Source organism: Xenopus laevis, chromosome 1S (genome assembly GCF_017654675.1).
Source record: "Xenopus laevis strain J_2021 chromosome 1S, Xenopus_laevis_v10.1, whole genome shotgun sequence".
In the NCBI taxonomy this organism is placed as follows: domain Eukaryota; kingdom Metazoa; phylum Chordata; class Amphibia; order Anura; family Pipidae; genus Xenopus; species Xenopus laevis.
This window is the reverse complement of record NC_054372.1, coordinates 77,349,700-77,413,924: the sequence shown is the minus strand read 5'-3', so window position 1 is coordinate 77,413,924 and position 64,225 is coordinate 77,349,700. Positions and strand designations below refer to the sequence as shown.

Sequence of the window (64,225 nt, the reverse complement as noted above, 5' to 3'; positions counted from 1 at the left end):
TGCCATGTTGTTTAATTCACTCATGTTCCTGAGATCTGCGCAGGCCTTAAGAACCACAGAAAGGTCCCGCCAGTATCTCCCTTTTTCCTATTGCCTATTGCAGCGCCTGTCACACTAGGCTGGGGTGCGGTGTTACAGTGTAAACCCCTCGAGCCCCACGTACTGGGTGCCAAAATGTAGCGCTATAGTAAATTGAGTGCACCTGACTCTACTATAGGCTTCACTCCTAGTACATTTTGCTCCGGATGAGACCTTAAAACCTTAGGGAGTGAGCCTTCACATCGAGGTGGAAGCAGGGTGTAGTGCAACTGTAACTGTAATCAGGGTGCAAAGAATTGGGCGCCAGTGGTTCTTATAACTTAACCAAATAACAGATTTATTGAGCACAGTATACAATCCTCAGTGGAGTGTACATAAATGAGAACATTGCAGGGTCATACAAGACATTGAATAGGCAGTACTCACAACACCTTTGGTCAGTATGATTCTCCTCAGAGATTGGAACAATACATGCAGCTTTGAGGAGGAACACCCAGCTTTCAGCCTTTTCCCTAAGTGGAACCTGAGGGGAATCTATCTACCCTAGGTCTGTACATTTAGTCCCTACTTCTGGGCAATGAGTACCCTGGGATCCTAATCCCACTACAATCCTCGTAGGAGCCTCAAAATGCTCAACTAAATAATCTAACTGTCTGTCACTCCTAGAGCGACCTATTAAAGATATAAACTATACTGACTAGACTCTATTTAAGTTTAGGTTCCACACGGGTCCTGTCTGCTTACTCAGACCAGGACTAACACAAAATGGATGACTTAAAGCATGGCTTCAGAGCCTTTTATATCCCAGCACAGTGCCATCTGCTGGTCACTGTTAGAAGTAGCAGGGGCCTAGCTTAGAGCAGAAAGAGCAAACAGTACCCCTCCCAACTGTATTTTAGGACCCAATTAGGTGTCCATAACATGGAGGAACTGCTTGACAATAATACTAGGGGTGGCTATTCTACACATCCCTACACATATATTAAATGTTAGTGAATCAAATAAATCCAAAAGTTGTTTTATCTTATCCAACTATATAGTGATGTAACCTATCAAACTAAATAACATAAATAATTAAATTAAAATACTAAATTATATTCTATTTGTCATATAGTGCCCATATATATAAATTTTAGTAGTGCCCTTTACCAAAATTTATTCCAAAATATATAGTGAATGTCGTCAACATAAGTTCACTAACTTAACTATTTTAATTAACCCACGTGTAATGTGACAATTACTGCCACTTCATTTTATAATAAGGTGGTGAACTATAAATTCAGTGCCTGTGCTGTTCCTAATACTAACACAACCTTACGAGCACATCTAACTACATATTGAGTGATATTAAAGATCTCAATTGTAAATCCCCACAAATCTATCTCAATATAAACCCGTAGACCGCTATCCTTAAATACACCAAACTTCAAAGCAAGAATAAAGATACAGCTAACAAAATTATCAAACATGGCAAGAGATATCAAACCGCAGGCTTAAGCCTAGAGGTTGTCTGGTTTCCAATGTGAAAATCCAATAGGCTTCTCTATAAAGCAACCTTTGCATCAAATCATCACCCCTCGCTGTTGGAATGATTTTTTCTATCCCTTGGATCCTCAAATACGAACTGTCACTATCACTAGGGATGTAGCGAACGTCGGAAAAAAAGTTCGCGAACATATTCGCGAACTTGCGCAAAAATGCGAGCGGTTCGCGAACGGTTCGCGAACCCCATAGACTTCAATGGGAAGGCGAACTTTAACATCTAGAAAAGACATTTCTGGCCAGAAAAATGATTTTAAAGTTGTTTAAAGGGTGCAACGACCTGGACAGTGGCATGCCAGAGGGGGACCAAGGGCAAAAATGTATCTGAAAAATCTGCCTGTGTGTGCTTGGAAGAGATAGTGTAGGGGGAGAGCTGTTAGTGATTTCAGGGACAGATGATAGTAAGTTTGCTGGCTAGTAATCTGCTTGATACTGCTCTGTATTGGAGGGACAGAAGTCTGCAGGGATTTGAGGGACATTTTAGCTTAGGTAGCTTTGCTGGCTAGTAATCTACTGTTCTCTTTAAACAACTGCCATACGTTGACCTTGTAGGCATTGTTTGCCCAGTTTTTTGGACGCAGCCACTGAAGCACAGTTGCCAGAAAAAATATGCCATATAAATGCTGAAAATAGTCATTTTTCGCCATACGTTGACCTTGTAGACATTGTTTGCCCAGTTTTTTTGGACGCAGCCACTGAAGCACAGTTGCCAGAAAAAATATGCCATATAAATGCTGAAAATAGTAATTTTTCGCCATACGTTGACCTTGTAGACATTGTTTGCCCAGTTTTTTTGGTTGCAGCCACTGAAGCACAGTTGCCAGAAAAAATATGCCACATAAATGCTGAAAATAGTCATTTTTTGCCATATACGTTGAGTCAACGTATGGCAAAAAATGACTATTTTCAGCATTTATATGGCATATTTTTTCTGGCCTCTGTGCTTCAGTGGCTGTGGCCAAAAAAACTGGGCAAACAATGCCTACAAGGTCAACGTCGTTGACCTTGTAGGCATTGTTTGCCCAGTTTTTTTGGCCACAGCCACTGAAGCACAGAGGCCAGAAAAAATATGCCATATAAATGCTGAAAATAGTCATTTTTTTGGTCGCAGCCACTGAAGCACAGTTGCCAGAAAAATTATGCCATATAAATGCTGAAAATATAAATTTTTTTGGTTGCAGCCACTGAAGCACAGAGGCCAGAAAAATTATGCCATATAAATGCAGAAAATATGCATTTTTTTGGTCGCAGCCACTGAAGCACAGTTGACAGAAAAATTATGCCATATAAATGCTGAAAATATAAATTTTTTTGGTTGCAGCCACTGAAGCACAGAGGCCAGAAAAATTATGCCATATAAATGCAGAAAATATGCATTTTTTTGGTCGCAGCCACTGAAGCACAGTTGCCAGAAAAATTATGCCATATAAATGCTGAAAATAGTAATTTTTTTGGTTGCAGCCACTGAAGCACAGAGGCCAGAAAAATTATGCCATATAAATGCAGAAAATATGCATTTTTTTGGTCGCAGCCACTGAAGCACAGTTGACAGAAAAATTATGCCATATAAATGCTGAAAATATAAATTTTTTTGGTTGCAGCCACTGAAGCACAGAGGCCAGAAAAATTATGTCATATAAATGCAGAAAATAGGCATTTTTTTGGTCGCAGCCACTGAAGCACAGAGGCCAGAAAAAATTAAACCAGTAGGGTTTGCACCCTAGTTTGTAACGGTGGCGGAGGGAGGAGGAGGACGCTAAAGGACAGCTGTGTGTGGAGTCATGAGGCTTGAAGAGAAGGACAGCTGCATAGAAGTCAGAACAAGTCTTCCGGCGTGCAGTAACCCTCCGAGATCCACCCCTCATTCATTTTAATAAAGGTCAGGTAATCGACACTTTTGTGACCTAGGCGAGTTCTCTTCTCAGTTACAATCCCTCCTGCTGCACTGAAGGTCCTTTCTGAGAGCACACTTGAGGCTGGGCAAGACAAGAGGTTCATGGCAAATTGTGACAGCTCTGGCCACAGATCAAGCCTGCGCACCCAGTAGTCCAGGGGTTCATCGCTCCTCAGAGTGTCGATATCTGCAGTTAATGCCAGGTAGTCCGCTACCTGCCGGTCGAGGCGTTCTTTGAGGGTGGATCCAGAAGGGTTGTGGCGCTGCCTTGGACAGAAAAACATTTGCATGTCTGACGTTACAGACTGGCCAAAGGGCTTTGTCCTTGCAGGTGTGCTCGTGGCAGGATTACTGGCACCTCTGCCCCTGGAATGTTGATGAGTTCCTGAAGTGACATCACCCTTAAAAGCATTGTACAACATGTTTTGCAGGCTGGTTTGTAAATGCCGCATCTTTTCGGACTTGTGGTATGTTGGTAACATTTCTGACACTTTATGCTTGTACCGAGGGTCTAGTAGCGTTGCGACCCAGTACAGGTCCTTCTCCTTAAGCCTCTTGATACGGGGGTCCTTCAACAGGCATGACAGCATGAAAGACCCCATTCTCACAAGGTTGGATGCAGAGCTATCCATCTCCGCTTCCTCATTATCAAGGACTGCATCATCCACGGTCTCCTCCCCCCAGCCACGTACAAGACCAGGGGTCCCCAAAAGGTCACCACTAGCCCCCTGGGAAGCCTGCTCCTGTTGGTCCTCCTCCTCCTCCTCCACAAAGCCACCTTCCTCCTCTGACTCCACTTCTGGCACCTCTCCCTGCGTTGCAGCATGTGCCTGGGTTCGTTCTGGTGATTCCGACCAGAAATCGTGCGCTTCCAGCTCCTCGTCACGCTGGTCTACAGCCTCATCTGTCACTCGTCGCACGGCACGCTCCAGGAATAAAGCGAAGGGTATTAGGTCGCTGATGGTGCCTTCGGTGCGACTGACCATATTTGTCACCTCTTCAAAAGGTCGCATGAGCCTGCAGGCATCGCGCATAAGCACCCAGTAACGGGGGAAAAAAATCCCCAGCTGTGCAGATCCAGTCCTACCACCCAGTTCAAAAAGGTACTCGTTGACGGCCCTTTGTTGTTGCAGCAGACGTTCCAACATAAGGAGCGTTGAATTCCAGCGAGTCTGGCTGTCAGAAATCAAACGCCTGACTGGCATGTTGTAGCGCTGCTGAATGTCAGCAAGGCGTGCCATGGCTGTGTAGGAACGTCTGAAATGGGCCGACACCTTTCTGGACTGGGTGAGAACGTCCTGGAATCCTGGGTACTTGGAGACAAAACGTTGGACTATTAAATTTAACACATGTGCCATGCAGGGCACATGTGTTAAATTGCCTAGTCTCAACGCTGCCAACAGATTGCTTCCATTGTCACACACCACTTTTCCGATCTGCAGTTGGTGTGGGGTCAGCCACCGATCGGCCTGTGACTGCAGAGATGACAGGAGTACAGATCCGGTATGGTTTTTGCTTTCCAGGCACGTCATCCCCAAGACAGCGTGACAACGGCGTACCTGGCACGTCGAATAGCCTAGGGGGAGCTGGGGGTGCACAGGTGTGGAGGAGGAGAAGGAGGACCCAGTAGCAGAGTAAGAAGAAGAAGAAGACGAGGTAGAGAGCGATGGAGGAGTAGAGGTGGTGGCAGAACCGCGTGCAATCCGTGGCGGTGACACCAACTCCACTGTTGTTGTTGAGCTACCCATTCCCTGCTTCCCAGCCATTACCAAGTTCACCCAGTGGGCAGTGTAGGTGACATACCTGCCCTGACCATGCTTGGAGGACCATGCGTCAGTAGTCATATGGACCTTTGGCCCAACACTAAGTGACAGAGATGCGGTAACTTGGCTCTGCACATGTTGGTACAGGTGTGGTATTCCCTTTTTAGAAAAAAAATTGCGGCTGGGTACCTTCCACTGCGGTGTCCCAATTGCTACAAATTTGCGGAAGGCCTCAGAGTCCACCAGCTGGTATGGTAAAAGCTGGCGGGCTAAGAGTGCAGACAAGCCAGCTGTCATACGCCGGGCAAGGGGGTGACAGTCAGACATTGGCTTCTTACGCTCAAACATGGCCTTCACAGAAACTTGGCTGGTGGCAGATGACTGGGAATGGGAACAGGTGGTCAAGGTGGAAGGCGGAGTGGAGGGTGGTTCAGACGGGTCAAGGAGAGCAGAGGTAGAGCAGTAAGATGCTGGACCAGAAGGAGTGTGGCTTTTAGTTTGCCTGTTGCCTTTGAGGTGTTGCTCCCAAAGTGCTTTGTGCTTGCCGCTCATGTGCCTTCGCATAGAAGTTGTACCTATGTGGCTGTTGGGCTTACCAAGGCTCAGTTTCTGACTGCACTCATTGCAAATTACAATGCTTTTGTCAGAGGCACACACATTAAAAAAATCCCACACTGCTGACTTTTTGGAAGTGTGCGATCTGGCGGTAACAGTAGAAGTTGGCGGAGTTGGCGGTATTGGCGGCAATGGCGGGTGCGTTGGCCGGCTGAACACAGGTGCCGATACATGTTGTTGCCCTACTGATCCCTGCGGGCTGTCCTCCCTGCTTCTTCTAAGTCTTATTCTCCTACTGCCTCTCTGACTCTCCGTCTCTCCATCTGAACTACCCTCCTCTTGCTCTCTTCTACTAGGCACCCACAAAACATCAATCTCCTCATCATCATTCTCCTCAGATGCATCAATTTCTTCTGACACATCACAGAAGGAAGCAGCAGCAGGGACCTCCTCCTCATCACTCATTATGTCCATCTCTATCGTGTTCTCTGCCAGAATTAAATCTGGTGTAAGGTCCTCATCTCCTTCATCTTCTTCTGGCAATAATGGTTGCGCATTACTCAGTTCAAGAAACTCATGGGAAAATAACTCCTCTGACCCCAGTGAAGAAGGGGCACCGGTGGTGGAGGAAGTGTTACGTGGGGTGGCCATAGCAGTGGAGGATGAGGAGGATGTTGTGGTAAAGTTAGAAACGGTAGAGGATGGGGTGTGCTGTGTAAGCCAGTCAACTACCTCTTCAGCATTTTGGGAGTTCAGGGTCATTGGCTTTTTAAAACTGGGCAATTTGCTAGGGCCACAGGATTGCATAGCAGCACGGCCCCTAGTGCCTCTGCGTGGCGGCCTGCCTTTGCCTGGCATTATTTTTAAAAAAACAACAACAACAACAAAAACTCAGTTGGTTTTTCTGGAAACGATAATACACACAGCTAGATGGCGGGTTGAAGAAAACACTGTGCAAATAATGCCTACAAAGTCAACGTATACACTACTACAGCGGTGGATACGGATTACGTAAAATATATGAATGCTGCTTGAAAAAAAGTAACTCAAGTGGTTTTTCTAGAGACGATAATATTATCAATATTTAGACAAAATGTGAACAAGCTCACACAGCTCGATGGCGGGTTGAAGAAAACACTGTGCAAATAATGCCTACAAGGTCAACGTATACACTACTACAGCGGTGGATACGGATTACGTAAAATATATGAATGCTGCTTGAAAAAAAGTAACTCAAGTGGTTTTTCTAGAGACGATAATATTATCAATATTTAGACAAAATGTGAACAAGCTCACACAGCTCGATGGCGGGTTGAAGAAAACAGTGTGCAAATAATGCCTACAAGGTCAACGTATACACTACTACAGCGGTGGATACGGATTACGTAAAATATATGAATGCTGCTTGAAAAAAAGTAACTCAAGTGGTTTTTCTAGAGACGATAATATTATCAATATTTAGACAAAATGTGAACAAGCTCACACAGCTCGATGGCGGGTTGAAGAAAACACTGTGCAAATAATGCCTACAAGGTCAACGTATACACTACTACAGCGGTGGATACGGATTACGTAAAATATATGAATGCTGCTTGAAAAAAGTAACTCAAGTGGTTTTTCTAGAGACGATAATATTATCAATATTTAGACAAAATGTGAACAAGGTCACACAGCTCGATGGCGGGTTGAAGAAAACAGTGTGCAAATAATGCCTACAAGGTCAACGTATACACTACTACAGCGGTGGATACGGATTACGTAAAATATATTATGGCTGCTTGAAAAAAGTGACTCCGGTGTTTTTTCTGGAGACGGTAATATTATGGATATTTAGACAGAATGTGAACAAGGTCACACAGCTCAATGGCGGGTTGAAGAAAACAGTGTGCAAATAATGCCTACAAGGCCAACGTATACACTACTACAGCGGTGGATACGGATTACGTAAAATATATGAATGCTGCTTGAAAAAAGTGACTCCGGTGTTTTTTCTGGAGACGGTAATATTATGGATATTTAGACAGAATGTGAACAAGGTCACACAGCTCGATGGCGGGTTGAAGAAAACAGTGTGCAAATAATGCCTACAAGGCCAACGTATACACTACTACAGCGGTGGATACGGATTACGTAAAATATATGAATGCTGCTTGAAAAAAGTGACTCCGGTGTTTTTTCTGGAGACGGTAATATTATGGATATTTAGACAGAATGGGAACAAGGTCACACAGCTCGATGGCGGGTTGAAGAAAACAGTGTGCAAATAATGCCTACAAGGCCAACGTATACACTACTACAGCGGTGGATACGGATTACGTAAAATATATGAATGCTGCTTGAAAAAAGTGACTCCGGTGTTTTTTCTGGAGACGGTAATATTATGGATATTTAGACAGAATGTGAACAAGGTCACACAGCTCGATGGCGGGTTGAAGAAAACAGTGTGCAAATAATGCCTACAAGGCCAACGTATACACTACTACAGCGGTGGATACGGATTACGTAAAATATATGAATGCTGCTTGAAAAAAGTGACTCCGGTGTTTTTTCTGGAGACGGTAATATTATGGATATTTAGACAGAATGGGAACAAGGTCACACAGCTCGATGGCGGGTTGAAGAAAACAGTGTGCAAATAATGCCTACAAGGCCAACGTATACACTACTACAGCGGTGGATACGGATTACGTAAAATATATGAATGCTGCTTGAAAAAAAGTAACTCAAGTGGTTTTTCTAGAGACGATAATATTATCAATATTTAGACAAAATGTGAACAAGCTCACACAGCTCGATGGCGGGTTGAAGAAAACAGTGTGCAAATAATGCCTACAAGGTCAACGTATACACTACTACAGCGGTGGATACGGATTACGTAAAATATATGAATGCTGCTTGAAAAAAGTGACTCCGGTGTTTTTCTGGAGACGGTAATATTATGGATATTTAGACAGAATGGGAACAAGGTCACACAGCTCGATGGCGGGTTGAAGAAAACAGTGTGCAAATAATGCCTACAAGGCCAACGTATACACTACTACAGCGGTGGATACGGATTACGTAAAATATATTATGGCTGCTTGAAAAAAGTGACTCTGGTGTTTTTTCTGGAGACGGTAATATTATGGATATTTAGACAGAATGTGAACAAGGTCACACAGCTCGATGGCGGGTTGAAGAAAACAGTGTGCAAATAATGCCTACAAGGCCAACGTATACACTACTACAGCGGTGGATACGGATTACGTAAAATATATTATGGCTGCTTGAAAAAAGTCACTCCGGTGTTTTTTCTGGAGACGGTAATATTATGGATATTTAGACAGAATGTGAACAAGGTCACACAGCTAGATGGCAGTTGGTTGAATAACACACTGGGCAAAAAATGCCTACAGGGCAAATAATGCCTAAAAGGTCAACTTATACACTACTACAGCGGTAGTAAAATAAAAAAAAGTAAAATAAAAAAAAAATGAATATTAAAAAAAAAAATTAAAGTTGGTGCTGCTGAACTACTAGGAGCAGCAGATTAGCACACCAGTCCCACTCCCCAACACTGCTAGACTAATAGCACTGGGCTCTTATAGTAGTAGTAGTAGTAGTAGTAAAACAACAAAAAAATAAATAAAAGCAGTCCTTACAAGGACTACTGTTATTGCAGCAGTCAGCAGATGAGATCAGAAGCAGGACAGCTGCCCACTGCAGCTACATACAGAGCACTGCAGTAGAAGGTAGATTACTAGCCAGCAAAGCTACCTAAGCTTAAATGTCCCTCAAACCCCTGCAGACTTCTGTCCCTCCAATAACAGAGCAGTATCAAAACGATTACTAGCCAGCAAACTTTCAACTGTCCCTGAAATCACTAACAGGCAGCAGCTCTCTCCCTACACTATCTCTTCAGCACACACAGGCAGAGTGAAAAAACGCTGCAGGGCTTCGGTTTTTATAGGGAAGGGGAGTGGTCCAGGGGAGAGCTTCCTGATTGGCTGCCATGTACCTGCTGGTCTGGGGTGAGAGGGCAAAAAAAAGCGCCAACAATGGCGAACCCAAAATGGCGAACGTCGCGCGACGTTCACGAACTTCCGGCGAGCGCGAACACCCGATGTTCGCGCGAACAAGTTCGCCGGCGAACAGTTCGCCGGCGAACAGTTCGCGACATCTCTAACTATCACTACATTCTGAAAAATGCCTAGAAACGACTCTGGCGGAACTGTACTGTGAAGGTTCCTGGTGCTGGCACAGCCAGGTACAGATGTGGGGCCATTTTTTTTAATGCTGCTGCTGGGCTGGTACAGGTGCATAGATACTTGGGGGTGGGGGGGGCGCATGATCTAATTTATTTTTGGCTGCTGCTGGCACAGGAAAATATTGGGGCCATGGGCAGTATGATGGCTGCTCGTATGGGGGGGGGCAGTATGATGGCTGCTGGTATGGGGGCAATATGATGATTGGCTACTGGCACAGGTACGTTATGGTTGGCTACTGGCACAGGCACAGAGGGGCAGGATGGCTACTGGCACAGGTACAGGGGGGCAGTATGGATGGCTACTGGCACAGGTACAGGGGGGCAGTATGATGGATGGCTACTGGCACAGGTACAGGGGGCAGTATGATGGCATATGATGGATGGCTATTGGCACAGGTACAGGGAGGCAGTATGGATGGCTGCTGGCACAGGTTGCAGTATGGATGGCTGCTGGCACAGGTACAGGGGGGTAGTATGGATGGCTGCTGGCACAGGTACAGGGGGGCAGTGTGATGGCATATGATGAATGGCTGCTGGCACAGGTACAGAGGGGCAGTATGATGGTTGGCTACTGGCACAGGTACAGGGGGGCAGTATGGATGGCTGCTGGCACAGGTACAGGGGGGCAGTATGATGGCATATGATGGATGTCTGCTGGCACAGGTACAAGGGGCAGTTTGATGGCATATTATGGATGGCTGCTGGCACAGGTACGGGGGGCAGTGTAATGGTTGGCTACTGGCACAGGTACAGGGGGGCAGTATGATGGCATATGATGGATGGCTACTTGCACAGGTATAGGGGGGTAGTATGATGGTTGGCTGCTGGCACAGGTACAGGGGGAAGTATGGATAGCTACTGGCACGGGTACAGGGGGCAGTATGATGGATGTGGCTGAAAGATTGGCTGAAAAATCTGCAGCTACATATTAAGCTACCTCAAAAATGGGATGGCTGGCAGTGTAAGAGCTACCTTGTCACTGAGGAGGTTTTAGCTTATTGCACTATTCTCATAGGAGTTGTGTTAAAAGTAAAATGTTGTTGCCATTCCAGTATTGGTGTAAAGTGAACCCTTCATTTGCACTTTGTTTAACATCAAATTATCCTATTGTTTTGTTTTTCTGACATTTACCTTATTTTTGTTAACAATACATACATACATATATAGTGGATAATGCACCCCTACTGTAAATTATAAAGATATTAGAAGTCACCGAGGAGTTACGTGACCATATAAAAGCACGAGGCCGGAGGCCGAGTGCTTTTATTCAGGTCACGTAACTCCGAGGTGACTTCCAATATCTTTATAACTTTCGGTAGGGGGTGCATTATTCATTATAATCTACAGTGTTTCTATGTGCAGCGTTTCAAGGAGTGCTCTGCCTCTGCTCTATATTGGTCTACCCAATGCCACACTTTGTTTCCCTTGTGGTTTTTCATTTTAATATTGTGTCTCCCTGTAGCCCATTTGTAACCTCTGAGGTATTTTTGCGTGATTTTTCTCCTGTGATCTGTGATCTCATATTGCTGTAGGTTAAAGGGGTTGTTCAGCTTTAAATTAACTGTTAGTATGATGTAGAGAGTGATATTCTGAGACAATTTGCAATTGGTTTTCATTTTTTATTATTTGTGTTTTTTGTTATTTAGCTTTTTATTCAGCAACTCGTTAGTGTGCAGTTTAGCAATCTGGTTGCTAGGGTCCAAATTACCCTAGCAACCAGGCATTGATTTGAATAAGAGACTGAAATATGAATAGGAGGGGCCTGAATACAAAGATGAGTAGTAAGTAACAATAACAATAAATCTATAGCATTTGCAGAGAATTTGCTTTTTAGATGGGGTCAGTGACCCCCATCTGAAAGCTGGAAGGAGTCAGAGGAAAAAGGAAAATAATATAAAAACTTTTAAGAATAAATAATGAAGACCAATTGAAAACTTGCTTAGAATTAGTAATTCTATAAAATACTAAAAGTTAATTTTAAGGTGAACCACCCCTTTAATAAGTGACAGAAGGGTAAAGGCATGAAGGGTGGAAGATGCAGGTGGGAGGCCAACAGCAGAGATGAACAGAGAGTGGGAGAGAGAGAGAGGAGATTGATGACACACAAGACTGGAGAGGAACCTTGGTGGGAGGGAAAACTGTACTTTGATACCTGGAAGGTTCGAAGCAGCAGCAGAACAAGTAAGAGTTTCAGGGTGTGGGAGGGGTAGAGGGAAAAACAGAGATTTGTTTGTGCTCACCAATGGCATGTTTATTTTGACAGTAAATTTACCAAACCAAGATGTAATTGGAACAGAATCCTTCATCTAATGGCACACAGGGATCTGAAAAAATGCAGATTATCTCATAATTTGTCTGCTTCTACAGCATGATAGCGTGATTGGAGAAGGAGGGGGAGTGGAACAGCGAGTGACAGGCAGACAGAGCGCAGAAGGATCAGGAGCAAAGAGTAACAAGGTGTGGGAGGGGCAGAGTGGCTGTGACGGAAAGAGGAGGGGGAGCGGAACAGAGAAACAGACGCAGCGAGACTAGACATGGAGGGGGAACACTGAGGGAGCAAGCAGCAGAGGGTGGGAGACTAAAGGAGAAGCTAGAGGTAAGGAAAGGCAGCAAGACCTTAATAGGAGGCGTGAGAGAGCGCGCAGACTCGCAGGGTGAAGGCGGAAGTGAGGCACACAGGCAGGAGGAAAAGTTGTAGGGTGAATGCGGCAGTGACTACTGCTGACACGTTAAGTTATAAACGGCGCGTTCTGGCGTCAGAACGCGCCGTTTATAAGGATATAATTTACAGTCTGGTCCCATAGGGAAATGACCAGACTGTAGATTATATATATATATATATATATATATATATATATATATATATATATATATATATATATATATATATATATATATATATATATATATATAGTACAAATAAGGTCCGCACTCTCAGGACTTAGGAAAAGTTAAGAATTTTTTTATTCACATAGGAGACTGACGTTTCGACCTCTTCAGAGGCCTTTCTCAAAGTACTGACAGAGATTACAGAAATGCTTTAAATACAAAGAAATGGCGGGAACATTAGTCAAATTGGAATAGACGTGTCAGCATGGTCATCAGTATATGTCACATAATTAGTCTACACATGTTTTAAACAATACACTCATCCGGTGTTTCACTTTTGACTATTACAAAACGCACCAACATTTAAATTAAACCTCTCCTACACTCTACACTGTTAAAATGGTTAAAAACAATACTAAGTAACATTTTGTATGGCCATTTCCTATTTTATTCTGCAACAGCTGTTCATTTAGATATTTTATGTTACAAATAGTATCCAATAAGAGATAAGATTCAAGGTCTGTGTTGAACTCTATAGTGAGCTCCCTCGCAATTCCATTCTAAAAGCCCTTAAGTAATGCAGTAATGTGGCCTTCAGTTTCGGCCGGAAACATGCATATTGCTCTTAGAGGGGAGAATTACTATATATATATACTATATATATACGACCCCAAGTCATAAATGTACTGGGCTGCTGTGTATTTATTTCCAAATACATGTATCCCCCTCCCCTTTGTAAAGGCTAGCATTGCTTTGTCTATAAACATTGTCCTTGTATACAGGAGGAATAAATGCTGCAAAGTAAGGCCAGTCTTCCAAAATACTGTACCTCCCTTTCTCATTACATTTATTTCACAGTAATGTATACACATATTCCAGTTATGTAAAAGACCAGACTAAACAGCAGATCTGTGAAATGTCAAAAGAACTGATACTTCAACAGCTCCAAGTTGTTCAGAAAACATTTAATTTTTTGTATGGGCAAATCTATATTATTTTATAGATGTGTGTGCATATACTGTATCATGGATAGCAGTTTCCCACATTGCATTATTTCAATTAACATGGTACCCACTACTGTAACTAAACAAACAAAACCAACCAACCATGAGTATTAACAGCAAAATTTGAACTGCTGGGGGCGTGGTGTGATGCGGAGCTGAGCAGACGCGTTCAGAGGTGGCTCCCGTTACGGGCTCTGATTAATCACAGATATTCAGCAATCCACAACCTCCGACGATGGGTAAAAGCTATAAAAAACAACCCCCATCCACGCTGGCAAACGTGTCAAGCAGCTAAGCTGATTTGACCCGGTATCTGGATATACGAGCAAAACACGTAGATACACCTGAAGAATTCAAGATGGCGATTCCTAGGACAAGAGGAAGTCCCTTAAGTGAAGGGAGCCTTGTTTTTGCTAAAACGCACTACAACAACGCAACATCTACCACATAAGACAGAACTTTCTCAACTTTCGGAGGCAAACAGTACATAGATCCAATAAGACCACCCAAGATGGATATGTAACTCCCCTCAGAAATAGAGGAAAAGACTTTGAGTAGATTTTCATCACAGATGCTTTCTCCCCAATCAGAAGTCAGCACAGAGAAGAGGTCACACAAATGATCAGATATGGTACCGTATAACTATGGGGATAGTATTAGTGGACAAATCATTACTGTATACTATCATAGGGAAAGCCCTCCCTTTTTTCTAATTTTAATTTTTTTTGCTTATGATACCATTACCCCTCTACCCCCTCCCCCCGTTAAGGTTTTACACAAGCAAACCCCAGTTACGTTTTAGGGATTCTACTTTAAAATGTGTTGAATACCCACCCAGTTTGTTTTTTAGCTGTGAACTATTATAAGTAGACTTTGGAGCGTGAGATGGGAGTTTACCCTCCTCGGCCTTGCTACCCACAACCCCTAATAGAGGGGAACCAGAGATTTATGTCTGTGTGGCAACTTCCACACGGGTATAGGTGTTTTACCTTTCATACCACTTGTTATCACTTAATGCTCTTGATAATTTCATGTTCTTTGATCTGTCCTTTTTCTTGTTCTTCTCCTAGCTGCCTTACCTCGGAAAATGAATCTCATTGTATCCAAAGACCGAGGAGGTCAGTTCTCATCTTCCCTAAATTCAAGATGGCTAAAGTAAAAGTAGGTACTCTAAATGTAAAGGGCACCATTCAAACACCACAGGCTAAATCAGGAAATGAAAAGACAGGAGGTACAGATTATGCTAGTCCAGGAAACACACTTTAAAGCAGGACATGTCCCTAATTTAAGGTTTAAAGGGTTTTCTACCCTGCATGTGAGTAAACCATTTCAATCTAAGAGACGTGGCACTGCTGTGATGATAGCGGACACCTTGGGATTTTCCACTACAGATGTGAGATCAGACTCCTCAGGTAGATACATTTTGTAAAAGGAAACAAAAATGGAATTAAATGTACCTTGGCTTCTGTATATCGAGCAACTAATAGCGTTAACAGAATTCATTCAATGTCTGGATGATTTTGGAGAAGGGACCTTTATAGGGGGAGATTTCAATGTTTCTTTAGACCCAACATTGGATACGTCATCAGGTTCTTCGAAACTATCACGCACAACACTATCCACGATTAAAAATTTACTCAAAAACAATATCCTAATTGATACTTGGAGAATTCTAAACCCCTCAACCAAAGATTACTCATACTATTCTCATTATGTCTATAGTAGGCTAGATTATATTTTCATTAAACATAGTGACAAACCGACACTGGAAAAGGTGGCAATAGACATAATATCCTGGTCTGACCATGCACTGGTAATCTGCACGTTAAATTTTCCCGATATACGCAAATACAATCCAACATGGCGATTTAATGACTCTATCATTAGAGACCCCTCCTTAAAAAAGAGCTGGAGAACTCTCTACGGAATTATTTTAGGGAAAACAATACTGACGGGATGGATCAATGGACCTTATGGCAAGCCCATAAATGTGTTAGAAGAGGCAAAATTATCAAATTAGGGTCTAAAAAGAAAGTGGAGAAAGCAGACAAAATGAATAAATTAATAGCTAAAATACATACACTAGAATCACAAAATAATCCAAACTGCCCTCCTCTTTAGAAGAGCTGACACAAGCCAGACAACAGCCTTGGGACATTTTTACATCGCACACAGAAAAAGCTATAGATATGAACAAAAAAAATGTTTTTTGAACATGGGAATAAATGTGGCAGACTGCTGGCATCGGCGTAAGACAACGGCAAACGCAGAACCACTTTATGGCAATTAGAGACAGACTAGGCCACAAGACACATCTGAAATAGCCCAAATTTTCTGTAATTATTATACAAAATGAAACCAGCTACGCAAATTAAAGCCTCCAGACCCACGAAGATGGGTCATCGAAAAAAAATATTAACTCCTATTTTAACACAAGCAGGTTTAGGTAGAATTACCCTAGAACAGACACAAATATTAGAACCTCCGATCCCAAAATCAGAATTCCTACAAGTTATAAAAGATGCTAAAACAGGGAAGGCACCAGGTCCTGATGGCTTTTCCATTTCCTACTACAAGGAATTCGGCGAATTACTAATTCCACATTTAACGGAGGCAGTAAATTCCATATCAAATGATAAGCCCATTCCCAAAGAAGCTCTGGAAGCACATAACCCTCATTCACAAAAAGGCTAAGGATCCACAAGACCCAAGGGAATATTGACCAATATCCCCCTTAAATCTAGACCTAAAACTTTACTCTTGCACAAAGATTACAAGGCCTGCTTCCATCTCTTATAAACCAAGAGCAGGTTGGATTTGTCCCTGGTCAAGAGGCTAGGGATAACACACCAACAGACTGTTCGCACTTCTACATTATGGTCAGTAAAGGAAGATACCTTTTATGATACTTTCGACGGATGCCGAAAAGGCATTCGACAGAGTGGACTGGACCTTCTTAGCAGAATCCTTAAGGATATTGGGCTTAGGTCCAGAAATGTTAACATGGATCCTCACCCTATACACAGCCCCTTCAGTAAGGATTAAAATGAATGGAACACTCTCTAAATTAAAAATCTCAATCGATATTGCGAATAGGAGGGGGGACAGAGGGTAACCCTGGCTGGTACCTTTGCATATTTATGCGACGGTATGCAATCCTGGAAGAAACTGGCTACAGCAAATGATGGACAGACTGAGGGGAAGCCAAAAGAGGTGGTGAATGATAGTCATACCCTGGGGGCGCCCCTGGCGTAAGTGCTGCAGGCAGCAAACAGAACAAGGCATATTAGGGCAGAGTACTCACCCAGAACCATCCCTAACAAAGGGAAAGAGCTTAAAACCCTGCACCAGCTGCCACCCTGGCAGATACATAAAGAACAGCAGCAGGCAAAGAGTCCACACCTTCACAGCCACCCATGCTCACTAAACAGTACTGTGAGGGGGGTGTGGACAGGATGCCAACCTAGCTAGACGTGTTGTGACACAGCTCCAAGATCCTGGTATTTACTTTATTGTCTTACAAATGTAATGCGAGTGAGTTGCACTGCCCACATGCGCAAGGAGGGCGTGCACAATTCAAGCCTTCTCATAGCAGATCCTCTGGCTAATCCGATCAGTAGATAGAAATGCCGGTCAAGCAGCAAAAGATACAAATAATATTGTGTAACACACGCGGCCTTAATGACCGTATTAAAAGGTCTATTTTCCTAGATTACCTAAAAAAAAAGACAGGAGCTGATATATGTATGCTCCAAGAAACACACCTTATGGGGCAAAGGATAAGAGCACTGAGACGGGCATGGGTGGGAAGTCTCTACCATGCTGAATACTCATCCCACTCTAGAGGGGTAGTGATTTTCACAAGGAAGGGATTGGGCCTGGGAGTGGAGGACTTGTGGTCAGACACTAAGGGGAGATATGTCATTCTTAAATGCCAGCTATTTAACCAATGCTTGATGATTATTAATGTATATTTGCCACCTCCTTTTAATATAGCCCTCCTAGATGAGATACTGCTTCTTGTCGCTGATATGGGGCATCACCCAACTCTGTGGCCATAGATAGGCTCCAGCCCCAGCCCCAAGACTCCTCAGTCTTCCCTCATTGGATCATAGGGGCAGGACTCCATGACGCGTGGAGATGCAAACATCCAACTAGCAGGCAATACTCCTGTTACACAACAGCAACATCTGCTTGTCTCACATCAACCTAGCCCTAGTAAATAAGGAGGCTCTCTGCCTTGTCCTATCAGCCAATTATCTGAGAAGGGTGTGCTCTGATCATGCACCCCAACATTTGTCCCTAGCCTTCCCTGGTTTAAAAACAAGCAAACCTTTGGTGCCTAGCCCCCAAGTGGGTTCATAACCATAGCATTCAAGAGAGTTTCCACCCACAGCTAGTAGAATTCTAGGAGATAAACGCATGTACTGCTGCAGAAGCAATTCTGTGGGACACATGTAAAGCATGGACCAGAGGTACCTATATTTCATTATTAAAAAAAGGAGCGCATTAAGACAGGGAAGAGTCTGGACAGGGTCAAACATGATTTACAGATAGCGGAGAACAGCTTGACCCACAGCATAGGCAGGAAATGGCATTTGCGCAGAGATCCATTGACCTCCTCTTAACAGAGAAACACTCCGAGTTCGAAATCAACAGAAGGGCAGCCTGGTGCGATAGGGGAGACAATAGTGGCAAACTATTGGCCTTACTTGCCAAAGTAAGTACCCTCTGGGGTGGAAATACAAAACCCACAAGTAATTGCAAATGTTTTTGGGGATTATTAAAGGGAATTATACAGGTCCAAAAGCGATCCAACAGAGGGACTAGGAATATACCTGGACTCAATTCCATTTCCCAAACTGTCAGAGAAACAAAATGAGTCCCTTGAGGCCTCAATAACTGCAGAGGAGGTCTCAGAGGCAATTTCTAGCTTCCCAAACAATAAATCGCCAGGTCCGGATGGCATCCCATTAGAGTGGTTTAAAGAAAATACAAAACATCTGCCCCTATCCTAGCATCACTTTTCAATGCTATAGGTGACTCAGGTACCATCCCGCTATCTTGCTCGCGAGCAATTGTCACACACAAGAGTTCTAGGCAACGCACTCTTCGGATCACCCAAGGAATCGCTTGGTCTTCAGATCATTGGTAAAAAACTTTGATTTTATTGAAGATTTAACATTTTAACAAACTGTGTAACCCTGCGCCATGAGGTCTGACGCGTTTCGTGTCACTGCACTTCATCAGAGACCTCATTTCCTCCTGGCCAATCGCCCTTTTAAACCCACTTAACCCCTCCCCAAATCAATTCATTCGTGAATTAATCCTTCAAACATTTCTTAGATATATATTAAAACAATTGTAATATAAATGTGCCTTAAAAAACAAGCAGTTCATTATTCATGTTTGGATCCGTTGGATATTCAATTTCTAATTACATTCGTTTTTATTTCTACATTTATTTAACCAGTAATCTTATAAATTTTATACTTAAAACAATGAATTCTGTACTTAAAATTAATTCTCATGATTATTATGATTTATTATTCTTTATATATATATGTGTAAATATTTCTCTTATTCGTACATAAATCTATTCCCTATAAGGCAAATTAAATATCCAAGGTTCCATATCTCCAAAAGGCTTTCCATTTTTTCATTTAATCACATACGTTAAGATACCCTCATTCAATCTAATGTTACAAATATATTGCGGTAAAAAAGTTGCAATTTTAAATGCCAGTACGGACATAATTACTTAATATAAAGAGTCAATTCATTTACTTAGGTTCATTCACTTGTAAACATATAGCGATTCCATAAAATACATCTCATATTCACATTTGATATTTAGAAGTAGCAGCTGATATCAAATACTGAATTTAGGCCCCTAGGTTGTCTCGTACATAGCTTAAAGATACACTTAGCTTCTGCTTTCAACAGTTTCGCCTGTAGGTCCCCACCTCTTGGGCCCAAAGTCACTCTCTCTATACCCTGAACCGAAACGAACCGTAGATCCCCTTTATTACAGCTTCCAAAGTGTCTAGAGACTGGGGTGCTGTCACTGCCCGACTTGATGGTGTTAAGGTGTTCCCTAATTCGGCTTTTTAAACTTCTCATTGTGCATCCCACATACTGGACTCTACACTTCTTACAGGTGATTAAATACACAACCCCACTTGTGTTGAAATTTATGTAGCTCCTTATCTGAAATGTTTCATGTGTAACGCTACATTCAAAAACATTAGATGACTGAATAACACCACAGGTCAAACAGCGTTTTGATCCGCATCCATACATTCCTTGGCTCTGAAGCCAGGTTTTTGGCTTGGAGTCCGGTTTAAATAGACTCGGCGCTAAAGCCATTCCAAGTGTAGGGGCCTTCCGGGCCACCACCCGAACCCCTGGTTCAAGTATTTTCTTAAACATCTTATCACCATATAACACCGGTAAATGTTTCAAAAATATATTCCTGATTTGATTATACTGAGCGCTATATGTCATGCTCATAGTGATTTTCTGGTCCTCTTGTTTCCATGGGGCTATATCTCCTACTTTCCTTACTTGACCACGATCCCTTACACTTTTCTTTCTACCACCCATAATCAGGTCTCCCCTCTCCATCTTAAGGGCTGATACGAAGGCACCCTGCAATATTTTCATATCATACCCTTTACATAAGAATTTGTCACGTAATTTGCAGGATTCTTCTATATATTTCCCTTCGGTACTGCAATTCCTGCGTAAACGCTGGAATTGCCCCCTCGGGATCCCCTTGTTAAAATGTCTCGGGTGGCAAGAATCTGCCCTTAAAAGGGAGTTCCCCGCACAAGGTTTCGTATATACTGTGGTAACAATCCTGTTCTCTTCAATACGTATCAATAAGTCAAGGAAGGTAATAGTCTCCCTATTGAACTGACTGGTAAATCTTAAGTTTAGCGCTTCATTGTCCAAACTTTCCACAAAGCTGTTAAATAATTCACCATCACCAGCCCATATAAACAGCAGGTCGTCGATGAAACGCCTGTATAAAACAAAATTTTCCAAGAGGGGGTTCTCACCTTCAAACACGTGGGTCTCTTCCCACCAACCCATGAACAGGTTGGCGTAGGTGGGCGCGAACCGTGCCCCCATCGCTGTCCCACGTGTTTGAAGGTAGAAAGTATCACCAAACATAAAGAAATTATGTGTAAGCAGATAATGGATAGCCTCCAGTATAAACTCCTTCTCTCCTTCATTATAGCCACTATATTTGTCAAGATGGTATTTGATTGCAATCATACCCTTCTCATGTGGTATACTGGAGTATAATGAAACTACATCTGCTGTCCCCCATCCATACTGTTTTTTCCAATCAAATCCATGTAAGAGCTGTAACACATCTCTCGTATCTTTCAGATAGGAGCCAAGACGCTTCACCAAAGGCTGTAACATAAGGTCAATCAATTCAGACAGCCCTTCATTTAAGGATAAAATTCCTGAGATAATTGGTCTCCCCTTAAGTGGTGTTTCATGTTTATGCACCTTTGGGAGGTGATAAAAAATGGGTATTTGTGGATTATCCGGTACTACTGTATTCCAATTCCTTTCGGTAATAATACCCAATTGCTTCCCATACAAAGCTATTTTCTCAATCTCCTTTCTGAATTTATGTGTAGGGTTGAAACTCAGCTCCTTATATGTGTCCTTATCCCTTAGTTGTCGAAGGGCTTCCCTCTCATAGTCCGCTGTATTTAGAACCACTATTAGGCCCCCTTTATCCGCTTGTTTAAATGTTAATGTTTTATTATTTTTAAGTTGTTGTAATGCTTTCTTTTGGCCCGTTGTAAGGTTTGTCTGTTCACTTCCTCTTTTTCGTTTGTCTTGTAACTTAATCAAATCTCGTTCCACTAATTCCTGAAAGGTATCAGCTATTTCTCCCCTACTATTCACTGGATAAAAGGTGGATTTCCTATTTAGACACTTATTAATAGTCAAGGAATTTACCCTCTCTCCAACCCCAGTACTCTCCCCACTATCCACAAGTAATGTTTCTAAAATATGTGCAGCCCTTTGGTCAACAAAATATGATGATTTTAGTGTGCCCTCCTCTGTGGATCCCAAATACGAAACTGTTTCACACAGGCTCTCATTCACAACTCTTGGTAATGCTAGATTCGAACACGTGGCCCCATAGTCTCCCTCATTTGCATTTTCTTGTAATTGTGCAAAGTGCTTACGTAACACCAATTTCCTAACAAATTTACTCACATCTGTCAACACATCAAACACACCAAAATTAAACGTAGGACTAAACGAAAGACCCTTTTCCAGGAGTGTCAATTGTTCGTGAGTTAATGCAGTATCAGATAAGTTCAATACATTACACTCCGTTTCTTGCCGATTCGATCCCTCAGTGGATATTTCTTGTCCCCAGTGTCCATTCTGTCCTTTCCCCCTCCTTGTCTTCCTATATCCTGACCCTGGTAGTCCGGGCGCTGCTGTTTCTGATTCCCTTTGTTCCTCTCTAACTCCCCCGGTGTACTTTGTCTTTTCCCGGAAAAAATCTCCATGGCTTTTTTATTTCGTTGTTCCTGTGTGCTGTGGGAAGAAGAGAGAGACAGGGAGGAGACAGAAGACTGTTCGAAGCTACTATCCGCATAATCAGTATCAGTAAAGCTGACATGTTTCTTGTTCATTTCCTTTGGTTTTAGAATAGATCTCGACTGTCTTCTGTATTGCCCCCTATTGGGTTTGTAATAAACACGATTCCCCTCATAATCACCATTGTCTCTATTGAACTTTGATGTTTTGTTGGCTACTATCTCTAATTCATTATTATACAATTTTAACTTTATATCATTTTCCCATTTTGTATATCTATCAGGATTGTTTATGTGTCCCGCCACGGGTGATTTAAACTGTTCCTCCATCTCTTGTATTTCCACATTCAAAGTATCCTGATTACGATTAACCAACAGCTGCATTAGTTCTAATGAACACCTTGTTAGAGTACTATTCCATTTACTTATAAAGTCCACATCCTTAATTTCATACGCTGGATATTTTCTAATTCAGAGTCCTCTGGGGATCATTTCCTTAGTTATGTACTTCTCTAAAGTTATCGTATCCCACCAAATTCGTAATTCTTTAATCATTAATTTTTCTAGTTTCCATAACATGTTAGATTCGGTCAGGTGAAAGCTATCGCTGCCCTCCTGATTAAACATGGCTTCTGCTTTCTTGCGCCGTTCAGCAACTCGTTCATTATATGCTCCCGTCATCTCATTGCCCATAGAGCACATTTTTGTAATATCAAAATGCAAAACAAGGTAGACCTGGGCATCTGTGTTAATCCTTCCAGCCCATCTCCCTGCTAAATGCAGATATTGAGATATTTGCCAAAGTTTTATCCACCCGACTTAAAGGGGTAATCCAATACCTTGTAAACCCAGACCAAACAGGATTTATGCCTGGGAGGGCCATGGACATTAACATCAGACGTTTATACACAAACATCAAAGCCCAACATGAAAATGTGGGTAGCAGGGCGGTGGGCTCCCTGGACACTGCCAAGGCTTTTGATACGGTCAAGTGGCCCTATCTGTGGGAGACACTCAGCAACTTTGGTTTGGGAGATAGATACATTGCATGGATTAGGGCACTGTATAGGGAACCTAGGAGCCAAGTTTGAGATTAAGGATTTTCTTCAGCAATCTTTTTCAGAGAGAGGAGTTTATAGTCATTGATGAAATATATTCATCTTCTGAGGAAGAAACAGAGATGGCAGTGTTTCAAGCTGAATCAGTCTCTAAACTTATTAAGGCTGTTAGATCTGCCATTGAATATCAAGAAGGGAAAACTTTGTCTGTTGAGGCAGATAAAGGATAGCCTCAGAAAAAGCGGAAAGTTTTTCCAGTGCATCCGATAATTAAAGATCTCATGGAATTTGAGTGGAAAAACCCTGATAAGGCTGTAATTAATAAGAGATTTAAAACACTTTTCCCAATTGACAAGGAAGCTAAAGCTTGGGAGTCACCTCCAAAAGTAGATATTGCTGTGGGTCACCTATCTAAGAGAACCACCATTCCAGCGGAAGATGGGTCCGTTCTTAAAGATGTAATGGACCGTAAGGCTGAATGTTCTCTTAGACGCATTTACTCCACATCATCTAACCAATGTAAACCACTTATTGCAGCATCAGAGGTTTCCAGGGCCCTTAGGAACTAGGTGGTCCAGTTGGAAGAGGATGTGAAAAGAAAGATTCCTAGAGAACACTTAAAAGATATAAGCATGATTAAAGCAGCTTCAGAATTCCTAGGCGATTCATCTATTGAGTCATTAAAACTTACCTGGCTTGCTACCGCTGCTAGAAGGGCCATATGGCTCAAACCTTAGAGGGCAGATTCTACCTCTAAAATAAATCTATGTAATATGGATTTTGAACCTGGACATCTGTTCGGATCTAAATTCGATAGACTGATGGAAAAACTGTCGGATGAGAAAGGGAAATCTCTGCCACAAGATAGAGCTAGAAGTGGTAGAAGTTTCTTTTTTCATAAGCACAGAAGGTCACCGCCCAGAACTCGTCAATCAAGGTTTACAGAGAGGGAAAAAGAGATGGACAGACCTCAGTCATACAGAGGACAAGGAATGGCCAGGGCTACAAGAGGAAGAACTAGGGGCACTTCAGGAGGACATTGATTCTCCTCATGACGCCAGAAGTTTGGAGGTGAGAGGCAGATTAACTTTTTTCTTTCACTAATGGAAATTGTTTGTCACCAATCCATGGGTACTACACCTAGTAAAAGAAGGCTACAAGATAGAGTTTCTAAAATTAAAATTTCAGAGAGTTGAGAGCAGTATTCCTAGCCTTGAAAGCATTCCAGTCAGAGATCAGGGGTTCTGAAGTCAAGATTCAGTCAGACAACATTTCAGTTGTGGCTTACCTGAACAAACAGGGAGGTACAAAGTCCAGGATTCTTCTTACAGAGGCCCTAAAGATTCTCATCTGGGCAGAGAACAATCTACAGGATCTCAAGGCGATGCACATACGAGGGAAGGACAATTGTTTGGCAGACAGTCTAAGCAGGGGCAAAGTTTGCCCAGGAGAATGGTCATTGAACCAAGAGGAATTCCTGAAGATCATCCACAGGTGGGGTGTACCGGTGGTAGATTTGATGGCAACACGCCACAATACAAAGACCACCAGATGTTGCTCCCTATACAGGGAGGACAACCCTTGGGCTCTGGATGCATTCTCCATACTATGGGACTTCAGACTGGCATATATCTTCCCTCCAATTCCCCTGATCGGCAGGGTTCTGAAGAAGATCAGGCGGGAACAGTCTTCAGTGATAGCAATAATACCTTTTTGGCCAAAAAGGAGCTGGTTCTCAGGTCTGATGGAAATGTGTCAAGGGGAACACTAGGTTCTTCCATTAACGCAAGATCTTCTGGGGCAAGGTTCTCAGTTTCACAAAGACCTACAGAGGTGGAGATTTACAGCTTGACTGGGTCAAAGGAGATGGTGAACACACTTCTTCAATCAAGAAAGCCCTCAACGTCAAAGGTTCATGCCAGAATCATTAAAGCATATAAAAGGTGGTGTGTTTCTCACAGTGTCGGACTGGCCCACCAGGATACCAGGAAAACTCCCAGTGGGCCAGGTGTCGGTGGGCCCTCCTGCTACTAAACATTTGACCTATGAGACATAATGATTTTTTTCAATCTATTGACCTCTACAGTCACCGTCAAGGAAACAAAACAAATTAAAACCCAGTAACAACCTGATCACTGGTGAGTCATGCAAGTATTTATCATTGACCATTTTACTAAATAACAGTCATTCGGTAGCATTACAATGGGTATATAATGCACAAAGAAATGGGCTGTTTAACCCTCGGAGAAGGCATAGTTGTGTCCTTGAAGAATGCCTAAATGAAAGGCCTAGTCGTGGCTATTTATTGTCCACATTCAGATATTATCACCTCAAGAGAACAACTGCTAATGTATCTTGCAAGGAGCAGCATAACTGCATTAAAGAAAAAATCCCTATACTTGAAAGGGAGACATGTCACACTAGAAAGTATTCCTTGTGCATTAGGAGTAAGTAGTAATTTCCCCAGAAAAATATCTAATTAAATTATTGGCTTCTATGACATCTTCACTACATGGTATATATGATATCCAGTGTTAAATGTAGGCAAAAATCACAAGTATAGAACAACAACAGCAGTTCAAATTTTATTTATTTTTTAATTCAAGTTTATTAGAAATTTTTAAAAGTATGGAAATAGAGAAATATTTTCATTCAAGATGTAAATTAAAACAGAATATAAAGATATTTTACATATTATTCCTTACATTTACAAAACCAGAATAACATATATGTATATGGTAGTAGCATCCAATCCTGATTGTATAAATCGAGAAAATAGTAAAAAGATATGAAGAGAAAGGACAGAAAGAAGAATAAAGACAAGGAAAGAAAACCTCTTGCTGGTATAGATATTTTTATGTCAAATCGGATTGCCGAGATCTGAACTCACCATCCAGGCCAGACCTAATCAGTGTTTGATCGATCTATTTCGTCTTGCATAAACTAATTTATGGCTGTAAAATTGCTTTATATTTATCGGATTCCTTAAACTGTTGCCAATAAAACCATTTTTGAAAATGAGTTTCTTGTGTGGATGAACTCTTATAACTCTCAAACCTATCTATTTTCCAAAACCTTGTGCAGCCAGTCCTCAATTTTAGGTGGTGTGTCTTTCAGTATGCCTGTATTGATCTGGTGGTGTGATGAAGCAGCAGGTTCAAAGGTTCATTTGGGATCTCTGCATCGTTATATCTTTAATAAGATCCCTTATCTGAGTCACGTAGTTAGACAGCTTTGAGCATCCCCAAAAGATGTGAGATAGGGTACCTACATTTTTATCACACCTCCAACATGTAGGAGGAAATGTTCTGTATATCTGTATATATAATTTTACTGGAGTTCAATACCATTTGCTCATGATTTTGTAGTTCAGCTCCTGTATTTTACAACAAACCCAGGGGGATTTTTTCAAAGTCCTCCTCTGCTATCATAAGACCTAATTTTTCCTTCCATTTAACTTTAAAAGATTCGCTCAGGGAGATTTTAATGTTTTGAATACGTATAAGTAAGAGAGAGTTCTCTGAGGTGGATCTTTGGAACCCCAAAGGGGTTCTATCTGGGTGGGAGGTGATTTTGTTGTAAGGTGTAGGTGTTGTGGAAGTATAGAGTGTCTTATCTGTTTGAATCTGAACCTTTTTTTTTTAACTTGTTTTTATTGAATATTTTGTGACAATACAAAACAATTAACATAAAAAAAGAAGAAAATAAACAATTGTCTTACAATACACTGCATTTCTTTGTGGTCACTTGCATGCACTACAGTTGGGGAAATTTGATTATGACCAACCAAGATAGATAGACAACCATGTTATTGTGACTGTTGATGCGCAATGATTGCCGTTTCCAGCGTCTCAAGCCAAGGACCCCATATTGCCTGGGATTTGTCCGGACATCCTCTGGCCAAATATATCACTTTCTGCAGGGGGAGTATTTCATTTATTAGCTGTTTCCACCGATTCAGGGTGCTGGGCCCAGTATCTTTCCATGCTAATAATATATCCTTTTTTGCATAGTATAGCATTTGGAGAAGTCCAGGATTTTACGCCAGTAGCGTTGTATGAGGGGGCAATCCCAAAACACATGGAAAAAGATGCCTACCTCCACCCCACATTTATAACAGTTGTCCGGGGTACCTGGGTAAATCTTGGCTAATCTGTGGGGGGGTAAGATAGATTTGGTGCAGAAATTTGATCAACCTGTCCCTGTTTGATATCGTTAGTTCAGGTAATTGCTCTATAACCCCATTCTAGGCCTCCCCTTCCGGGGGATTTCGGCCGCCCATTTTACTCTTAATCTGTCTAAATGAGAGTCCGTTGCATTTAAGAGTATGGTGTAAATCCAAGTGGTTACCTTTTTAATTCAGGCTGCCTAAGGTAGTGCTCCAGTGAGGATTGAGTTATATCCAATGGTCTAGACTGAAATGGAGTCTGGAAGGCATGCCTCAGCTGTATGTATCTAAAGATTATGCGGGATGGCAATTGGTTTTCTGTTTGCAGTGCCTGATAAGGTTTTAGCTGCCCATCCATACATGAGAAAGTTCATCCAATCGATAGTGCTTCAAAGGAAACTGGAGTGACAGAGTAATTGGATCATAAACAGGAGAAGAGGAGAAAAAAAGTCCAGCCTGGGAAGTCTGTAATAATTAACGTTTTGCCCCATCGCTCTATAAGTAATTCATCAACAGCAGCCAAAGAGCTGAAACCGAAGCTGAAAGGTTCAGGGAAACCCCCCAACTGAAATAATCACCGCCCCCACAAATGGCCTTTAACCAAAACCGTTTAGTTCATCCTGCTGTTAACTCTCATAACTGTAATATTAGCAGCAGGTCTGGACTGGGAGTCAAAATAGGCCCTGGCATTCCAATACAGAGAGGCCCAATCAGCTCCCCACCAGCCCACTAAATAGTGACTTTCAATGGCATCTTATGGCAGCCCATCTGGCATTTGCCAGAACCCACAGATTGCCAGTCCGGGCCTGATTAGCAGTGACAACATACTAGAGGGCGGTTGATGAGGACAGGGCTGTGCCTTATGATGTCCCATAACTTGAGAATTACATGTCTAAATGATGTGCAAGTTCAGGTGAGTGGGAAATGTCTACGTGCCTCCATCCACCCACCCCTATGCTGCCAAAATATATGCAATGTGCAAAGTGCACAAAAAAATATGGCCCACTGTGCCCTATTTAGCACACAGCACAATGCATCCTGCATTGAAAATAACCCTAATAAAGCCTTTACCTTCAATTGCAAGAACACAGAACATGAAGCGAGATGTACACAGATTTGTTTCCATTTTAATTTCCAAATATTCTTTATTATTTTCCAAAGAGAAGAGTAAAGCAGATCAGGTATACAGCATATTTTCATGTAACATACAGTTTCCTCTATGAATAACCAAGTATACCGTTGGGGAAGGGAGAAGGGTTGTTAGTGAGGAGGAGAACAAGGGAAGAGAGAACAAAGAAAAAAAAAGAAAAGGAAAAAGAGGAAGAAAAAGGCACATCCCAAGTTTAACCCAAGATCACATTGCTCAAATAAAAAACCAACAAAGTATTACACAGTACAGTCAGATCAGGCCAATGGGACCGATGACCCTGGAACGGATAAGGTTTGCCGACACAGGTCAAGCAATTGTGTGCGTCTCCAGACTCTCCAGATAGCGGTGTTGTGGGTTGCTCGCTTAATATCACAGTCCATTAATTTTGTTTCCATTTTAATGGGGTCACCGGCCATGTAGAAATGTGGGAAAAAATGTACTGAGCAATATTGCTTTAAGAATACAACTCTGCCTTGAACTGCTGCCAATATTCTTTAATATTTCATAACATGTTAAAGCATGCTGTAATGTGCAGTGCATCAGCAAATGACTGAAGTATGGTTGAGCAGCAGATCTAGTATAAATCTGCTCTACATATTGCAGTCATATGCAGCCTCTTTGCATCAGAGATGTTGAAAATTATGTAATCTTGTATAGTCTAATTAGACTGTATGGTCCTAAACCAGGATTCTCTTGTTTCTTTGCACGTGTTTTATTCTTCTGCGTATTGTGAACTTTCACAACATTTTGGGGCAGATTTATTAAAGTTAGAAGTTTGTCCTTCATATTTTCGAAATTTTTTAACTAGAACTCGCCAATGCGAGTATTAGAATATGAATCTTGAACACGAAATTCGAATAAGTAAATTCCAAACTTGAATTAGAAATTTCAATTACAGATCAAATTTCTATCAAATTTTTTTAGCAACCCATTTTTTTGCCTGTTTTGACTTGCCGAGTTCCCTGAGAGACTACGATAATTCAAATATTCAAAAACTTGATTTAGGCTATCTATCCTTATGGTTTAAAAATGGTTAAAGGCTGCATGGAATGCTGGGTTACCAATAAAACCCCTCACCTGATGCTATTTTAGTTTGAAAGAGAGTAAGAAGTTATAATCTGCCACCTAGCAATTATTGCTAGGCAGGAAAGGCAGCAACAGCTAGAGGAGGAGCAGCATCAGGAGCAAAAAACTAAATTTGAATTGAAACAATTCAAAATAAAACTGTTTAGATCAAATTCACCCAATTCAACCATATTCATAAATATGATCATAGCCAAATTATTTAAAAAAATGAAAACTAATTTAAACCAGTTTCACACAAAAATAAATCTGCCCCTTTGTGTGGGATATCCTGCTACATTGTGTCTTGCGTTCCCAGTTCCCCTCTGCACCTAGCTTTTTTTCCCGTTTGATACATAGTTTCTGGTTTTTTTTACATATTTGAATGTAACATAAGCGTTGGGTAAAGTAACTAACATGAGCGCATACATTTGTTAATGCAGCTCTGATTTTTGCTCATTACAATTATCATTTAATTTTATTGTTGCAGTCACTTTTTCATATCTGTCTGTTTCACTTGATTTTTAGTTTTCATTCATTCGTTATTTTCTTTTGCATTAGATACATCTTTTTTACGTATGTTGACTTTTACTTATGCTGTCACACGCACGTCACTTCCTCTGCCACTGTGTATTTATTTTCGTTTGTTTGACTCACTTTTCACTTTGAGAAAGGCTGTTGTATCAGCCAAAACATCAGCGATTGTCCACAAATAAAAATCTATTTATTACTCTTAAGACCTGCGAGTGCGATCTCTAACATCTCCACTGATTCTACTTATCGAGGACTGCACCCAGGCATAGATGACCTCAGTATCGTGAGTGCCGGTTCTTCGTACTACTATATATATATATATATATATATATATATATATATATATATATATATATATATATATATACTGATATATAACTGATCAAGGACCCCGCACTGCCTGGCATCAGTGCCTCTTTTATTACCCACTACTGCTGTTTAACTTCAGCTAAAGGCACAACGGTTTTCCCCCAAATTAATTAAAGAAATCAACTGACACAAGTGACAAACAAATTCAAGTATATTTTAAAAGTAAATATATTTTAGAATAAGGTATACCCTACCAATTAATCTCCAAATTCAATCATAATCGGAAACTGCAGACTAAAGTGGAACATTGCCTTTACCTTAACCTATTACTGATAAAAGAATAAGAAAAAAAGACACACATACCTTTGCGGTAACATCTTTTAATTTTTCTGTAAGTTGCTTTAGGTATGAATTGGGTAGAGGAAAATGATGTAGCATTTCGATCTTCCAGCATCATATTGGTCCCAACACATATACAAGTTATTAATAGTTTTTATAAGTAACATTTGTAAAAGACCAAAGCATTAGAATAAATTCTCTTGCAGCAGTTTTCAGTTACTTTTCATAACCCAACTATTTTCACTAGATATTTTCATTTCTGTCCTTGCAGGGTTATTATTTAACCATCCACTCCTTAAGAACAGGTTATATGTGCTTAAAGTTCAGCAAAATTTTTAAGAGAATGTCTTTGCATGGCTGATCTTCACTGAAATAGGGGAAAAATTCAGCACTTAACAGCTGCAGCTAAAATGTGCATTTTTCAGGCAAAATTCAGCAGACAACCCATTTCAAGTAACAGTAAAAATAAAAATTCCAGAAATCTTGAGAGTAGCTTCAACAAAATTCCAGATTTCAATATCCAAAAATGCATAACTGTGTGTACCATTTACATTTTTAAATTGTTTAAACTGCTTTAAATGTACTGCTCCAGCATGCCTGGTGTGTAAGATTTTTAGTACAGTCAATTGCAGATCTCATACCTTCAGTTGTATCTAAAGTTTCTATAGTAGCACGAAAAAGAGAGGGATGGGAGGCAGCAGAACTCCAAGGCAAATTTATCTGCCTTTAATGTGTGGCTGGTGAATTCTTCAATCTGTTTGTTACAAAACACAGGTACTTATGTGCAACAGGTGAAGCTCAATTCCCTAACTAGCACAGAACTGTAAATACACATCAGAGGCAGCAGTATCTCTGGATTCTGTTTCTTTGACTTTGAGTTGACTTTTAAGCAGGCATCACGTGTGACAGCTTAGTGATTATTAAAGGTGCAGTACTCCTTGCTTATTATAATTTCCAGCAACCTGTACTTCTTTTTTTGCTGGATCATATTCTTGTGTTACTTCCCTAAAGTTATCTACTGAAACAGTCCCCTAAGTGTTAAAAGAGTAAAACTAGAGTCTAGTTTAAAGAAGAAAATGTTAAAATGCTACTTTGTATGCACTACTTACTGAAAATACAAAAGCTACATTAAAACCAAAAGTTCAAGACAATTAATGATGTATAATATAGAAAGATATAAAAGTAACACATCTTGATAAAGGTTGTAGAGCACAACTGAAACGTCGATGTAAATACGATGTAACGCTTTTGTATTCTAATAAATCTTTTGGAGAAAAGAAGATTCGGTGTGCATGCAAATTTCTGTTTCTGCACATTGTTCAACTACAGCACAGCACCCGACACTTATCGATCATCGACATTGGAGGCATATATATATATATATATATATATATATATATATATATATATACGTGTGTGTGTGTAACTGTACATGTATGGGGGTTATTTATCAAAATCCAAACTTTTCTGAGATTTTATTTTAAAAAAGTGTGACCAAACTACAATTTGAACTTATTTATTATTAAAAAATCTTGATTTAATCTGATTGGGAAAATCTTGATAAAATCGAGCAAGCTTTTTCACGAAACATGATTTTTTCTGGCTTTTTCTAGAAAAGTATGAATTTTCGGACTAATTTCAGCACAGAAACTTCCAAATAGTATAGGGACCTCTCCAATTGACTTATATACAACCTAGGCAGGTCTGAGATGGCGGATTTTCAGATTGAGGGGTCCGTTTACTAAAGTGCGGTAAAAATTTGCACACAAAATATAGACAAATTTAACGCCAAATATGTTTTCGCGAGTTTATTAACCTGCGGTAAATATAAATTTGCGAATTTTCTTGCGCAAGAATATGTGTTCGCCAGTTATCGCATTCGCTGAAAATAACGCTGCGTACACATTAACGCCTGGTTTACTAAACAGCGAAATGGTTTAAGGACAAAATTAACGCAAGAATATTCGCAATATTTTACCGCCATCTATATGGTGGCGTTAACTTATTTTTTCGCCAGAAAATTCTCAATGGGAGGGACATGAAATATCCCATAACACCTTGTTTTACCCATAATTCCTGCTGCCATTCCTGACAGGAAAAGAGAGAAGTGACAAGAGAAGAGAGAATTGACAGGAGAAGAGATAAGAGACAGGAGAAATGTTTTGTGTTTTGCTTTTGGCTGCTGCTACAGCATCTTTTCAAGGTGAAAGACAGATTAGGAGAGACAGGCTTCGTCAGCCTAGACAGTTTCGACCACGCTCTGCACTAGAAGAGCTGAGTGACACTGATGTCAGGGAGTTATTCCGTCTGAATAGGCAAGCTATTCTTGCCTTGTACACTTGTATAGCTCATGATCTTGAGCCACTGACAGGTCGCTCACAGGCCATTCCTGGCATAGTAAAATTGCTGGCAGTTTTGAACTTCCTTGCTACAGGCAATTTTCAGCCATCTGTTGCAAGGGTGATTGGGATAAGTCGCTCAACTTTTTCTAGACTTCTGAAACCCGTATTAAGAGCCATAGTGCAACATTCCCCAAAATTTGTCTGCTTTCCATCAACTCCAGAACAGTGGCAGGAAGTTAAATCTGGTTTTTATAACCTTGGAGGCATGCCCAATTGCATTGGTGCAATAGACTGCACGCACATTTTGTTAACACCTCCTCATGCTACTGAGGAACAATTTCGAAACCGGAAGCATACCCATTCTCTGAATGTCCAGGTAGTTTGTGACTCCCATCAAAGGATTATGAGCATTCACTCTGGTTTTCCCGGGAGCTGTCACGATTCATACATTTTACGGCAGTCAGCTCTGTTTGACCGTTTTCAACTTGGACTCATGCCAGAGGGCTGGTTGGTTGGTAAGTCAAATACTTGCCTTCATTTGTGCTGTTCATTTGTTGAATTATTTGCCTTCTTCTTATGACTCTTGTTTTCAAAAGAGGGTTACAGACCTATCTGAAAAATAAACTTTCTCTATGGCTACATATGTATTGTTATTGCAACTTTTTATTACTCATCTTTCTATTCAGGCCCACTCCTATTCATAAGCCAGGCTCTTCATACTAGGCAGATAAGATGGCAAAGTAGTCATCACAGCAAATCTGCCCATGTGTGGACACTATTGCACAGTGCTTGCTGTAGCATGACTGTTATCAAAAAGCATCCATATATGTATAGGATCATTCATTTTATTCATATTCATTTCAGGAGATGCAGGATATGGAAGTAAACCCTGGCTTCTAATTCCTGTATCTAATCCCAGGACACCGGCAGAAGTAAAATTTAACACAGCTCACATAAAGACAAGAGGAGTTATTGAGCGGACCTTTGGAGTCCTCAAATCTACTTTCCGGTGTCTTTCAAAATCTGGTGGATGCCTGCAGTATTCTCCAGAAACTGTTTCTCAGATTATTCAGGCTTGTGCGGTTCTGAACAATGTTGCTTTAGACCATGGAGTGAATCTGGAAACTAATGAGGAACTTCCTCCTGAAATTCCCGGTTACCCTGCAGTTTCCCAAGATTCGAGTGATGAAGGGAAACGTGTGAGATCGCATCTCATAACATCATTTTTCCAGTGTAAGTTTTTTGGACATGTAAAGTGATATATCTATATATGTTTTGAATGAATGGTGCAGAGATAGGCCACATGGCACAAATTGAAGCAGTTAATCTAGGACTGCTGCTTTAAAAAGCTAAGCAAGCAGGTTATTGTATTATTCAGTAAACAAAGAAATACAGGGCATCTTTAACAATCTGTGTGTCATTGCCCTGACTGATCAGTATATTTTAGTGTTTACAAACACATGTAATTGTGTTTACATTGGTTTTTTTTCAGGAACAACATTACAAACTCTTCCGTTTGCCTGTTGGAATGCGATTTCCATATGTTTACAAGTTTTGTGGGAACCTATTTGTTACCCTTTCCAGTTATATTCAGTTTTATTTCAACTTCACCTTGAAGTAGAGATCCGTTACCATTATGTTTTAAGGACAAAAAAAACAACAATGCAACGGCTAGTCTTTTGTAGCCTTTATGGCAGCAATATCTGCCTTAATCTCCTCCAGGCAGATTATGACACTGTTAACATTTTGTTGGATGTCAGCCAACAATGGCAAATACATAAATTCACTGTCCGTTTGGGTGCCAACATCTTGTTGCCTTGAGCACTGGCCCGACGGACCCTCTACAGCATTCTCTCCAGCAACCTCATCCTCTGCAGCGGCTGGTGCTTCCTCTTCTGGTGGAGCTGCCTCTATAGCTTCTGGTGCAAGCTCTAGAAATTAATAATACAAGATAATGTTAATTGGTTATTTTTTTTTTTTAATAAGTTGTCATGTGAAAGTGATAGTTTGCCTTTATAGATGATGAGAGGGATATTGTGAGACTATTTACAATTGGTTTTATTTTTTTTAAAAAGTTTTTAAAGTTATTTAGCTTTTCATTCAGCAGCTCTTCAGATTGCAAATTCAACTATCTGGTTTCTAGGGTCCAAATTACCATAACAACTAGGCATCAATTTGAATAAGAGACTGAAATGTGAACAGGAGAGGCCTACGTACAAACATACTATAGCAATAACAATGGGGGCATGTAGCAACCATTTGGGGTAACAGGAAGGAAAAAGTTAAATTCTAGATACATTGTATACCAATTGGAACATTGCATAGAATTACCCATTCTGTCAGTTGCCATAAAGGTGAATTATCTCTGCACACATGCCCATCCAACAATTATTTAAAAAACTTTCCATTCTTGGGCTTCTACAATAAGGGCATGATTGCATCTTTTAAGTTCTGTCCAAAATGTTTGCAAGTTCCTTTAACCACACTTTTGATATCAAGGGCATCCATTAATATTTAGAAATAATTACCTGCTTGAATTTCTGCTATCAGTGCGTGGTTTCGGCGTTTCAGGTCTGACCAGATTTTTTGAATATTTCGCACATCTATATTGAGCTCAAACTTACGACGCATCTTGCGCGCAAGTTTTCTCATGCACCCCTACCGTGCCCAGTGCTTGGGTGTCATATTGATGTCCAAGCAAATATTTTGCCAAATACCTAGCCTCCTCAGCTGACAATGTACTGACACCAGCCATGGCTATTGCGCATATGAAGACGCACGTGCACGGCGCGTGAACGCGTGACGTCACCGCGACAAAATATTAACACGCATGAAGTTTCTGCGAATAGTCGCAATAGTTTTGCATTGCGACTAAATGTTCGTGCGCACAGCAGATTTTAAAATTATTCGCAACACAACACGTGTGATAAGTCGCTTTAGTACCGCTGCTAATTGTCGCCACATATGTGCGAATAAGCTACAAACACATTCTGCACATAAGCATAGCAGTCTTATATGATGTCATTGCGACAATATATTTGCACGCATGTGTTTAATGTGAATATTCGCAACGTTAATGTTGCTATTAATCTTTAATATACAAGGATAGCATATTCACATATACATTCAGTTATTCATCCATTCATATATACATGCATTTTAAAGGGGTCTGTTCACCTTGAAGTTAACTTACAATGACCAATTATAAGCAACTTTTCAATTGGTCTTCATTTATTATTGGATATACTGTATTTTATACATGTACTTTGACCTGCAATGTGTTAGTTGTTCTGTTCCCTATAAAAAAGGTTGAAGGCATGGATTCCAACCAGGGCAACAGTATTATTATTGAATTCTATTTGATGAATAGTTGAGAATTGAGAATTGCAGAATGAGTAAAGCAGTAATTTCTCTATTGAAAATATTTTTTTTTTTTCACAGCAAAAACCAGAAAGTACAGAAAATGGATCATTGTCAGTCTTTCAGGATTTTTTATGCCTAGCTTCCTGGTAAGTATTTTTGGTGTAATATTTCTGTGTTTTGTGGTTGACCCATTGAAATGATTTATATAGACATTAAATCTTACCCTTATACACATTTAATCTATATTTAATATATAGACATTTAATCTTACCCTTCATTTTACAGGTCAGTATTCAATATGTTAAAAATAAGACAAACAAGAGATTTCAATGTATGAAAACAAAATGCCAAACTTTATTTGAACAAATTGAAAACCACATAAAATATCTTAAAACATTTTTTTAGATAGTTTACAATATTCAGTATTTACATACACTCACTCACACATTCATACTATCATACTAACATACTAACATATCCAACACAAACACACACACATTCTTACTAACATACATACTCAACACATACACACACACAAACACACACACAGAAACACACACACACAAACACACACACACACACTCTTACTAACAACATACCCAACAGAAACATACACACACACTGACACATAAAAGTTATCACACAATTTGCCAGGTTAGCCTTATTCTGTTGGACTATCAACACTCCAAAGCACAGAAATGTACCTGCTTCATTTCCAGCACAGTTCAGGAAATCTGGACAATCAACTGTCTCCAGTATTATATATTCTAAAAAAAGAAAAAAAATAACTTAAAAAAGTTCTTTAAGGCAACTCACATGAACGAACAATACTAACCTTCAGCATTATTTTCTTCTAGGTTTTCTTCTGTTCCACAGACGGCTTCCAGCTGCTGAGGTTGCTCAATGTGTTGCTGGATAACTTGGCAAAAAGAAATAAATATTATTTTTCAAACCATACACACTTGTTTTTATATAATGTACAGTGGTATCTAGGGCATTAAAGTTATGCAAATATGGGGGGGGTTATGCTGAAATGACATAAGCAAGTAGGTGTGTTTTTGGGGTGCTTGATATTGGAAGAGACAGACCAGTTAACATCAATAACCATTAGATAAGCAATGGGGAGGGGTTTGGTGGAAAAGCTTCTCCCACACTGCTAGCAAGAATTCAGCTAGAGGAGTACAGTAAACAGACACTAGTGCAAGAATCAGTAGCATCAACAAATGAGTGGGGAGGGGGAGGATGGCTACTGATGCTGAAATGATAACTAAAGGCAGCTAAGAGAGGCAGTTCATTAATGCAGCTGTGCAGACAGACAATAAATTTACCATCTAGGGTATCTGTTCCACAGACAGCTTCCACCAGCTGCGGCTGAGCAATGTGTTGTTGAACAACTAGGCAAAAAGAAACAAAAATTTTTCAAACCATACACACTTGTTTTTATATAATATACAGTGGTATCTAGGACATTAAAGTTATGCAACTGTGGGGGGGGGGGTGTTATGCTGAAATGACATTAGCAAGTATGTGTATTTTTGGGGTGTATGATGTTGGAAGAGAAAAAACAGTTAACATCAACAACCATTAGATAAGCAAAGGGGAGTAGGTGAAGGAAAGTTTCTGTACTAGCAAGAAGGCAGCCATAGAATAAGAAGGAGTACAGATAATAGACTAGTTTGCTAACATCAGTATCCATTAGATAAACATTGGGGAGGGGAAGGGAGGGGTTCAGTTGATTTCAGCTAGAGGAGTACAGTAAAAAGACACAATGTAGTGCAAGAATCAGTAGCATCAAGAAATGAGCAGGGGGGAGGGTGGCTACTGATGTTGAAATGTTAGCTAAAAACAGCAGAGAGACAGTTCATCAATGCAGCCGGTAGAGTGCAGATTATGAAAAGCCAATACATTTACCTTGCAGATCTGTATCAATTTGACCCTGGATTCCTTCCACCACATCTGGGCCAATGACCTTCTTTAACTCTTCCTCAAATAATGAATATTGGAGGTGTAGGGCTGGACCCCCTCCAGTCCCTCTGGCATATTTTGCCTCTTGACCCATTTTCCTCTTCAACTGACATTATATATCGTTCAATCTCTTCTTGCAGTTGATGATGCCTCGCTTGTGGAAGGACACTGCATTCACCATCCTAGCAATGTTATCCCACAGCAGATTCTTCCTGGCCATGGCAGTTTTGCTGGCATCCTGGCCAAAGAGTTCGCGCCAGTGCTTAACAGCAGCATACACCAAGGCACAGTTTTCTTCATAGGAAAACTTTGTACTCCTGCTTCTTTTGGCTCCTCCTGATGCTCCCTCTCTTTCAGCATCCTGGTTGTCAGGGCTTGACATATCTCCAACTCTGTCACTCTCTCAATACTGTCTCTTCACTCCTACTGAGACTCCTATCAAAGATTCACTATATGCCAAGGCTACTTATAACCAATCAATCAGTGGGATGTCTTGTGTAAAATGACAGGTGTCTATTGGCTGTATATATTTGATTTCTGTAACTTTAAGATCCTATTGGCAGGGGGTTCGGTTTCATTGTGATTGGCTACATTAAACTGTGCATTTATATGATGCAATGAGATTGACTGGTATGATTTCTTATTCATATGATTCTATTGGCAGAAGGATTTGTGACTGGATAGATGAAGTATCAGTTTATGATGCATAAATGTTTGATTGGTGTTATACTCTGGTAATGTTGATGGATGTTATAAACATTAGTCAATAAAGTTTATGAGTTTTGAAGATGCATTTCTAGCCATAAATATGACCGTAAAAATTGCCATAATTAACACAATAAAATAAGACTAATTTTAAGACTATTTTATAGCATAAATATTCGCAAACGTAATTTTTCGCCAGAAAATTCGCAACTCGCTAAAATTACCGCTAACGTAAGCTGGTTCGTTAACGTAGTTACCGCAAGTGATCGCAATGACTTCTGAGCGCATCGCTGTTTAGTAAACTTAGTCGCTGCGAATATTCTGGCGGAAAAATATTCGCAGCGATAACATGCGGAAACTAATAGTCAGATTTACCGCACTTTAGTAAACGGACCCCTTAGACTTTTTGCATTCTCAGGGGTTTAATAAATCTCTAAAAATTTTAGTTTTTTTCCCACTAAAAAAATTGGATTTTATAGTAAAAAAAACTCAAATCTTTTGAGTTTTTAGCATTCAAACTTTTTTTTAAAAGCTCCCATAAACTCTAAATTTGATCCTTGATAAATATTCCCCTTAAAGTAGAAGTACAAAAAAAACTTCAACAGTTGTTTCAGATTCAAAAAGTCTTTCTTACCCTACTGGCCCTCTACATGGTAAACAGGTAAAATATAATAAGCTAAACTTGTTAGGTAAAAAAAGCTATTGTAAGAGCTTAACTCAACAAAATTACTAAATAATAGTTATCATACCTCCTCCAAATGGTGCCCATATAACTCTATGGATGGACCTCACCCAGTCTTCCATGTCATTTTGGGTGCTGGCCATAAGAAGGTAGGTCTCATGGTTTGCAGTCATCCGCTCATGGTCTCCCCCTATGGGCACACAACTAAAATTAGAATATGAACTCCCTTTAGAAATATAGCAATATAGTTACATCTCATTTTCATGGGTAATGTTTTTTACTATTTAATTCATGTCAGTAACAATGCATAGCACAATGCAATTTTAAGTCACTGCTGGGAACAGGATGAGGTAATTTAGCAAAAATAATCAGAATATAGAATTCCAGTCATATCACATTTTGCCTAAAATAGCACCATATTTAATGCATTTGTTTTAATAAGAAGTTGGATCAAAGTATTTTCTGAAATCTTCTGTAAAGCTGTTTGATTTTGGTATGATGTTTTTCTGACTGAATTCTTAGGTGGATTATGATAATGTTAAGAGGGGAGCTCTGGCTGCACCATCCAAAAGCATTATCAATCCAGTTAAGCAGTACCTAGAAGCCAAAGCAACTTATATGATACTGATACTAGTTGCCCCACTAGAAGTGCATCTCCCTCTATGTGGTGTATTGTGCCAACTGACAATGCCTTCAGTATTTTTCAGAACCCATGATTAGTTTAAACAGCCATCGGTGGCATTTCTTTTACTTTAAAAAAAAGTTATTACGCTTTTTGTTCGCTCTTCGGTTTGGAATATCAGCAGCTATCTGCTTGCTAGAGTCCATTTTATTATAACTACCAGGCTGTAATATTAGCGAGAAACTGAAAAGAACCTGAAAATAAGAAATAAAAATAATTACAATAACAATAACAACTAGATGGTGTCGTTTCTGAAGAAACCACAAGATGCTGGCTTTGAAACGCATGAGGTGTTGGGGCCAGTCGCCCCTGGTGCATAGAGAATACACAAAGTTGGTAGAATCTGGTTTAAAACGGTGAAAATTGAAGCAGATCAAATTGTACCATTAAAATCAATCAAAAAACCTGATTGGCTATTTTTGGCTCCACCCACTTTTAAAATTTGAATCCCAGTCCCCCCCTGTGACCGACTGTGCCAAGTTTGATGTCCCTGCCATTAACTGTGAAAGAATGGCAGCAATTTATATATTGACATTGATTAGCAATAGGTAACATTTGATTGGCTGTTTTAAGCTCCACCCAGTTTTCCGAATTTTAACCCCAGTCACCCAGTCATGGTCTGTACCAAGTTTGGGGCCTCTGGCTTTAAAACTGTGAGAATGGCAGTATTTGAAACTTTTACATTGAAGTCAATAGGTAAAATCTGATTGGCTGTTATTGGCTCCGCCCACTTTTCCTAAATTTTGACACAGTCACCCAGTGAGTAATTGTGCTGAGTTTGGGACACTTGGCATTGACGCCGTAATAATAGCAGCAATTTGGCGTTTTTCATTAAGGTCAATGGCTGAAATCCGATTGGCTGTTGGTGCCCCGCAACCTTTTTTATCCTAATTCTGAACCAGAGTCACCAAGTGACTAACACTTTAAGGTTTCGGAATCATGACATTTAACATGTGAAAATGGCAGCAATTTTATGTTTTTCTATTGAAAATCAATGAATGACATTTGATTGGTTGTTGGTGGCTCCACCCACTTTTCCTAACTTTGAAGTGCAAACACCCAGTGAGCACATTTGTGATATTCGAGGTCCATGACATCAATAACGTGCAAATGGCAGCAATTTTAATTTTTCCCATTTAAATCATCAAAGAAATCTGATTGGTTGTTTTTGGCTCCACCCACTTTTCCAGATTTTGATCCCGGTCCTCCAGTGACCAACTGTGCCAAGTTTGAGGACCCTCCCATGAACAATCTAAGAGCGGTGACAGTTTTAATTTTTCCCATTGAAACAAATGGCTAATATTTGATTGGCTGTGGTAGACTCCGCCCACTTTTCAAAATTTTAACCCCAGTGACCCATGGTGCCAAGTTTTGGGTCTCTGGCTTTAACACTGTGGGAATGACAGTTTTTGACATTTTCTCATTGAAGTTAATAGGGAAAATCTGATTGGGTGTTTGTTGCTCCACCCACTTTTTGGAGTCCCCAAAATGTGACAGAACTTTTCAGGTTGACCCCATGACTAAGTGACCCAAGTTTGGTGAATGTAACTTTAATGCTGTACGAGTGGCAAAAGTTTCAAATTTTCCAATGAAAGTCTATGGGAAAAAATGGGGTCTTTGGGGGGCCGCCACAGGGCCACAGAGGGTGGGATTGCTTAACAGAGCACAAGCAACCTATTCGGGTATGAGCCCAACAAGTGTGCAAAGTTTCATAATTGTACTCCTAAAACTCTGGGAGGAGTAGCGTTTAGAAAATTGGTAAAATTTCATTGGCTGTTGGTAGCGCCGCCCACTTTGGGGTTCCCCCCCAAAATACATATTTTTATTCGGGGTGGCACCAACAATATGCGGTCCGAGTTTGGGGAGTGTAGCTTCAAAACTGTACGAGCGGCAGCGATTTGAAAATTTTCCCTGTCAAAGTCAATACGAAAAACGGCGTCTTTGGTGGTCCGCCGCACGGGCGCAGTGGGTGGGATCGCTTATTAAAGCACAAGCAACGTACTTTGCTATAAGGCGAATAGGTGTGGAAAGTTTGGCGCTTGTACCCCAAAAACTGTAGGAGGAGTAGCGTTTAGAAAACCGGGGGGCGCTAATAATAATAATAACTAGATGGTGTCGTTTCTGAAGAAACCACAAGATGTTGGCTTTGAAACGCAAGAGGTGTTGGGGCCAGTCGCCCCTGGTGCATAGAGAGTACACAAAGTTGTTAGAATCTGGTTTAAAACGGTGAAAATTGAAGCAGATCAAATTGTACCATTAAAATCAATCAAAAAACCTGATTGGCTGTTTTTGGCTCCACCCACTTTTAAAAATTGAATCCCAGTCCCCCTGTGACCGACTTTGCCAAGTTTGATGTCCCTGCCATTAACTGTGAAAGAATGGCAGCAACTTATATATTGACATTGATTAGCAATAGGTAACATTTGATTGGCTGTTTTAAGCTCCACCCAGTTTTCCGAATTTTAACCCCAGTCACCCAGTCATGGTCTGTACCAAGTTTGGGGCCTCTGGCTTTAAAACTGTGAGAATGGTAGTATTTGAAACTTTTACATTGAAGTCAATAGGTAAAATCTAATTGGCTGTTATTGGCTCCGCCCACTTTTCCTAAATTTTGACCACAGTCACCCAGTGAGTAATTGTGCTGAGTTTGGGACACTTGGCATGGACGCCATAATAATAGCAGCAATTTGGCGTTTTTCATTAAGGTCAATGGCTGAAGTCCGATTGGCTGTTGTTGCCCCACCCCCTTTTTTTCCTAATTCTGAACCAGAGTAACCAAGTGACTAACACTTTAAGGTTTCGGAATCATGACATTAACCTGTAAAAATGGCAGCAGTTTTATGTTTTTCTCTTGAAAATCAATGAATGACATTTGATTGGTTGTTGGTGGCTCCACCCACTTTTCCTAACTTTGAAGTGCAAACACCCAGTGACCACATTTGTGATATTCGAGGTCCATGACATCAATAAGGTGCAAATGGCAGCAATTTAAATTTTTCCCATTTAAATTATCAAAGAAATCTGATTGGTTGTTTTTGGCTCCACCCACTTTTCCAGATTTTGATCCCGGTCCTCCAGTGACCAACTGTGCCAAGTTTGAGGACCCTCCCATGAACAATCTAAGAGCGGCGACAGTTTTAAATTTTCCCATTGAAACAAATGGCTAATATGTGATTGGCTGTGGTAGACTCCGCCCACTTTTCCAAATTTTAACCCCAGTGACCCATGGTGCCAAGTTTGGGGTCTCTGGCTTTAACACTGTGGGAATGACAGTGTTTGACATTTTCTCATTGAAGTCAATAGGGAAAATCTGATTGGCTGTTTGTTGCTCCGCCCACTTTTTGGAGTCCCCAAAATGTGACAGAACTTTTCAGGTTGACCCCATGACTAAGTGACCCAAGTTTGGTGAGTGTAACTTTAATGCTGTACGAGTGGCAAAAGTTTCAAATTTTCCAATGAAAGTCTATGGGAAAAAATGGGGTCTTTGGGGGGCCGCCACAGGGCCACAGAGGGTGGGATTGCTTAACAGAGCACAAGCAACCTATTCGGGTATGAGCCCAACAAGTGTGCAAAGTTTCATAATTGTACTCCTAAAACTCTGGGAGGAGTAGCGTTTAGAAAATGGCTAAAATTTCATTGGCTGTTGGTAGCTCCGCCCACTTTGGGGTGCCCCCCCAAAATACATATTTTTATTCGGGGTGGCACCAACAATATGCGGTCCGAGTTTGGGGAGTGTAGCTTCAAAACTGTACAAGCGGCAGCGATTTGAAAAATTTCCCTGTCAAAGTCAATACGAAAAAAGGCGTCTTCGGTGGTCCGCCGCACGGGCGCAGTGGGTGGGAACCCTTACTAAAGCACAAGCAACGTACTTTGCTATAAGGCGAATAGGTGTGGAAAGTTTGGCGCTTGTACCCCTAAAACTGTAGGAGGAGTAGCGTTTAGAAAACCGGGGGGCGCTAATAATAATAACTAGATGGTGTCGTTTCTGAAGAAACCACAAGATGTTGGCTTTGAAACGCAAGAGGTGTTGGGGCCAGTCGCCCCTGGTGCATAGAGAGTACACAAAGTTGTTAGAATCTGGTTTAAAACGGTGAAAATTGAAGCAGATCAAATTGTACCATTAAAATCAATCCAAAAAACCCGATTGGCTGTTTTTGGCTCCACCCACTTTTAAAATTTGAATCCCAGTCCCCCTGTGACCGACTGTGCCAAGTTTGATGTCCCTGCCATTATCTGTGAAAGAATGGCAGCAACTTATATATTGACATTGATTAGCAATAGGTAACATTTGATTGGCTGTTTTAAGCTCCACCCAGTTTTCCGAATTTTAACCCCAGTCACCCAGTCATGGTCTGTACCAAGTTTGGGGCCTCTGGCTTTAAAACTGTGAGAATGGTAGTATTTGAAACTTTTACATTGAAGTCAATAGGTAAAATCTAATTGGCTGTTATTGGCTCCGCCCACTTTTCCTAAATTTTGACCACAGTCACCCAGTGAGTAATTGTGCTGAGTTTGGGACACTTGGCATGGACGCCATAATAATAGCAGCAATTTGGCGTTTTTCATTAAGGTCAATGGCTGAAGTCCGATTGGCTGTTGTTGCCCCGCCCCCTTTTTTTCCTAATTCTGAACCAGAGTCACCAAGTGACTAACACTTTAAGGTTTCGGAATCATGACATTAAACCTGTAAAAATGGCAGCAGTTTTATGTTTTTCTCTTGAAAATCAATGAATGACATTTGATTGGTTGTTGGTGGCTCCACCCACTTTTCCTAACTTTGAAGTGCAAACACCCAGTGAGCACATTTGTGATATTCGAGGTCCATGACAGCAATAATGTGCAAATGGCAGCAATTTTAATTTTTCCCATTGAAATCATCAAAGAAATCTGATTGGTTGTTTTTGGCTCCACCGACTTTTCCAGATTTTGATCCCGGTCCTCCAGTGACCAACTGTGCCAAGTTTGAGGGACCCTCCATGAACAATCTAAGAGCGGCGACAGTTTTAATTTTTCCCATTGAAACAAATGGCTAATATTTGATTGGCTGTGGTAGACTCCGCCCACTTTTCCAAATTCTAACCCCAGTGACCCATGGTGCCAAGTTTGGGGTCTCTGGCTTTAACACTGTGGGAATGACAGTGTTTGACATTTTCTCATTGAAGTCAATAGGGAAAATCTGATTGGCTGTTTGTTGCTCCGCCCACGTTTTGGAGTCCCCAAAATGTGACAGAACTTTTCAGGTTGACCCCATGACTAAGTGACCCAAGTTTGGTGAGTGTAACTTTAATGCTGTACGAGTGGCAAAAGTTTCAAATTTGCCAATGAAAGTCTATGGGAAAAAATGGGGTCTTTGGGGGGCCGCCACAGGGCCACGGAGGGTGGGATTGCTTAACAGAGCACAAGCAACCTATTCGGGTATGAGCCCAACAAGTGTGCAAAGTTTCATAATTGTACTCCTAAAACTCTGGGAGGAGTAGCGTTTAGAAAATTGCTAAAATTTCATTGGCTGTTGGTAGCTCCGCCCACTTTGGGGTGCCCCCCCAAAATACATATTTTTATTCGGGGTGGCACCAACAATATGCGGTCCGAGTTTGGGGAGTGTAGCTTCAAAACTGTACGAGCGGCAGCGATTTGAAAATTTTCCCAACCTTTTTCAAAGCCAACATAATAAGAATAAGAACGAGCTGAACTAGTAGAACAGTATGTTGGCTTCTTCAAAGCCAACATAATAAGAACGAGCTGAACTAGTAGATCAAGATGTTGGCTTTTTCAAAGCCAACATAATAATAATAAGAAGAAGAATAAGAACGAGCTGAACTAGTAGATCAAGATGTTGGCTTTTTCAAAGCCAACATAATAAGAAGAAGAAGAATAAGAACAAGCTGAACTAGTAGATCAAGATGTTGGCTTTTTCAAAGCCAACATAATAATAATAAGAAGAAGAAGAACGAGCTGAACTAGTAGAACAGTATGTTGGCTTCTTCAAAGCCAACATAATAATAATAATAAGAAGAACAATAATAAGAACGAGCTGAACTAGTAGATCAAGATGTTGGCTTTTTCAAAGCCAACATAATTAATCTGTAACTTCACAGAGCAATATAATTTTTTCAATAATTTGAAAGCTGAAAAGTGTCAAAAGAGTAACCAACTAATTCAAACACAAAAAACTGTAAAAAAATGGAGACCAATGGAAAAGTTGCAACTGCTATAATGTTTTGTAAAGGAATTTGTTTAAGTGGTTAATACCTGGATGAATGAGAATCTTCACAAACATAATTAAACACATTAAACACAACTTTTCTCTTTCATATTGTGATATGTGGATCTGATCATACTGCCAAATTTTAGACTACTGTATGCCTGGAACCTCAGCCACAATCCAAGGATAGGATTGAATAGTTTACTTATGGCGCATTGACTGGAAGAATTATGGAAAGTTAGAGCAAGGGAAAAAGCAATTTACCAAGTATAGTAATACATTTATTTAAATCCTAAGCATTAGACAGCCCTGATAAGTTACATTGTATCGCTGTTTCCACTCTAAAATGGTAATATAATGTCTGAATAAAAGCAGCTTGTGTGTTTGAGAGGTACGTTGCACACATTAGATTTAAGAGCATATTACATTTGCAGGCATTCCCTAGCTTCTCTTATTTATTATTATACTTAGTAAATTGCTCTCTCCCTTTTTTCTATAATATTATTTTATTGTTTTAATATATCAATATATCCAGCAAGCTCAACTTCAATAAAGGCAGAATTCCTAATGCTGCATCTTCGCCTACCTGTAACAAAACAAGTCATATTCCCCCTTCCATATCCACACCAGCTACTCTACTGTGTCCTCTCAGTTGAGATGTTCCCCCAAATCTCAAGAGGGTCCTTTGTGTTAAATGTGTGAAGTCAGTTCTCATAATATATTCAATGATTAGAAAAAAGTTTAGTGACTTTTTTATGGACTGAATGACACTACGGCATTATAACATTCACAATTAAATCTGTATGTCATCCCAGTTGGGTTGGAGTAAAAATTACACATGTTTGCGACAATTGGCTTTCCTTGGACAACTCATAGCCCATGAACAGTTTCCATGTGTTTACATTATTTAAGTATGGAAGATCTTACAAGTGTGATATAGAAGAAGAGAAAGTACCCCGCTTACTCAATCTGACTCAGCAGTCACTTATCTCAATTATACCAACAACCTGATAATTGTACATAAATATATTAACGTGCAATCCCATTGATTGTCTGGTAGCAATCACAGGAAATATAAATTATAAAGTGCAGTGCTATAATTTATTTGTTTTTACCACTAAATCAATTATAACTTAAGTTAATTAAGATTAAAGTGCAGTGCAATACATAAAACCATATAGTGATATTGTCCACATTAGAATCAATTATACATCACAATTATTTATATACTTTCCAATAGGGTGTTGTTATGAGATGAATAATTAATATGCCCACATCCAATCAAACTTGAAAAATTAATTATAAAAGTTTAAAGTGCTTAGCAGTGCTTAATAATTATTTGTAGCTCAGGTAATTGATTTTAAATAAAAAAATGACCGCAATTAATGGGATAAATATTAAAAAACAGACACAATGCTCAAGTTCAAAGGTTAAAGGCAGAAATTGGAAAAAAGAGAGGTGGAAGTGTCTACTACCTAAATTATTTCTTTCCCTGGGACACCACAAAGGCAAAGAAGGCAGAGTGACCAGGACTGTGGTCTCAGATTTTACTCTAAGTCCTAGACTGTGAAGAGCTATATTAGCCTAAAAAAATGCAAATCCACGGGCTCCTGAGAATTCAGTATCAGAGAAAAAAAGAGAGATAGTGAACCGAGCACTGGTGGAATTGCAAGTTAATATATTTATGTACAATTATTAGGTTGTTCGTATATTTGAGATAAGGGACTGCTGAGTGAGATTGAGTAAGCGGGGTACTTTCTCTTCTTCTATATAATTGAATCATTCAGCACTGACTTAGGTCAGACCTCTGCTTCAATCAAAGGATAAATATATATTAGGAAAGGGATCACTTGTTTGTTTGATTATAGATCTTACAAGTGTATTATGGATAAAAACCACTGAGGAGGTTATTTACTAAAAGCCGAAAATGTCTCACTATTTTCTTAGAACCACTAGAAACAAACTCCCGTGCACATTTTTACTGTATTTATCAAATAATGTACTCAAAAAATCTGGTGTGCAAAAAGTTTTGATAAAATCGTATTTAACGGCCTGAAAACCACAAATTTTGATATCTTCCAACTGTAAACAGGACATCTGCCATTGACTTCTACATGACCTTCAGTATGACATTTTAGATGGAGTACTTTTTTTATTCGGACAGTTAGCAGCATTGGGGACTAATAAATCAAAACAAAATTGCATTTTTTTACAAAAAAATTGTGTTTTTCACTTTAAGGGGAAGATTTATCAAGGGTCGAATTTCGAGTTCATTGGAGTTTGGAAAAACTTCCATTAACTCCCATGAACTACATAAAAACATCCAATTGAACATTTTCAAAAAAATCTAATTTTTCAGATTTGGGTGAATGGGATCAACCCACAAACTGGAATTGAATTTGAATCTAATTCGATTCAAGTTTTTTTCTCCAAAAAAAACACCTTGATTTTCAGGTAGGCTGCAAACAACTTAAACTCCCAAGACGTCCCTCATAGGCTAAAACAGCAATTCAGCAGGTTTAAGGTGGCGAATAGTTGAATACGAATTCTTAATGGGCCAGTACATGATACATTTTAAAAATCTAATTAAATTTTTTTTAAAAAAACTCTAATCGAATTTTAACTATTCCCTACTCAAATTCCACAAAAAAACTTTTATGTTTTTTGTTAAACAGTTGACCTGTAAAGTCAGTAAAAGATCACGTGCACACTCAGGCCCTATCCAAAGTAGTTCCACTCGGTGCACAGCTCATAAGGGAGACGGCCCTCCCAATCTCTATGTAGAAATCAATAAAGGCTGGCACACAAATCGATTCAAACTGGGGTACAACCCCTGGCACATTTATTGCGTCACAACCTGTAAAGTCTCGATGCAGCTTGGTTACTATGGCAATAGCAACATTTCAATATATTATTACGCTTCCCCTATTAATGCTCTGCTGAAATATAATATTTCATATGCTGCAGAAGATGGTTTTGGCAGGGGGGCAAGGGTGAAAAACATATGCGGCGTGCCCTGCTGCACATTTTGACCATGCCCCTTTTGGTCACTCCCTTTGGACCCCACCCACTTTCCTGTGTGCTTTCACTGAATTTTCAGGAAAATCAAACCATAGTAGTGTGGGCAAAATTTGTTTTAAGTCTGGCACTGCAGGAAGGGGCTATTAACACCACATGTACAATTTCAACTGAGAGCTGTGAATGCTGGCACTACAAGCACATTATGGGGAAAAGGGGAAAAAAGATTCTGGCACCTAAAGTACATTACATGCAGAGACTGTGAGGTACTCAAAAGACATAAAGTCTGAACTGAGCTGAGTCTGATCTGAGCAGTAGGTACTGATCTGCCATAACATAGTATAGAGAAGGCACCACAAGCAATATAAAGAACATTATATAGTAAGAAGCACTGGCACACCAAATACATATATAAGAAATAGAGAATACTGGCTGGCCAAGCACAATATAACAAAGTGGGTATAAGTACAAGAATGCATTAAATAGTTAGAATCAGTGAGCACAGGCATTCCAAGCCTATTATAAGTTCTAGCATCTCCCCTTGAACTGCGTCACTCTATTGCTTTGCCAAAAAGCAAGGTATGAGGAGCTGTAGGCCTGGATCATTGTGTAACCTGTAGAAGGGAAACCCATGCAGTGATTGCATTAATAATGTGAAAAATTCAAATATCTCTCACTACATGGATATCTTTCCCGCTAGTTAGACAGCAATGTTATATTATAACAGGGCAGTTGTACACATTCTCCAATCGTACTGCAGCGTAATAATTATATACAAACATAGTAATTTAGGTTGAAAAAACACACATGTAGCCTTTTAGCCTAAGAAAAGCCTGTCTAACTTCTAGCTGATACAAAGGAAGGACGAATAACCCCTTCTAAAGATTCTCCAATTACAAGATACAATTGGACCATTTTCTGGATTAACTTTGTACTAAGATCTTTAACCCTGTATTTTCTGTATACCCCCACCCAGAAGGCACAGTAAAAATTCCATGTATAAATACCCCTAGAACTCATAGCAGAATGGCAACTTAATTTATAAATCCCCAGAATCCCAAGCATAATTGCAACTTCATTTATAAATACCCCCAAAATTCATAGCAGAATGGCAATTCCATGTATAAATACCCCCAGAATTTATAGCAAGATGGCATGGTGGAAATTCCATGTATAAATACCCCCAGAATTCATGGCATGATGGCACCATGGCAATTCCATGTATAAAAGCACTGGTGCAATTGCACTCCCTTCTCCCCCTGTAGTTACGCTGCCACTGCTCTGCACCTTTTCAGGGATCCCTCTCTGCGGCAGGCAGTCAGCCGGATGTGCACCCCCCCTCTAAAAGTGTTGTTTGTGGAGGCAGGCTGCAGGGGGGAGTGGCCCCTGGTGCAATAGTACTCTCTACTCCCCTGTAGTTGAAAGCTCCACTCCTCTTCCGGGATCCCTCTGCAGCAGGCAGGACTTTCTTTCGCTGGCTACTTCCACTTCACCGGCTTGGGGTGGTGGATCAAGATGGAAGTGGATCGAACAGGGAAGGAAATCAGCCTGCCCAGACACACCAGCAAAAATGTATAAATCGAAAAAAAATCCAAACCGGGGAGAGCGAATTTCTGTGGGGCCACGGCCCCTGTGGCTATCCTGGTTCTGACGCCTATGATATATTTATATAATATTTAAAAATTAGACATGGTAGAGGGTTTACAACACAGTAGGTTAATGTGTGGTGAGGCCATATATGCATTGTCCATTTTACTTTGCCAGACAAAGCAGGATCTTTACCCATAATCTGTTATTTAAATAATAAAATAAAATTTTATTTTTTAGGAATTTCTAGTATATTCTATGAATTTTTAGTGGCTTTAGAGAGACTGGCATGGGATTGGATGCCAAAGCCGATAAATATGGCCAAAGTTCAGGACACTATGATGTAACCCCCCTGCATGGCTCCATCTGCAAGAAAAGATTACCCTCAGCGACCGCAGAAGGTACACAGAGCAGTATTATCTGTCACCACAGACACAATGTTTCAAGCTACAAAAATTGCTCCATGGATCTGCATGACCTGCTACATGTATGGCGCTGAAACAAGATATGCGGCTACTGCACACGCGGTGTTCCAAGCTATGAAAATTTCTCAACAGACACGGGTCCATATGACTCACTACAGTGATGTGTCTATACAATGGCGCTGAAATAAGTAATGTGGTTACCGTGAGTATTTCAAAACTTTAAGACGACGATCATTGGTGAGCTCTGATGTGTTACGCATACCGGGTCTCAGCTCTCTCTATGCGTCGGGGTTTCTAAATCCGACATTCTATTTCCCGGCAAAGATCTGATGGTCGACCTCTATGATGTCGGTGGATTAAGGCAGAGTTATCCATACATTGCGGGGTGCCTACATTTTACTCCTTTAGACAGTGATCGGCAAGTGCTAACTGTCTAACCCGCTAAGGCATAATGTGTTGATAATGTCCGCTTATTAAATAACCACAGTCCCAGTGCCCGTAAGTGCAAGCCACAAACCTCAGTAACCCAGATGATTATATCTATGTCTACCAGATGATGTTTTGACTATATGGATATCTGGACTGATTAATATGTCCCACAAGTTTTGGTGGCTTTTTTTTTTTATTGTTTATTTTTTATGTATATTGTTTTTTGAACTTTTCTACATTTTTTATTCTCATTTTTTATGCATCTATTGCTTTTTGGTGTTTCTTACTATAGACATATCTAGACTGAATAGTGTAATATGTAAATTATATGCACATCTTATGCATATTACATATGGCTGCTCACAATGTTTATTGTGATAGATAGAAAAAAGGGGCAGCAGTCACACTTATGGTTAACACTTTTAGTACAAGGGGTTATTTAATATGTAATTGAGCCACAACATAGACACACTATATACTTTCACTGGTGGGTAGGTTGGTGACCTTATAGGCACTGACCCACAAGACACAACATTGACACACAACCGATGGGTTAATATCAGAAGTTAATTGGCACACTGGGAAGGAGAGGGTTTGTGCTGCATAAGTTAGTACGCATTACGGACACTTGACCGATTTTAGGATCACATTCAGGGCCGGACTGGGAGAAAAAAGCAGCCCTGGCAAAAAAATCAAAGCAGCCCACTTCAGGCAAGAGATTGGTTATCTGGAAAACCATTATCCAGAAAGCTTCAAATTACGGAAATGCCATCTCCCATAGACTCCATTATAATCAAACAATCCAAATGTTTAAAATTGATTTCATTTTCTCTGTAATAATAAAACAGTAGCTTGTACTTGATCCAAACTAAGATATAATTAGTCTTTTTTGGGAGCAAAATCAAATTATTGTTTATTTAATGTTTACATGATTTTCTAGTAGACTTAAAATACGAAGATCCAAGATCAATTAGCAGGAAAACCCCAGGTCTCGAGCATTCTGGATAACAGATCCCATACCTGTATACATGTGCGACATTGACAACCAAGCTCCCCCACCCACACAAGCTAAAAATAAAACATTGGTGGTCAGGACCCCCCAATAAATTTAGGGGAAAAAAAGGTGGTCAGGACCTACGATAAAAAGTAAAAATAAATATCGGGACAGCAGGCTGTGCAGAGAGGCCCGTGTGCAGGGCTGGTCTTACCAACTGCGGGCCCAATTTGAACCATTTTGGCGGGGCCCCCTAAATTGAGTTTTTCCATCTGGCACAGGGTTCCAGGGCTGGGGTGATGAAAAGTGACTGCCTTTCCTTTTGTCCCATGATAATTACTCACTATATTTCACTTATTTATTTCTATAGAGTTCAACTGCATACATAACACAGGAATTAAATTTTCACAATATATGTGAACTACCCTCAAACCTTCCTGTTGTATGTTAAATAGTACATGGGGAATACCTATGTTGGCATGGTCTTCTTATATCTCTCTGAACAGACTATTAGCTCAGGGGTATGTTCCTGCTGAATTGTGCTTAGTACAGGGAATACCTATGCTGCCATAGTTTTATGGGATCTCTCTGTACAGACTATGAGCAAACTTAGGGACTGTTCCTGCTGAATTGTGCTTAGTACAGGGAATACCTATGCTGCCATAGTTTTATGGGATCTTTCTGTACAGACTATGAGCAAACTTAGGGGGCTGTTCCTGCTGAATTGTGCTTAGTACAGGGAATACCTATGCTGCCATAGTTTTATGGGATCTCTCTGTACAGACTATGAGCAAACTTAGGGGACTGTTCCTGCTGAATTGTGCTTAGTACAGGGAATACCTATGCTGCCATAGTTTTATGGGATCTCTCTGTACAGACTATGAGCAAACTTAGGGGACTGTTCCTGCTGAATTGTGCTTAGTACAGAGGAATACCTATGCTGCCATAGTTTTATGGGATCTCTCTGTACAGACTATGAGCAAACTTAGGGGACTGTTCCTGCTGAATTGTGCTTAGTACAGGGAATACCTATGCTGCCATAGTTTTATGGGATCTCTCTGTACAGACTATGAGCAAACTTAGGGACTGTTCCTGCTGAATTGTGCTTAGTACAGGGAATACCTATGCTGCCATAGTTTTATGGGATCTCTCTGTACAGACTATGAGCAAACTTAGGGGACTGTTCCTGCTGAATTGTGCTTAGTACAGGGGATACCTATGCTGCCATAGTTTTATGGGATCTCTCTGTACAGACTATGAGCAAACTTAGGGGACTGTTCCTGCTGAATTGTGCTTAGTACAGAGGAATACCTATGCTGCCATAGTTTTATAGGATCTCTCTGTACAGACTATGAGCAAACTTAGGGACTGTTCCTGCTGAATTGTGCTGTGACTATCTGACCATGCCCAGTATGGAAGAAATCTTGAATATAGATAACTAAACATTTTTTTAAAAAAAAAAGACACTGAAGAAATGTAATTTATAAAACCCAAAAGACACGATTGCAATTCCATGTATAATACCTTAGAATTAAAAGCAGGATGAACACAGTGAGAATTCTGTGAATAAATACCTCCCAGAAATGGCACAAATGCAATTTTTGCTAACAAGGAAAGGGTTAAAAATCACAAGGCAGTGTAATAAAAATGATTTGTATCCTTACTTGCCCAGCATTCTTTCTGCACCAATAGTCTGGGGGGGTGGGGGGGGGAAGAGGATGAATCTGCAGCACCAGCGTCTGCCATCCATCCTGCCTGTCAGCTGAATACTGGACAACACAGACGTACACTGGCACCTTTTTCCCTGCCTGCGATTGGCTGCCATCTGTCCCATAGCTGAGAGCACACATAGGGGATGTAAGGTGCGCTCTTTCTTCCAGTCCCACCTCTCCGCCGCATACTTGTTGAAACCCCACCCCCCTCAGTCTGCTAAAGCTAAACACTGTCGGGACAGAAAAAAAAGAAAACATACACGGCCCTTGCGTGGCTTCAGACTGAAGATAGTGATCTGTTTGGATCACTGTTACTGCGCGCACACGGGATCGGATCGTTCAGTGTGGGAGGAAGTAAGCTCCTTGATTTACAATGGCGCAGTGCACACTGCCCATGCGGCCCATTACACTGCACAGACAGCGGCCCTACGGGCATTTGCCCGAATTCGCAGATGGCCAGTCCGGGCCTGATCACATTCATTATATTTTTATGGTGTTTGGATTCATAGTTAATGCATATGAGGGATTTCGAAGTCAGACCTTTCACCTACACTCAGATTACGATACTCTGTAAAATTAACAATACAGCCAGTCTAGGTCTGTGCTGTGTAAAATAAGTTGCAACTAAGATTGATACATTGTTACACAGTATGGTTTTATTTCCTTATTTAGTTAGATAGGGGTTTTAATACAAATGTGTTTTAACGTTTTATCAAAATATTTTTTATATGTGAAACTTAAAAACTTAACTACTTGACGCATAGTGATGATGATGATGATGACAACATGTCAGCCAATTAACCTTTCCCGCCATCAAGGGTATTTATTGCTTTCATTGAGTACCTATCTGTACTTTGAGAAAGGCCTCAGAGAGGCCTTAAGTTAATAAATCATATTTGATTTTTATTTAAGACCTGAGAGTGCGGACCTTTGTTGGATATATATATATATATATATATATATATATATATATATATAGAGATATATATATATATATATATATATATATATATATATATATATATATATATATATATATATATATATATATATATATATATATATAAAGTCAATTGTGGTGAGCGCACTCTTACCGGATTTCTTAGATGATGGGTGCGTTGGTCAAGTTTTTTGCATATGTAGTAAAGAATGGACCCGCACTCCAATGTTCTTAGTGAAAAAAATTTTTTGTGTTTTATTCACAATGCATATCCAACGTTTCGGTCCACGCTGGGACCTTTTCTCCTTGAGAAAGGTCCCAGCGTGGACCGAAACGTTGGATATGCATTGTGAATAAAACACAAAATTTTTTTTTCACTAAGAACATTGGAGTGCGGGTCCATTCTTTACTATATATATATATATATATATATATATATATGGAATCAATGGGTTAAAACTGCGCTCAGTCCAAAAGTCATGTAAAGATGCAAGCTGCACCTGTATTCACAAAATGGACCCACTTGTCCACGTATCAAAAAGTTCAAGAGAGAAGAAAGGTGCACTGAAGTAATAAATGAAGGTTCCTATAGGAAGAAAGAAAATGCTCTATGGTGTAATAACCTTTATACAGGGATCTGGTAATTTATGTCAGATCTACTCACACTTAGAAGATGTTAATCAAGTCACGAAAGTAAGAAGCTCAATATCATCTGTTAGCAGTCGCCCCTGTTAAATAAAAACGAGGATAGTGTAGCACCGTTAACGATCGGATAGGAGATGACAAGTAATGCGCTTACCTAATGACGATGTGTATCATGGCCTAAAAGCTGTATCAGTGCGATCGCTGATGGTCGCCAAAATGTTCTTCCTGTTTTCAGTATGGAAGGAAGCGGTTCCTCTATTCAGAGCCGGTTTTGCGAAGAGGATCTTATTGTGCACACGGCTGCGCTGATGGAAGTGCAGCTTTTCTTTAGGTTTCCAACCAGAGTTTCTGCGAACTCTCAGAAGTTGGCGTCCCTCTCCTCGTGGTTTGGGATTATGTATATACACGGTTCTGTGTTGTCCTCAGTTTATCAACAGGATTGCTTCGCTTGTGGAACAATTATAAGGAAATATTAGAGGCACCTAATTGCCTTATTCAAAAATCAATTTATTGTTCAAATAAAAACTTTTTTTGTTACAGAGTTCTTAGCCCAACGCATTTCGTATCTTTTGATACTTCCTCAGGGGCAAATTACCCATACTGCTTCACAGAAGCTTTTTATCTCTTCTGTGGGTGGTTCTTTCAATTAGAAATGGTAATCACATTCGCACATTAACTTGTACAATCTGTTAAAACATAAGTAATCCAACATTTAAAAATCATTCAATCATTTAAAAAGCATTTAATATCAATGTCAACGTTAAGACTGTTTGGTGTAAGAGTCTTCAATTTATGTATCCAAAAAGTTTCTTCTTGTGATATTGTTTTATTCATATCGCTCCCACGCCAATGATCCTTTTTTATGGTTATTCCCATAAAGGTAAGTAAGGAAGGGTTCGAATTATGGTGAGTTTTGAAATGCGCAGGTACACTATGGGGCAAATGTATCAAAAGGTCGAAGGTCGAAGTTAAAAAAACTTCGAAATTCGACCATCGATTTGGAGTACTTCGATAGTCTAAGTAATTTTTACATGGAAAACGGCTGTTTCCGATCAAAGTAAAAACGTACGATCGAACGATTTAACTCTGCGATCGAAGGAATAGTGCCTTTGATTCGAAGAGTTTGGTCGTAGCGTATTGTCGAATAAGATCGAAGTAAGATCGAAGTGAACCTTGCCCCACTTGTATTCGAATCGATCGATTCGAAGTTTTTATGCCCCACTTCCTTTCTGCAATTTTTTTTTAAACAGGAAGCCCTCTAAAGGCCATTTTAGGTGCAGTTTCGGCCTGATTGCACACTTGCTATTTAGACTGCACAGGTGGAGGAGGTGTCTGAGGCAGGTTGCTTATTTTGTATTTTTGGGCTGCAAATGGCTTGGAGGAGTGAGGAGGAGGAAGGAGAACGTCTCTCCAGCCCTGGGGAGGTGCCAACGGCGGCTGGATCCCACACTATGTGGGATCTTAGTCGTCGCAGGAGGGGGAGAGAGGGGGGCACTGGATGGGGTGTCACTGGGAGGGGTTCCTGGGGGGAGGAGGAGGAAGAGAGTGGGGGGTCCCGTAGGGGAGGGGAAGAGAGTAGGTCAGGTGGGCGGTCCCGTAGTGGGGGTGAGAGTAGGTCAGGTGGGGGGTCCCGTAGTGGGGGTGAGAGTAGGTCAGGTGGGGGGTCCCGTAGTGGGGGTGAGAGTAGGTCAGGTGGGGGGTCCCGTAGTGGGGGTGAGAGTAGGGCAGGGGGGTCCCGTAGAGGGGAGGAGAGTAGGGCAGGGGGTCCCATAGAAAGGGGGAGCGTAGGGCAGGGGGGTCCCATAGAGGGGAGGAGAGTAGGGCAGGGGGGTCCCATAGAGGGGAGGAGAATAGGGCAGTGGGGTCCCGTAGAGGGAGGGAGGAGCGTAGGGCAGGGGGGAAGGAGCATAGTATAGGGAGGGTGTCCCCCAGCCAACGCAGGGAGTCCCCCAGGGCACGCTGCGTGTCTCGCTCACCATCTGGGGCACGCAGCGTGTCATGCACCCCACCCAGGGCTCGGAGAGGCTCCCCCAGGAGGAGGACACAGAGGCTGCCCAGCAGCGAGGAGGAGATGGAGGCACAACCAACTGCCTCAGAGAGGAGACAGGAGGAGGAGGAGGGTGATGATGACGGAGGAGAGGAGGGCCCCACCAACAAAATGGCCCAAAAATTTACCAGTGATGAGAATGGAGCACTGGTGGATGAGGTGGTAGCGCGATGGGATGTGCTGTTTGGGAGTCGGTCCCATCTTATCAGTGCTGCCAGACATCAACAACACTGGCAGCAGGTAACGGACAAGGTGAACACTGTGGGCGCTTTACACAAGGATTGCCCCACAGTGTACAAGCGCTTCAGTGACCTGAAGCGTTGGCTAAGGGTAAAGCTAGTTACCAGGAGAGCTAAAGCCCAGAAGACCGGCGGAGGGCGTTTCCCTCCACTTAGACTGAAGCCCTACGAGCGCAGGCTTCTGGACATTTTGAGCAAAGAGGGCTGTGAAGGAGTGGACACAGACTGGAGAAGTAAGTTGACTTTTATAGAAACAAACATCTGACTCCTTTTTTCCACATTCACATCATTTAGATAAATGTCTAATTTCCCCTTTAGCATTTCACTTCTTTGCTAAAATATTGCTCCTGTTTTGCATTAGAGGAGTTTCTTGTGCTTTTCTTTACAACTTTGTTGTTTGTTCATTACTAGTTATTACCGTATATACTCGAGTATAAGCCGACCCGACTATAAGCCGAGGTACCTAATTTTACCTACGAAAACTGGGAAAACATATTGACTCTAGTATAAGCCTAGACACAACTACAGCCCTGTCTCCCAGCAGCGCACATTCTGCCAAAGCGACCCCCCCAAAGATCAACCGGACTTCTTTGCAAAGTTGATGGTGACAGAGAATTGCCAAACGGATTACTGTGTGCATTGTCCCACTGTCCCACTAACATGTGCAGAGGGTGCTGTTTGATATTGCCATCACTGTTAATCTTTCGTATAACCAACAGAGGGCGATGTGTGATATTGCTGTCACTGTTATTCTTTCATATAACCAACAGAGGGCGCTGTGTGATATTGCAGTCACTGTTATTCTTTCATATAACCAACAGAGGGCGCTGTTTGATATTGCAGTCACTGTTAATATTTCATATAACCAACAGAGGGCGCTGTGTGATATTGCAGTCACTGTTATTCTTCCATATAACCAACAGATGGCGCTGTGTGATATTGCAGTCACTGTTATTCTTTCATACAACCAACAGATGGCGCTGTGTGATATTGCAGTCACTGTTAATCTTTCATATAACCAACAGAGGGCGCACTGTTATTCTTTCATACAACCAACAGATGGCGCTGTGTGATATTGCAGTCACTGTTATTCTTTCATATAACCAAAAGATGGCGCTGTGTGATATTGCAGTCACTGTTATTCTTTCAAATAACCAACAGAGGGCGCACTGTTATTTTCATATAACCAACAGAGGGCATTGTGGGATATTGCAGTCTCTCCCCAAGTGTACTATTGGTATAGGAATGATTAAAAGTGACTGCAATCTCAGCTACTCGGGTCGGGTACTGCTGACCCGAGTATAAGCCGAGGTAGACTTTTTCAGCACATTTTGGATGCTGAAAAACTCGGCTTATACTCGGGTATATACGGTAAGTGCAGCTGTAACATAGATAAAATGGCAGTCATTTCTTTATTAACCATTTCTCCACTATACCACAAATGTTTAGAAACTGCTTTAAAGGGGTGGTTCACCTTTAAGTTAACTTTTAAGTATGTTATAGAATGGCCAAGTCTAAGCAACTTTTCAGTTGTCCTTCATTATTTATTTAGTATATTTTTAAAATGAAATGACTCTTTCCAGCTTTAAAATGTGGGTCTAGAAATGCTCTGTAAGACTACACATGTGATGTTATTGTGAGCTTTTCTTACTCGTATTACTAATTAGACCATCCCCTAATTATATTCCAGTCTCTTCTTCAGATGAATGCATGGTTGCTATGCTAATTTGGACCCTAGCAACCAGATTGCTGAGATTGCAAAGTGTAGATCTGCTGATTAAAAAGCTAAATAACTTTAAAATCACAAGTACTGTCATATATTACATTCTCTCCTGCTCGCACCATTGCAAATGTATTTAACCCTTTCACTGCCAGCCAATTTGGCCAAGTTGGAACTTCTATTGCCAGACCGTTTTTGAACATTTTTTGCTCTTTAACTTTAGGGGACTTTCCTGGGGGGTCTTTTAGTTTACCCATGAAAACAAGATATTGTTTTTTTCAGGACAACCTAAGCTTTCAAAATATGCTAGAATTTAGTTGTCATTCCAGTCCTGTAAAAAGATATGGGCTTCTAAGTGTATATAAAAAAAAAAAAAAACAGTTTCACGTGATACAAACGCATATATCAGAAGCATAATTCATTTTATGCATGAGAACATGGCAGATTTGGAAAGTTCTGTGTCTCCCGAACGAGCCAATACCAAATATATATAATTTTATGGAGATTTCTCACTTCGATAGATTATAAACTCCGAAGCAGTAAACTACCAAATTTACAAAGCACCGCTCCACAAAACTGCATACATCTGATTTTAAGACCAAACATTCCACTAACAGTAGGTTTACCCTAAAAAACTACCCCTTATTGGAAAGAACAGATTCTAACTAGTTCAAAATGGGTAAATATATATTTGTACTCCAAACTACCAAGTTGCAATTCTTTCCTAAAGTTAGCAGTTTTTATAAAAATGTGTTACATTTTTGACAAATTACCTCAAAGTGTCCAGTCTACAGCATTGTATCTCCCACATATCATTATATACCAAGATACAACACCCCAAATATGAAAGCCCAGTGTCCGCTGAACAGTTTAATGCCCAATATGCATAGGTACACCTAAGTATGTGGCGTATAGGGGCCCCAGAACCAAGACACCCCATATGAGTTATCAGTTCTGGAATTCCAAATACTGCAGAAGCCACAAAAAAGAAAGCTCTCTGTTTGATTTCAAATTAAGCAGAGAAATCCCTGTCTAAGGCAAGATTTTTTGTTCTCATTTGGTGTGTGAAGGTGTTAGCTACTTGGTGTGTGAATTTTGGGAAGTTTTGAGTTGATTTACTTTATTTAAAATCGAATTTTATTTTGATCCAGCCCAGTTCCCTTCACTTCCTGTGCGCTACAAACTCACTGACAGATCCCCTACTCCTCCCCCACACCTGGGTGTCAGTTTCACTTGTTTTTTGTATATTATATATCAAGCCATATTATGTAACGAGTTCGGTCCAGTAATATTAGCTTGGCACCAATCTCGGACCACAATTGTGCTTCTTTGATGGTGGCAGTTGCACCATCTCTGCCCAAAGCAGCCTATTGGCACTTTAACAACAGCTTATTAAAGGATGAAGGGTTTGCAAAGACAGTCTGGGAAATGTGGACAGACTGGAAGGGTTATCAGGATGAATTTGCCACACTGAGTCAATGGTGGGATGTAGGCAAAGTTCACCTAAAGCTCTTGTGTCAAGAGTATACAAAATGTTTGAGCAGACAGAAAAACGCAGAGATTGAGGCTCTGAATAGGGAGGTGCTTGATCTTGAGCAAAGGCTGTCAGGCTCTGAAGACCAAGCCATACAGTGTGAATAAGTAGAAAAGAAAGAGACTCTGCGTAACATGGAACAGCGGCAGGCTCGTGGTGCTTATGTGCGAAGCCGCATGCAGTTACTCTGTGATATGGATCGTGGCTCGCGTTTCTTCTATGCTCTGGAGAAGAAGAAGGGGAACCGAAAACAAATCACACGCCTTCTTGCAGAGGATGGCACCCCCCTTGAAGATCCGGAGTCTATCCGGGACAGAGCCCGGTCCTTCTATCAGAACCTTTTTTTTCCGGATCCCATCTCTCCGGATGCCTGCAGGGAGTTATGGAATGGGCTTCCAGTGGTCAGCGAGGGTAGAAGAGAGAGGTTGTAAAAACCAATAACTCTGAATGAACTCTCTCAAGCACTCCACTTAATGCCCCATAATAAATCTCCAGGGCTGGATGGATTGACTGTAGAGTTCTTCCAGTTCTTCTGGGATACTCTGGGACATGATTTCCATAGGGTTCTAAATGAGGCCCTCAAGACCGGTGAGATGCCACTTTCGTGTCGTCGAGCAGTGTTATCACTGCTACCTAAGAAGGGGGATCTCCGCCTTATTAAGAATTGGCGACCGGTCTCATTGCTCAGCACAGACTATAAAATTGTAGCCAAAGCTATATCACTCAGGCTCAAGTCTGTGCTAGCAGAGGTGGTTCATCCTGACCAGTCCTATACAGTCCCCGGCCGGACAATTTTTGACAATGTCTTTCTGGTTCTGGATTTACCACATTTTGCCCGGAAGGCAAGGTCTATCTCTCGCTTTTCTCTCCCTGGATCAAGAGAAGGCATTTGACAGAGTAGATCACCAATATCTTTTAGGCACTCTGCAAGCCTATAGCTTTGGCCCACAGTTTATGAGCTATCTGAAAACACTGTACACCTCTGCAGAGTGTCTAGTTAAAATCAACTGGTCTCTGACTGCACCTCTGGCCTTCAAACGAGGAGTTCGACAAGGATGTCCTTTGTCGGGACAGCTGTATGCACTGGCCATTGAGCCCTTCCTGTGTCTAATAAGGAAGAGGCTTACAGGACTGGTGCTCAGGGAACCTGACATGAGGGTAGTTCTTTCAGCATATGCTGATGATGTCATCCTTGTGGCCCAGGACCTAGTTGATCTTGAGCGAGCACAAGAATGCCAAGAGGTTTACGCTGCTGCCTCATCAGCTCGGATCAACTGGACCAAGAGCTCAGGCCTTCTGGAAGGTCCTTTACATGTAGATTCTTTGCCTTCTGCTTTTCGCGACATCTCGTGGGAGACTAAAGTCATCAAATATTTAGGTGTCTATCTGTCAGCTGAAGAGCGTCCTGTTCCACAGAATTTCATTGAACTTGAGGAGAATGTTCTTACCCGCCTGGGAAAGTGGAAGGGTCTTGCTAAAATGCTTTCTATGAGGGGGCGGGCTTTGGTGATTAACCAGCTGGTGGCCTCTCAACTCTGGTATAGGCTGACATGTCTTAGCCCAACCCAAGAATTCATTGCTAAAATCCAGAGAAGATTGCTGGACTTTCTCTGGATGGGAAAGCACTGGGTCTCTGCAGGTGTTTCAAGCCTACCCTTGAGAGAGGGAGGTCAGGGAGTTGTATGCATATGCTCTCAAGTACATACTTTCCGTCTCCAACAGATACAGAGATACTTGTATGCAGATCCTTCTCCACAGTGGTGTACCCTAGCATCCAGCTTTTATCATCAGGTACGCAACATGGGGCAATTGTTTGTCATCGAACCTGAAGGATTCTTAAGAAGCCTCTCACCATTGCCGGCTTACTACCAAGAGACTCTAAAGACCTGGAGCATGGTAACTGTGCAAAGGCAAGGA

At 40.9% G+C, this 64,225-nt stretch overlaps 1 long non-coding RNA gene across 2 annotated transcripts; it reads left to right on the top strand.

Annotated features, from left to right (window-relative positions):
- The first annotated feature begins 11,976 nt into the window (after positions 1 to 11,976).
- Positions 11,977 to 37,739, top strand: LOC121399338. 2 transcript variants are annotated; one of them, XR_005964930.1, is made up of 5 exons: positions 11,977 to 12,220; positions 14,943 to 15,033; positions 34,284 to 34,652; positions 36,861 to 36,928; positions 37,640 to 37,739. It is a non-coding gene; the product is annotated as an uncharacterized LOC121399338 (long non-coding RNA). The 2 variants fall into 2 exon arrangements; XR_005964929.1 differs by having other exon boundaries at positions 11,977 to 12,635.
- The last annotated feature ends 26,486 nt before the right edge of the window (positions 37,740 to 64,225 follow it).